The following is a 59,131-nucleotide window of genomic DNA, read 5'->3' as shown; positions in this document are numbered from 1 at the left end:
CGCAGTTAACAAAAGAAATAATACGTACCCAAATACAAATGGCTCATTAACATCTTACAAATACTATATCACTAATGCAAGGAGCAACTAGTTTCCTTTGCATATCCCAAGCCACAGAATAATATTTTTCTGAAGGGTAGTGATTTTGTGCCAGAGTAGCCCAAGTTGTTTGCAAATGAACCTTTTCCTTTGGTTGCTTCATCATTGTTTTAGCTCTTCTTAACTACCAGTGAAGGGTGCGCGCCATCACGCGCATATGCCGTTACAGCGAAAATTTTTAACATGGAGGAAGTGTGGTGAATAACAAGGTACATAGATATATATGTAGGATGTATATATTATATACATTGTTCAAGCGTTACAAGTTAATTGCGGTGACTGATAAGGAAGCATACGATATGATTTCTTTATGGGTTGCAAGTGTTGCAAGTACATAGACAGGGTAATATACAAAGATCAGGTTTCTTTTTGGACGGTATTCTGAAACCCTTCTAAGGCCCTATAAGACCGGCATAGCAAGCATAGGACGAGGATCTTCGAGGTGGGAAGTAGGATCCTCGGCACATCACAAAATGGCGAGGCAGATATGTTGCCGATCGGTGTTACCTGCTGTAGCAAGCAGCAAACCACAAGGGCAGGAAACTCGGTGAAAAATGGAGTGGAAAGGATAAAAAGTCTTAACCATTCTTCACACATCAGCATGACCATAGATGTGGCGAGTTTCATTGAATGAAACTGAAAGCTTTAGGAAATCACTGTAAACACAGATACGAAGGAGTAATTCAAGCATACCTTACAATTCAACCACCAATGAGAATAGATGCAAACCACATCCGTGCACATTCCCCTGGTCCAACTGGTTGTTGATTCCCATTGCAAATTGAATAGTTGTGTAGATCATCAGACCTTTAGATGGTTGGGCAATTAAATTAAAAAAAAACTTATAGAAGCTCATATCCAGATAATAAACATAGCTGAGTCACTAGTTTACTACTCCATGTTTCCATTCTATCAAAGATTGATGCTATATCAGAATCTAGATGGAAGGTTAAGAAAATAAAAGAAACAGAGGAGGTCATAAAACAATAATTATGTAGCTGAATCACTACCTCATAGACTGACCGGTCCATAGTCAAGTAAAATCCATATCGATTGAATTGGTTGACGAAAAGGCCAACAACCTGAACCTGAGATATGAGCCAAAGAAGTCTCCAGGCTCTTGCATAAGGGTGAAAATCAATTCATTGAAGCTCTATGAAGTAATGCATCAAATTCGGCTGGACATTGTTTCCCTTCCATATATATTGGTAGTATTATTTACAGTTTTACACATTATTTTGGTAGAATGAACTAAAAGCTAGTATGTAGTTGTTTCTGTAGAGAGGCCATGCGTAGGCATGCTAAAGTGAAGGAAAAAGTGACGAAGGAAAGAACAGAATTAGGTCACACTATCTATCTGAATATGCAAGCACTGAAGATTGAGGACCTAATTTTGTAGTCAAAACCGAGGATGCAATAAGGGCGATAAAAATTATGAAGGAGAGCAGTGACAATCTGCGCACCTAAACAACAGTAGGAGGAGAAGATCCTGGTTGTTAACAGAAGCATCATGAGGTATGTGACATTGTCCAGTGCTAATCTGCGCACCTAAACAACAGTAGTAGGAGAAGATCCTGGTTGTTAACAGAAGCATCATAAGGTATGTGACATTGTCCAGTCCTCTGCTATTAATTTAGACCTAACAAAGCCACAGTAGGATCCAACCTGTAGAGAAGATACAGCTGTAACCAACTACTATGAAGACTATTCTGAAAGGAAATGGACTTTCCATAGGAGTAGGTTGTGTGATGTAGCATACTAAGAGGAAAAAGAGGATCACAAATTGCATAACAGGATCTGTATACTTACCACAAGGGAAAAACATTAAGAAAATTTGATTAGGTGGACCAGGTAAAGGGGTTGGATAGTATTGTCTTCACCTAACCAAAACATATGTTACATGCTTTTCTGAAGACATAGTGTTGGTTTCAATTGGTAATTTCATCAAGCACCTCACTAGCAAAGAAGGATCGAGAGCGGTGACGCGATCCGGGTCGGCAGTGGTGGCGAGTATGGGTAGAGAATATTGTCCTCTTGTTGTCCTTGCAGAAAAAGTAACAAAACCAAAGGCGGAAAGGGGAGGTCTGGTATAGGAAGCTGCAGAACTATTGACTCTCTGCATCCAGCCACAACTTAGTGAAAGTGGGACACATTTTTATGCATTAAAATCAGAATGTAATCTAAATTCATGGTAACAGCAAAGAAGCTGAAACAAAATAGAATATCATAACAAAATTATAAATTCTTGAAATTGAGCACATAAGGGTCTCATAAGTTAATACGGTATATCAATAGGCAACAAGAAATCAGCCAGTACTTGGTCAAGTAAACATGTGGAAGTGGGAAGGTAGCAGCTCACATAGCTTGGAAGTGGAAACTGTAAAATTTTGGCAGGGAGAAATAGGCAGCAACAAATCAGGTAATACTTGCTCAGGTGAACATGTGGAGGTGGGAAGGTAGCAACTCACATAGCTTGGAAGGGAAAACTTTGAAATCTTGGTATGGAAAACCTATAAATTTAAAAGTCTAATTTATTATTTAGTTGTCGAGGTTTCATATAGCTTTAATCCAGTTATGTGAAACTGAGAGGCAGACATATTAAATAGCAGTAGAATGTATGGAATATCTTGGCACAAAATTCAGCAGGTTAGACCATTCAATACCACAGTAGTCGTTCGATAGGAAGAGTATGCAAGCAAGGTCGAGTAATCTAAGAGTGTTGTTCGCTGAAAATCGTTCGATGGAAAGGGTCTCCCATCTGCACACACATGTAAATTTGTAGTGCGAAAGATTAATGACTCACAAAATGAAACATGAAAAGTAGAATATGAAATTTTTACTATGGTTGTCCCATGAACTGACCTCTTATGTCCTCAGGCAACGGCGATGCACTCATCGACAGACATAACTGCTAACAAAGGTCCCCAAGACAAGCCATGAATTTATTTCATCATGTTAAGAATTCTGAATTATCATCCCTCCTGTTTTACTTGAGTCTTGCCGCTTCTATTTTTGTTAGATGGACGGATGCTCTTACTGTGCTTCAAAGCTACCTTCTCTCGTGCCATGCCTGCATCCATCTATAAATATGCGAAACTAAAGAGGCATCAAATTTATGTGGCAAAGCACAAATTAAAGAAAATTGTAATATAAATGAGAGTGAAATACACTGACGGCCCTTTAACTTGTCGACCTATGCCAGTCTGGTCCACGAACTTGCAAACGCGGAAAATGGGCCCCCTGAACTTGTTAAGTTGTTCACCGCAGGTCCATTTCCCATCCGCTGCGGCCTCCAGGCGACGTGGCAGCGCCAGCGTGGCGGACGAAGCACGTGAGTCGCACGTTTCAATGTAGGCCCCTCACATCAGGGTTGCCCCTACCTCCCGCTCCGCACGGGACGAACGTCGTCGCCGGCAACGCTTGGACCACGCCTGGCCATGCCCTTCTCCTACATCCCCTGCATGACCAAGCTTGGACCCTTTCTACGTGCCGCAGCCCCTTGCCCCGAGCCGCTCGTCTCGTAGCGCCGAGTCAGAGATCCGTCATTGTCGGCATGGAGCCGAGCTCCTTGACCGGTCTTTCCTCTCCTCCCACGGTCTCTCTCTCCCTCTAAAATGGTGCCCAGAGTGTCACATGAGCACTCCACACTCACTCCGCCTCTCCCCGTTCTCCCTCTCTCGCTCTATAGGCGCCGCCGCCTCATCCCAAGCTAGCAACATCGCCGCCACCATCGATCTCCTCCTATGTCGCTTTCCAGCAGACGCGAGCTTGTCGACGAGCTTCAGGGCATGCTAAGACACCCTCCAGTGCTCCCGCGCTCTTCCTCTCCCTCTCTACGCGTCACTCTGGCTCGTTGGAGCTACGCCGCCGCGGCCGAGCCGCCTCGCCGCACGTACTGCCGCCTCCAGACGTCCTCCGCCACGGGGAATGTCCTAGGCGAGTTCGCCTCGTTACACTCTCCACCCCCGTGTAACCCGCACAGGTGCTAGCGCTCTACAACGCCACCCCGCCAAGCTCGTCGTTGCCGACCATGGGTGCTACCGCGTCTCGTGCCTCCCGGTCCACCAAACAGTGTGGACGCAGTGCCACCCCGCCGCGTTCGGTATTGAAACGTACGGTTCACGTGCTTCGTCCGCCATGCTGGCGCTGCCACGTCGCCTGGAGGCCGCGTCGGATGGGAAATGGACCTGCGGTGAACAACTTGACAAGTTCAGGGGCCTATTTTCCGCGTTTGCAAGTTCGTGGACCGGACTGGCATATGCCAACAAGTTAAAGGGCCGCCAGTGTATTTCACTCTATAAATGATATTCAGTCCATCACATGGCCTAAAACTCTGAAGGACTAACCGATCTGATGCCCACCAGAACCACATTACATAGAGCATGAAAAAGGTTAGATTTAGCACTGCAACTCCAAACATGTGTGTGCTCCAATTTCACTACTGTAGTTTTAACCGAAATGCACATGGCATAGACATGCCATGACTTCCTTAATTGCTTCAGGAGTATCATCAATTCTAATCCTTTTAGTGTAATCACCCCACTTTACTAAAATGACTTTCCCATCAATATTGCCATGGTTATCTCCACCTGCATGTATTTATGCAGAATTGTAATAGAAACGACAAATTAAATCAAATAATACCTACAGTAAACTAACCAGTTTTGCAAATAGGTACTGGAATTCAGTTTAATGTAATTTAAGTAAGAGCTATCCAGTGTTAAGCGTTATGAAGGTTATAGTTTATTAAAATACAAATTAAGTGTTTATCTCTCTAGTTAGTTCATTTATCACCTCAGATGTAAAAGTTTGAATGCAAGCAGTTAGTACACAGAATGTTACAGGTCTCTGCTACCTGCCAAGAACTATACCAATGAAGATCATAGGTAAAACTAAGATAGTAAGATCTGAACTAAGGTTTGGTCAAAGTGGAGGAGGTTGAAAACCTTTTGTTTCCATGCGGTTTAATAGTACGGGGAGCTAAACTGAATTAAGTTCATACACCACACAGTGAGATAGCATCGATTCAAATTATACCAATTTATGAGAAGCGAGAAGTTCGAGGCCACTCATTCAGAGCTATTGATTTAACTTATGGCATGTGTTGTATGGCATGTGCAGATTAGTACCATTAGTAAAAGTGTCTCTCCAATTCACACGGGTTAAAACTAGTGGTTGCAAATGCATCAGCAGCCGTCAAGGAAAGCGAATGTCTGTCATCCTCCAAATGATCATCGATACTGAGTATTGGCCTACAATTTGCTAGATTACAGCTAGAAAACATGGAAAGGGTATAATCAACAACAAATTTGCATAGTAGCTATATGAATTAAATTAAGAGATAGGTCATGATTGTTACACATGTATGAGCTCAGTACCTTCCTAAGGACCAAAGGGAATGTTAGCATCCTCAAAGGCTAGATTGAATGCAAAGAATAGTAGTCCATGAGCAAACCAAAAAGAATACTGCAACCCAAAATCAAATAAAGCAGAGTCGAACAGCCACAAAGCATGATGACGAACTATTATTAATGGAGCAGGTAACTGAGACATGAAAGTATGAAACCACACCCTATAACTGCCAAAGCTATCAGATACATGGATATCCTACGTATGGTGACGACACATTCCGAAACAAAATCAACTGCATATTGCACATAGTTCATATTTTCTCAAATTGCTCAATAAGCTTGAACAGTTTAACAAGGCTCATAATCTAGACACATCTAAAATACCAATGGTCCACCATAGCAGACACCCAAAAATCGTTATCAGAATAGTTGATTTTTTATCCAAAACCCAAAGATTTTGCATTTTAAAAATCTCAGATGTGGAATTCAAGAACGTGTTCGAAGATTCTTTTTTAAACAAATGAAGTGGTGTGCCGAGATTTGGTTGTCCATCCGTTTATCATTGTAAGCACCAGATGACATCCGAAAGAAAAAGAAGGTTGCATTGATATATTTGAACTTGAAGGATAGATAACTCCAAAGATTTGACAAATAAGGCTAAGACCTTCGGTAGACAATAGAAGCATAACAGTAATCGAAAAATAGAGGTAATCCACAATCTTCTAATATATAGCAGGTTTTGGTTGGCAATATATTACCTCATGGCCTTCTTGATATTGGTAACCAGGCTTTCGCCACTGTGCAATTGTTATACCATGGAATATGACAACAGTAAAATAAGAATCCAACAAAAGGGTCCTATCAGCTACAATTGGAGTTACATCCAATAGAACTGGCTGTAGACCCGATTGGAATGAATAAGATATGAGTGATGGCTGGATCATCACAATTGCATTTGATACATTCTCTCTGTTTAACATCATTGTGAAATACACACTTTCATCTGGACTGTTGTTAAAAACCAACATGGAAAGTAGAAATAATCAATGCACCGCAATGTTTTCAAGTCGTCTAGTCGACTCTGGTCGCCATGGGACCGACCAGACGATTAGTCATCGACCAGGACGACCAGTCGAGTCTGGTCTGGGCAGTGGGCACACCTACCATCATTGGAGGAAGAGCTCATTTTCGTGAGCTAGGGGGGAGCAGAGGCGCAGAGCCAGGGAAGAGCTTCACCAAGAGGCGTGCTGGCTGGGGAAGAGAAGCAGAGAAGAGAGAAAGAGCAGAGCAGCAGCAGCCGTCATGCACAGGAGCAAAGAAGAGAGAAAGACCAGAGCAGCAGCAGCCCTCACGCGTAGGAGAGAAGAAGAGAAAGAGCAGAGCAGCAACAGTCGTCACGCACCGGAGAGAATGAGAGATGGGAACCCTAGAGACTTGGCCTCCTGTATATATATTACAAACCCTAGTGGGCCAAATTGGTAGCCCAACTACTCACCTGGAAGCCCAGTCAGGCGAGCCCAAAGAAGACAGTGCCCAACCTGGTTGTGCAGACGACCAGGTTTTAGTCGAGCTAATCGAGTCGAAGTCTCTAATCGAGGTCATGGTACCGACCAGACCGACTAATCGTGATTAATCGGACGACTTGAAAACATTGATGCACCGAGAAATGTTGATCAGAACTGCTCAATAAATGAGGCAAAATGCTTTACCTGAACAAACTGAGATCGTCTCTAATTAAAAATGAACCAAAGAAATATGGACAGACGAGCGGATAAATTGAAGGATGAGGGTGTTTCTTTGTGGTAGTCTCAAAATGTTGAACATAAAGTAACCAATGCTTGATCAAGCCTGAAAGAAGCATGGAGTTTCTGTTATCAGTATATTAAGGCTCCAAAACGGAAATAACAACTACATCAATCTGGCAACATTTTATTACTGCACATCGTATTGTGATACCATTTTCTCAAGTGAAATAAGTTCATCTGCCATGTATGTGCTGACGGTAAAATAATTTAATACATGTCGTCGATTACCTCAGCTTCCTTAAATGAGACCAAGCATGCCATGACTGCAGCAGCTGCCTCTTGACCAAAGCCATATATTAGTTCCTACATAATGAGGAAAAAAAGCAGGCGATAACTCTCGACAAATTAAGTAAAAAAATGATTGTGATTACCAAAGTAAAGAAAGGTAGACTAAAACCAGACTGCACAGCACCAAAACCAGCACACCACCAGAATCCGCAATCAAAATTATTTGGCAGCTGGTAGCATGAGAAAGTTATCCCTTTCATGAACTCCACAATATTAGCAAGGCAAAACTAATAAATTTATCTCTGATTAAATAGCTGGTCATATAACTTTCAATGTTAGCTATGGAATCATTTCAGGCTACACAATACAAAAAAATAAGAAGCATCCTTGTAGATCGGTAACAGAACGGGGGAGAACAGTAGATGTAGGGCGAAATCGACCTTGCCACCATGCATATGCCCCACATCGAGAGAGAGAGAGAGAGAGAGAGAGAGAGAGAGAGAGAGAGAGAGAGAGAGAGAGAGAGAGAGAGAGAGAGAGAGAGAGAGAGGGAGGGAGGGGGATGAGCGGCCATTGGGGGTGCAGCAGCCGCCGACCCGCAGGTGGGGCAACTGCAGGGGCCCTGCCGCGCCGGAGGCCGGGCACCACGGTGGGATTCGCTGGTGCAGCACCACATCCGGAGAGAGAGATCGAGACAAAGGGAGAGGCAGAGGAAGAGACATGCACCTAGGGTTTCATAGAGCAGACGAGATGTCGCATCGGGGACAACCGCGCCGGCGACCACCGGTAGGCGCCGTGCCCGAGGACGGCAGCCGTTGGGGCCCCCGCAACCAGGGGCGGCCACCCACCACCCGCTGCACCGTGCGACCCGGGCGGGGCTGCCGTCGCCACGCCCCTGCGGCGCAAGGGGGGAGGGCGCGAGGGGGGAGAGGCGTGGAGGAAGAGGAGGGCGGCTGCGGCGTCCGCTGGCCCACTCGCGCCAGCCGCCGTCGCCTTGGCCGCTGCTCGTGTCGGGAGGGAGAGAGAGCGTAGAGGAGAGAGAGAGAGGGGAGGGGAAGAGAAGCTTCCTAAAGGAGGAGTTTATATTTGTTTAGACAGATTCGTACGGGAAGCCGCAGAAGCTACGAAAATCAGAGGAAAGCGAGGAGGAGCTGCTAGAAGCAGAGCAACGAGGAGCACACAATGTCAGATCGGACGGCAGGGGCGACGTGGCGGCCACTTAGTCTTAAATTAATTCATTATTAGGAATGTACACAACGAAACTAAGCTAAACCAATAACACACTTCGCTTATGCCAATAGTGGCTAATTAAATAAACACACGGTTCTACAAGAACACAAAGCGACCATGGAGTTTAATTAATATACTTATATAATCATGCCTGGGGTAAATGTCAAATTAATTTGCTTGAGATATATTACCTATATCCCAAAACAAAGGATGAAAATCTAATATTGTCCTAAATCAAACTATTAAGTTTGACTAAGTTTTATAAAAAATATCAATAGTTATTATAGCAAGTAAGTAAGATCAAATTCATTATAGAATATATTTTCGAAACATGTATATTTTCGGTTACAAATGTTGATAACTGTTTTATATAAATTTAGTTAAATTTAAGATTGTTTGACTTCTGTCAAAACTATAATTATATTCTTTTTTGACGCAAAAAGTTATGCAAGCGAGTATATTTTCAAAAACTATTGATTCCAGTGTCGGTGTCAAGCAAAAGAAAGAATACTCATATGGAAATGGAGAGAAGTAAAAGGCAGAGAAAATTCAACTAACTTTCGAAACGCAGTATTCTACGGGGAAAAGGGAAATCTTTCAAAAACGCAGTCCTGAAACCCGTATTTTGAGGTTAGGCCAGGCAGGGTGCATCTCACAAAAATCATCCACTTCCTCACCTCCTCTGCGGGCGTTTCTTCCAACGTCTCCTCTCCCGGCGAAGGAAGGAAAGGAGAGCCACCACGCCCACGCGAAAGAAAGCTGACGCCCACGCGCCCAGGAGCACCACCACCATCCGCGACCGACGCGTGACCAGATTCGAGCACCGATCCCCTCCTCCTCCCCAGCCCCCGCGCTAAAATCTACGCAAAGCCTCGCGAATCCGGCCCGATTCGCGCTCCCGATCTCGCGCTCGATCCCAGCCCACCGGGAGGTCGGTCCTCCAGCCTCCCGCCAGATCTCAGCGTCGCTCGTGCGGTTTCGATTTGGTGGTGGAAGGGAGAGGAGGCGGGATGAGCGCGCGGATAAAGGAGATGGTGCGTGTGGCCACAGCGCGGCTGGGCGGTGAGCAGGCAGGGGGTGGTGGGGCTTCCTCCTCCTCGGGCTTCACGCGCCGGGAGTCCACGGCGCGGCTCGGCGGCGGGGGCACCAGCCTCCGGAGGCAGCCGCAGCCGATGGCGCCCTCCGTGCGCACCGTCTACTGCAACGACCGCGAGGCCAACGCCCCTGTCGGGTACAAGGTACGCAGCGCTTCACCCCCTGACATTTGTTCTGGTCGGCCCGCCGGTTGGATCTCGGCGATGTCTCGTATCGTATGGTTGTGTTCGAGCTGGATCGTCTGGCGCGATAAGCTAGCTGGCTCGTCCTTCGCCCTGGGCGTTTAGGATTTCGCTTCACGAGGATTGTGTTGCTGCTCAGCTGCGAGTGCCCTGGGTTGGATTGGAATTTTGCCTGCAGCTTATATACAGTTGGTTTTGGGAGATGGGAATGACAGATGTTTGATATGTTATTGCGGTAAGTGGTACCGTGCTATATTGTCAGGGACCGGTGCAGTTTAGACCTCCACAGGTGTCGACAAAAGATGCTCCCCTTCACCGAGGGGTATCCTACGATGGTAGATTTGTCATAGAGGTGAGCGAGATCAGGAATCTGATGGTGACACAAGGCCCAGAGACAGCGATTTAGACAGGTTCGGGCCATCTGATCGACGTAATACCCTATATCCTATGTCTTTAGTGTATTGTATTGAGATGTCGAGTAGGGGACCCCTGTCTCTCCTTATATACTCTGGAGGAGTAGGGTTATAAGGAAAATATCATGTTTGGTACTATACAATAGCTTGCGGTGCACATCGAGCAACGCCGTGCATACCTTGATCTTGTGGATTGAGTCACCTCTGATGGTGTGGCCCATGTCTTGTCTTGTGGATACCGGTGGCCATACTCCCACAGTTAGTTCCTGAGCCTAACAGTAGGTGGTGTAGTCACGTGGTGCTAGGGTCAGAAAGTAGAAGACCAGCCGAGCAGGCAACTAGTCCTCGGACGTAACCTCGAGATGAGAAAAGCGCACATTCACCGCAAGGTGAAGTGTGCCCACTTAGTCCCCGAGCTTGCTGGAAGATGAAGAATGAATCTTGTAGAAGGGTCAAAGAAAAAGAAGCCTGAAAGCTTTGCCGACGTCATTCGACATGCGCATATCAAGACCCCAGACGTGCTGCCCAAGATCAGTACCCTGATTCGAACAGCATGGAGCAGCTTGATAGCACACCGATGAGACGTACCAAGATCCGACCACCAAGAGCGATGTACTAGCGCCGAGGAGTTCCCGGCGTAGAAAATTATGGAGAAAACAGCTCGGAGAAAAAACCGTTTGGAGGAAACATGGAGAAAACAGCTCGGAGAAAAATTATGGCGATATACGGAGATCGGAGAATATTTAGAAGAATATTAAAGCGTGACTTAGCTTTAGACATAATGTCTGGTCGGCGGCATGTGGCGTTATCTGGTCGGCGTTGACGAAATTGCGAGGCGCTCGAGCTGTCGTCATGGAGGCGGTCGCGGTTGTCACGACGCCGTTCTTCACGGCGATCATCGTTGCGACGCGGCAGGTGGTCAGAGTAAGTAGTCCGGGTGACGTCGTACTTATATCAGTGGTCGGCGACTCGGGCAGCTCGCAATCGGCGATGGTATAGGAGCAGTAGGAGCTGCCTTTGTCACTGCCGGAGTACTCGTCGCCGTTGTTGGCTTGTGTGTTGATCAAGCTTGGCTCTTGGAAATTGACGTAGAGCTACATGGCACGCGTATATGCATGCATACTTGGCCTTGCTTGCTTGCGTCGGCTTCATGGTGATGTTGTCGTACGTCCTTGCCTGCTTTTTGCCTCGTGTTGATATGATGCCGTAGTTCGCGGGCGCGAGAGGTTGCCGAGCGTCGCCACGAGTCAGCAAGAGGCACGGACGAATATGCAACGTATATGCATGAACATGAGTACGTGTAGCTCCTGATTGCTTGCATGGCCATGACGTTTGCATGCATATACCCATATACGATGCATGCATATATCCATATATGCCTTGGCCCTGCTTGCTTCATGTTTGCTCGTAATAAGAGAATAACGCCTTGAACGTGAAAACCTCGACTTGGAAATTCCTGTGGTGCTGCCGCAGACTGGAGACCGACTTGTGCTCTGATTTTGCTTCTTGGCTTTAGATCGGATCTGGTACACGTTGATGCCACCGGCGATGATGTCGTCGACCTGCTTGCTGGTGCTAGTCTCGACCAAGTCCTGGGACCCAGAGGATAGCATGTGCCGCGGATCACGTTTGAAAGCGCCGGGTTGGCCAGTGGCGAATCGTCGTCGTGGGCCGGCAAGGATCTCCACGAGATTGATGACGAGAACACGTTGTTGATTTGAGGTCCATCTGGCTCGCCATTGATCAGCACGCACACCCCTACCTGGCGCGCCAACTGTCGACAAAAGATGCTCGGCAGTCCACCGAGGGGTATCCCACGATGGTAGATTTGTCGTAGAGGTGAGCGAGATCAGGAACCGGATGGTGACACAAGGCGCAGAGACAGCGATTTAGACGGGTTCGGGCCGTCTGATCGACGTAATACCCTACGCCCTGTGTCTTTGGTGTATTGTATTGAGATGTTGAGTATGGGACCCCTTGCCTCTCCTTATATACTCTAGAGGGGTAGGGTTACAAGGAAAGTATCATATTTGGTACTATACAATAGCTTGCGGTGCATGCCGAGCGGCGCTGTGCACACCTTGATCTTGTGGGCTGGGCCATCTCTGATGGTGCGGTCCATGTCTTGTCTTGTGGATACCGGGGGCCATACCCTCACAACAGGATTGCCTGAAGACTCTTCATGCTTTAATTGTATCTTGGGGTTCATACTATGGCCCGCAAACACATGAGGTTGTTCTGAAACTTGTTTGATCTCACCCCTTTGCCATTGCAGTTTGTATTTGAATGGGTCCTATTGGTAGTATCTTCCCCTTCTCTTCCTAGTTCCTATACAAATGTTGCAGCTGTAGTATATTTAAGTGTATTTGCAAGCTTTGGTGCATCACACTAATGACAACCCCCCTTCAATTTTTGGTTTGTATCGGTTATTGATTATAGAGTTATTCGAAGCTGACACCTAAACATCAAACTTTGTTTTGCCCATGTTGGCACTAAACTTTACTTCCTCCATTCCAAATTGTAAGACGTTTTGTCTTTTCTAGATACACAGTCTAGATACATAGTAAAATCAACATATCTAGAAAAGCCAAAATGTCTTATAATTTGGAATGGAGGGAATAATTTGTTTGACTATGACGATTTGTCTGTTTTTTCCTTTTATGATATGATGCAATCTCCACGAAAGCTGTCAATTCTGCAGAGTAAATTGGCAGGATATTACTTTTCCTTTTCACTGTTGCCATCTGATGTTAATTCTGCGTTTAAAATTCTTTTGTATGCTTTATTCGTATGTCTCAGGGAAATTCTGTGTCGACTACAAAGTACAACATCCTGACTTTCCTACCTAAAGGATTATTTGAGCAGGTATTAATACATTATTTTTGTTCATCACGCATGTTATCAATCAAGGAAGTTCTTTAGATTCAGCATCTTTTATAGCAATTTTCCCTTCATTTTTAATGGAAAGGATTATTTGTGTCTTATCAAATTTTCATATGTGCAATCTATTGAATTTGCTTTGCTCCCCTTTTCTGTTCCCCAAATACTAATTTGTTTTGACAAGAAATGTGGACTTATACTTAATTGAATGAAACACCTATGTTCATGTGCCTTTTCTGCAAACTGATCTCCTAGAATTGTTCCTTTCCTGATCATGGTATCTCTTAATTGGCTTAATAACGGATGAATGATATGTCTGCTGGGTTTTCAAATGCCATAGTGTATTTAAAATGTGATTCTGTTGTCTTTGCATATTATGCATGCACTGTTAAAATTGTACTATCTTGGTTTATGTTTTTTTTTTTGAAAACACTATCTTGGTTTATGTTAGTGCACGTTGTGCTTTCAGCAGTTTACGCTTCATTTTGTGCGACTTCTCATATCTGGTAGCTTCTTCCTAGTTCACAGCTTTGGTAGATAAGGGGAAACAAACTTCATATCATAGACAGTTGTCATCACTGACTCAAATATGAGTGTTATCATTCATGTTTCCCGTGCCCAACCAATCACTCACTAATACAACAACAACAACAACAAAACATTTAAGTCCCAAATAAGTTGGGGTAGGCTAGAGTTGAAACCAGCAGAAGCAATCAAGGTTCAGGCATGTGAATAGCTGTTTTCCAAGTACTCCTATCTAATGCTAAGTCTTTGGGTATATTCCATCCTTTCAAGTCTCCTTTTATTGTCTCTACCCAAATCAACTTTGGTCTTCCTCTGCCTCTCTTCACGTTATTATCCTGGCTTAGGATTCCACTACGCACCGGTGCCTCTGGAGGTCTCCGTTGGACATGTCCAAACCATCTCAACCGGTGTTGGACAAACCTTTCTTCAATTGGTGCTACCCCTAATTTATCACGTATATCATCGTTCCGAACTCGATCCCTTCTTGTTTGACCGCAAATCCAACGCAACATACGTATTTCCGCGACACTTACCTGTTGAACATGTCGTCTTTTCGTAGGCCAACATTCTGCACCATACAACATAGCAGGTCTAATCGCCGTCCTATAAAACTTGCCTTTTAGCTTCTGTGGTACCCTTTTGTCACATAAGACACTAGATGCATGGTGCCACTTCATCCACCCTGCTTTGATTCTATGGCTAACATCTTCATCAATAACCAATCACTCACTAATGCAACATAAATTTGAATGTTTTATCATCACCAAATCATGCAACAGTATTGGACCAGAAGAACCTTTTGTAATTCATTTGTCTTTTGCTTTGACAGTTCAGGCGGGTTGCAAATCTTTACTTTCTCATGATCTCAATCTTGTCGACTACACCTATTAGGTCTCTCTCACTCTCATGTGCATCTTCCTAGTTTTGAGTTAACTTGTCATTCTTTGCTTTTTGCCAGCCTTAATTTTAACTTTGCACTTGTGCTTACAGTCCAGTTCATCCTGTCACTAATGTTGTTCCCCTAAGTATTGTGCTTCTGGTGTCTCTCATCAAGGAAGCTTTTGAGGATTGGGTTAGTATTGCTATTCACAATTTTGTTCTGCCATGCTTAAGTTAAGAGACCTGATGTTGCTCCTTTTCCTTTTCTGCTCTTTGTACAGAAGCGTTTCCAGAATGATATGTCAATTAACAACGCACATGTCGATGTATTGCAAGGTAAATGTTGGGAAAGTACTCCATGGAAACGACTGCAGGTTGGAGATATTGTGAGGGTAATGTCTTAAATGCCTATTTAGTATCTTGTGAGTTAATCAACATATTCCATACTGAAAGTAATAGTCCTGATCTGTTTGTTGTGTAATGTTGAGGTTTAATGGCATAAAAAACTAATAGTGATGACACTTCTTTAGAGCAGATCAAGCAAGATGGTTATTTCCCTGCTGACTTGCTCTTCCTATCAAGTACAAACCTTGATGGTGTCTGCTACATAGAGGTCCATATTCATTTATACTTTTTATTCATTTATTGGCTCAATTTGAAACTGAAGCCCTAATAAATATGCTTTGGGGAAAATATTCATTGATTTTGGATGAAAAAATAATTGCAGACAGCAAATCTTGATGGGGAAACAAATCTGAAAATAAGGAAGGCTTTGGAGAAGACTTGGGACTATGTACTTCCTGAAAAGGCTTCTGAGTTCAAAGGTTTTGTGCCTCTTATTTTCTGGTTAAGGAAGCTGTCTTTTTTGCTTAACTCCACATTGGTTTGTCCTGTTTTATGTGCCTTGGAATTCATCATATTTAACTTAGATAAACGGCTTACAGGTGAAGTGCAGTGTGAACAACCAAACAATTCCCTTTACACGTTTACTGGCAATCTTATCATGGACAAGCAGACTATACCTCTCTCACCGAACCAGTTACTCCTAAGGGTAAGATTTGTTTTCCAATCTTTTTCTTTCTTCTATGATTAGCCTTATTGTTTTTTCCTTGTCCCTAGACAAGCAACATCTTTGGAGTTCCCTAGATTGGCCACATGTCAGTGTCTGCTCTATATCCTTCATGAAATGCTTCTAACAATGATTTGTAGAACTGGGATAGCTTCTGTAGATTAGCCTTTCCTCACTTTTAACAATTTTATACCTTTTTCCTAGTTTTATAGATGGCCAAACAGGTGGCATGGCACAGCCTGGCCTGGCCCTGCTTAGGCATGGCATGGCAAGGCATGATTAGCTAGCCATGCCATGCCATGCCAGCACACGAGCTCCGCCGGCGGCCCAGGCATGGCACGGCAGCGGCTTAGTCGTGCCGTGCCGGCCCGACGAGCCTGGCGAACTCCCAAACACAAATCTATCAGAAGTTCAGAGATCGGAGATTAACAATGGCAGCAACATCTTTACATCCAATCATCCATACGGGCACAAATCCATATATACACAAATCAATCCAAGTCCATCTACTGAGCCAGATCCATGCTGACGGTGGAGTATTTGAGTGCTGCATGAGGTGGCCGTCACAACTCACAACTCACCTGGTCAACACTGGCAGTAGATGAGAAAGGACAGAGGAGAGCAGCGCTGACCACCTTGTCCGAGTTTGGCTGTTACTCCTACACAAACAGTGGACGGGTGGAGAAGGGAGGGGAAAGGAGCGGCACTGGTCTTGAAGGGGAGAACCAGAGAAGGGAGGGGAGGGGAGCAGCACTGGCGTTGCTGCGTTGGAGGGGAGAGAAGAGTATGGGAGGGGTGGTGGAGGGGAGGGCTGGAGTGGAGTGCGACACGGCAGGAAAGGAGAGTGCAGGCATGTGACTGCACCGCAGGAGAGTGCGGTGAGTGGCTAGGGTTTGGGGTGCAATTTATATGTGGGGCGGGGATGATGATGGCTTAGGATGGCCCGTTAATCGGGCCGCCTACTAATCATGCCATGCTTGGGTTGGCACTATGAGCCGATGGTGTGGCCCAGGCACGACACTAGCCATTTGTCCGTGCTCGCACGGGCACGGATGGCACTGGGCCGTGCCGTGCTTAATCAGGCCATTCCCCGTGCTGCCTGTTAGATCTGCCCCCTCTTGGCGTATTACCTAGTTTTGCTTGAATGATGAATAGTTGATGGTGGGGAAGGTATTTGTAAGGTGCATGATAAAAGATTTGTACCATGCTTTATGTTGAAAATATATACTATACTAAAAACCAATACTGAAAGCTATATCTCTTAAAATTGAAAAATAGTGACCTTACTTATAACCATAGTTTGTGGGGATGGTAAAGCATCTCCTCTGGTCTTTGTTAGAGGGTGCTTAGGTTTAGTTTATTTTCCGTGATAAGAGAAGGTACCTATACCTGATATTTGGTGCCTTTGTCTAAGAGATCATCCTTTTAGTTCTTCAGTGAAATTTGAGTTCATCTTTGAACCCATGACAAGCTACATGCATTTGGATATTTCAAGTCCAGGATAGATCTGTGGTTAAGAGTCACGCTCTCCTTTCTAGTCACCATCCTGCAATACAACATTTGAAATGCTTAAAATATTCGTTTTTCTCTTTCTATGCTTTGCTTCATCAGATTGATTTGTGCCTTGCGTGGTTGTGCCCCCTCAGTCTACTCTTTTCATGCACCAGAGAACTTTAAATTCGCTCTGTGCTTGAGTGAGCATTGACTTATCATTGCCTTCTTGCTACAGGGTTGCAGCCTTCGTAATACAGAATACATTGTTGGCATTGTCATATTCACTGGGCACGAGACAAAAGTATGGGCATCTTTCTATTCCCTATCTATTCGATGTGGAAATTTGAAGTTTTAATTTTCTTCAAGTTTCGAAATTTACTCCTGTAGAAAACTGTTGCAGGTTATGATGAATTCCATGAATGTTCCCTCCAAAAGAAGTACATTGGAAAAAAAGCTAGACAAGCTTATCCTTGCTCTTTTTGCAACCCTCTTCATAATGTGTGTTATTGGTGCCATTGGAAGGTCAGTTCTTTTACAATCTATGTCTTTATTTAACGTACCTACTTTATATGTCAAAACAAATGTCTGCTTCATTTATGAATGTCAATGTCATTTATTGTCCTAGAATATGTGTAGTCAAACTATTTTGACTTTTAAGAACATAAACTGACGATTAGATTTAGAACAAACAATATTTTCACATTTTTTAAGTTCTTAAACTTGACAAAAATATTACAGTAAATTGGCAACCGAGGCAGATAGAGATGGGAGGGACCATAATCACAAAAAATCTGGGTCGGTCAGGTCTACAATCGACACTAGTGTAGGCATCTCTTTGGCACTTTGAATTCCAAATCCGGTTCGTGACCCCAAGATATCCAGATCGATGACGCTGGAACAAAAAGAAATATAAGGGAAAATAATAAAAGAAAAGAAAATAGATGGGCTGCCAATTCTTGACCTATTGTACCCTCCACGAACTCATCTAGGCACGCTATGCACAAGCAACAGCCGTTTCTTGCCCCTTTGGTCTCTCTCCTCCCACGGTACACTGTCACCAGAAGCCACCACTACTATGCTCAAACCTTTGTTGCAGTGCCTACTCCGTTTGCCCCGAAGAGCTGGGCCACCTTGGGCCAGCTCTGCTGTAAGCTCCCTCTTTCCTCCCTTCAGCCCTTCTCTCACATGGGAGTTTTGATTTGGAGCTTGTGACCCTGCAGCAACGGGACAGCGGCCCAGTTTGATCCCGACTCTCAAATTGGGACGTTGATCCAGGGTTGCGGAATGTGGCATCATCCCTGTTGGGACTTGGGAGAGACATAGACATGCTCATAGGCTAGCTGTTAAATTTAAATTCCTTTGTAACATCAAAATGAAATTATTTTATCTAATAAAAGCATTATGCAGTTATAGTTGACCTTACATAGAATTTGCTCTTGGTTATTAAAGCTATATCTGTACTAGTACTGATGGGCCTATTTTCCTTTTTTTTTCAACAGTGGTGTGTTTATTAATGAAAAATACTATTATCTTGGATTGCGTGGGCATGTTGAGGACCAGTTCAATCCCAAAAACAGATTTGTGGTATATACTGTTTTGACAATTTTAGTTGTATCTAAATTCATACATGTGGCTCTAAAACACTTTCTTCCACAGGTGACCATTTTAACCATGTTTACTCTAATAACTCTATACTCAACAATCATCCCCATTTCGCTTTATGTGTCCATTGAGGTATTTTGTTCAACTTGTTATTTATTTAGAATGACCTAACCTATGCTTGGACTATCAGAGCTTATGTTTCCTTTGGCTGCCAGATGATCAAATTCATACAGTGCACACAATTCATTAATAACGATCTTCATATGTACCATGCTGAGAGTAACACCCCTGCTTTGGCACGGACTTCTAATCTTAATGAGGAGCTTGGACAGGTAATCTCTTCTTTTTGCCCCTTATCCTGTTTTCAATTTGAAGAAAACTCCTATTTGGTCACTCAATTGGGACTATCTGATCAATGCTATGTGGTTGTGTTTGTATTGGCGTAGATTACATCTTTCTAGCATGATTCATTCCACAAGTTAGGTAATTTGCACCATTTGTGGAGAAGGGAGGGGTTTGGGGGTGGGGGAGGAGTGTTGTTGCCCACTGAGCATAAATATGGAAATGTCTTTTGGCTTCTTTCCGTCCATATTTTTTTTGAAACAATGGCAGGAGCTCTGCCGCTCAATTAAGACGAAAGAATTTATGTACAAGAAAGGTTAGCCCAACGAGATGCCAAAAGGAGGCATCCGAGGGGCTAACCAACCCACCCGCGACGTGGTTGAGCACAAACACGACACACTGCCATGGGTCATTGTTGCCTAGCATGGAAGCAAAGCTGCTAGCAGCTCCGACTTCCCATGGCAGGCCACCCACGAGCCACTAGTCGACGGGTCACTGCCGCCATGGCCATCGAGGAAGGGGGCAGGCGGAGGAGAAGAAGAAAGAAGCCCTGTGCCCCTGCAAGCGGTAGAGTCTTACCGCTTGTAGATATGAGATATAAACATTTTGTACATTTCGCCTTACTTTAGATCTAACTCATGAAGGGCGGGCCTGGTGCAAGCGGTAGAGTCTTACCGCTTGTGACCGGAAGGTCCTGGGTTCGAGTCGCGGTCTCCTCGCATTGCACAGGAGAGTGTAAGGCTTGCCACTAACACCCTTACCCAGACCCCGCACAGAGCGGGAGCTCTCTGCACTGGGTACGCCCTTTTTTAGATCTAACTCATCATCTTATGGTTCAGGTTGAATATATATTTTCTGACAAAACTGGAACGCTTACAAGAAACCTGATGGAATTCTTTAAATGCTCGATTGGTGGAGAAATGTATGGAACTGGCATCACAGAGATTGAGAAAGGAGGAGCAGAGCGGGCTGGAATTAAAATCGATGACGATGAGGTGCAATGTTTATTGTTGTTGAAGTCAATAAATTGTATCATTATGTCTGCAAATCTAACAATGTTTACATTTCTTTATTTACTTTCATAGGGTAAAAGGCCTGCCAATGCGGTCCAGGAAAAAGGATTCAATTTTGATGATGCTAGAATCATGCGCGGTGCGTGGAGAAATGAACCTAATCCTGAGGCTTTCAAGGTAGGTGTTTGGAGATTTTTTTAAAGTAAGTTTGGAGTCTTCTGCGTGAAAAGTCATTTTTATTCGTCTCTTGTTAACTCACATACGACGATATAAAATTCTAGTTTGTTCTGAAAACCAACCTTTTGTTTTTCTGATGTTATTTTTAGGAATTCTTTAGATGCCTTGCAATCTGTCATACAGTTCTTCCAGAGGGTGAGGAGACTCCGGAAAAGATAAGTTACCAGGCTGCCTCACCTGATGAGGCTGCACTTGTGGCTGCTGCTAAGAATTTTGGCTTCTTCTTTTATAGGTGATTATATTCCTGCAAATAGTCTTAGATTCCTCAGACATTTCCATTCTTCTATGTAATATCCAAACAGTCAACATTTTCTGAAAAAACCCCTCACTGTCTTAAATGCACTGCACATGAAAATACCCATGTTTTGCTCGTATGGCTATCTAATTGGGAAAATTGGCTCCACATCAGCACCATTGTGAACAAAGCTTTAGTCCCAAACAAGTTGGCGTATGCGTATGCTAGTATCATGTATATGAGCCTGTGGAGTGTGCTACCAAACTGGACAGGTGTAAGCCATTGCAGGGGTACGCAATAAGAGAAACTGAACAGCCGCTGGTCAGAGGCATCAAAGAGCAGAATGGAAAGCTTCAGAGTCACCTTCTTCGGTTCTCCTTTGTGCTGCCTCTCAACCCCAATTTTGATCTCTGATCTGATTCTACTGCCTGTTCTCACCTTCTCTGGTTCTCCTTTGTGCTGTCTCTCACCCCCAGTTCTGATCTCTGATCTGATTCTACTGCCTGTTCTCTTTTTTCTCAAACAAGCAGGAGAGCTGCATATCTTTGTATTAAGAGAGAAAAAAGAGGGGAAAGAATCCCATACAAGACAACCCTCTTGACCCAGCTAGGAGATAAGAGAAGGTTGCAAACATTACACCTCAAAAACCACATGTGCCCTGAACACGACCAAATATTAACTTCTGGAGCTTTCAGGCTCAAGCCAAACACCACAGTCTCATCTCTTTGAAGGAGTGCTAGGCTGTCTTCAGGAAGGGAGAAGCTCCATCAATATCACAACTGTTCCTGTGGTTCCACAGTATCCCAGTGCCAAGAAGATAGTACTGTTACATCCTTATCTTTTGGCCTTTCCAATCTTTTTACTTGCTTTTCTCACTAGTCTGCAAGCACTTGTCATGTCGACGAGGCACTGATGCACTGTACGCTCCAGCCCAAGAAGGCTAAACAGATTGAGTCAGAACTGACGAGCAAAAGCAATTTGTGAGGATGTGCTCCACTGTCTCCAATTATCAGGATGTGCAGTCCCCCGTTTTGCTAAATGATCAGCCGTCAAACACTTGTTTCTAATAGCAAGCCATAGAAAACCTTGCATTTGGAAGGCGCCCATGATTGCCTTGCTGTAAAGTCAACCAGTAAGCGGAGGGAATTGCCTTGCTGTAAAGTCAACAAGGCTGCAATAATATCAGGTTTAATTACTGAGCAGCAACCCTTGTAAAATCTGCCAGTATACCTGTCAGGCCCAGGAGCTTGATCAGATGGTAAACTGCATATAGCCTCCCATACCCCATCTTCACTGTAAGGTGCATCTAAAACTGACAGGTCCTATCCTTCTGGATGAAAATACATGACGGCTAGAGATAAAACCCAACAATAGCCTCACGAACAAAAAAAAGGTAATAATATAACAGTGGTATGTTGTAGTGGCATTAGAAATTTGGAGTAAGATACTTGTACCACTTCCCCATTGTGAACATTTCCCATAACTAGGTCTATTTATATCCTTCAGGTTTATGTTTCTACTGGAGTTGTTCCTTTATTTCTGTAGTTGCAAAAAGAATAACCAATTTTCAGATATAAGTGAATGGTATTGTTTTGAGGGTCACATTGTGCTTGTTATGTAGGCGTACACCCACAACAGTTATGGTTCGTGAGTCACATGTTGAAAGGATGGGGAGTATACAAGATGTTCCATATGAAATTCTGAATGTTCTGGAATTCAACAGGTGAGTTCATTTGTTGTCTTTGTAGTGTAAATTCAATGAGATGAAATTATTGTTTTGTTTATATTTTATTATTGTACTAACAGTACGAGAAAGCGACAATCGGTGGTTTGTCGTTTCCCAAATGGAAGATTAGTTCTCTATTGCAAGGTAATACAAGGAAGACGACCTTGGTTTAACTTCTTTTATGTTTGTCGCGCTAGCTGACATAATCTTTGTGTAAATAGGGTGCTGATAATGTCGTATATGAACGATTGGCTGATGGAAATCATGATATGAAAAAGATCAGCAGAGAGCATCTAGAGCAATTTGGTTCTGCTGGCTTGCGTACACTTTGTCTTGCCTATAGGGATCTTAGCAGGGAGCAATACGAAAGCTGGAACGAGAAGTTTGTACAAGCAAAGTCATCTTTACGAGATCGTGATAAGAAGCTCGATGAGGTTAATGGGTTGCCATCTTTTGGTTATTACTATGACCTTTGACATGAATTCTGACAATGTATTCGCTTGAACCGTTGTCCTTTCTTTTAGAACTTATGCTACTGGATATAATTTGTTTAGTACCACGATCTTCACTTGCTTGGATGGTTTCTTATTTAAGCGGGTGCACCTCATGCATTGTTAGAAGGAAGCATGACTCAGTAGCATGAAACATTTCGAGCTCTAGACATTGTTATTAATTTTTTCCCTGAAAAGTTTATTTGTGACATTCATTAACGCTTTGTTATTGTGCACTCTGTAACATATTAGAGTTTTCTTACTTACTTTGTATATTTAATGAGATTTATCCGGGCATTCCTTTTATCTCAAAGCTACATGGGACTTGCTGCCTATGAAAGCAGCCATGTGCAATTATTGCAGTTTTGTCTAGTTTGTTGTCATTTGCTGCAATACCAATGCCAAGTGGTTTGAACATCCTGTAATGGTGACCCCAATTAGATACTAAAGAATATTTTAAAATAAACCACAGTAGTTATATCAAAATCATTTTGGTGAACACGTTACTGTTATGGGAGTGATGATATCTGAGTGTTAATCTGTTCATTTCCTATTTTAGAATATACCTTTTTCATTGGTTTATATGTGAATTTTATCATGCAAATCACTGACTATCTGCATTCTATAAAGAATAGGTGATCCTTCAAGTTGAAGCTAAATTATTCTGCTATTGCTGGCAACATTGTGATTGAATTTTCCTTTACCCTGTAGGTGGCTGAATTGATTGAAAAAGACCTTGTATTAGTTGGGTGCACGGCTATAGAGGACAAACTGCAAGAAGGGGTGCCAACCTGCATTGAAACTCTCTCTGCAGCTGGCATAAAAATTTGGGTGTTAACTGGAGATAAGATGGAAACAGCGACTAACATTGCATATGGTGAAGCTTCCATCTATCTTGATTAGTTTGTGTTGCTTGTTCTTCTCCTTAAACTATTATTTCTGTCAGTTTTGGATTCTGGGTGTTCTTTTCCTGATCTCTCTTTCATCTAACATACGCAGCATGCAGCTTGGTAAACAATGACACCAAACAGTTCATCATTAGTTCAGAGACAGACGCTATTAGGGAGGCTGAAGACCGGGTAAGCTGCACGTACTGCACTTTGGCCAACATATATAATGCTTTTAGCTGGTTTATTTCTATTGCTAAAGGTTTCTCCTGTAAAATTTAAAATTAAAATAATGGGATAAATTAACTGCAAAAAGTTCTTGCAAAGTGGACTAATAAGTTGTTGAGTTCATTTGGTACTTGACTACTTGTGCTGCTGTGGTATTATGCATTTATGGGTGTCTGTTCATATGGGATATTAACCATGATTTTGACTCGTGTTTCTGGAAATTTTAATTTTAAGGCCTCCCAGTAATGCTCTTTTTTTGTGGAATACATATAAAAAAGTAGTCTTCTTTATTTAGTTGATATGGACAGTGGTGTTTATTGCTTTGGTGCTTTGGCCTCTCTATTTCTTTGACATTGTTTTCTTTTACATTTCTTATTATACTTATTTTCTTACATAATCAGTTGTATGATTGTTTCCTGTTAGTATGATCAACTTGTGACCAGTAGTATGTACTTTTGGGGGATATTATGAGCTTGTTTTGGGGGAAATGCATTATATTTTTCTGCTACCATTGGTTTTTTTTATATGGTAGCATGCATTATATTTTCATAGTTATGTGTGGACTGTTCTTCCTTAGTGCTTGGGTTGATTTCTCCCAAGTTTTTGTTGGTGCTCTTTGTCGCTCTGCCTGTACTAGACTAGTTTATTTGGCCTTGGGTCTCAGTCACACACAGGTCATGTTAGTTGTGGAAGGCTAGTTGCTCTGGTCTAGTGTTCCCTTGGGGAGGGGGATTCTTCCCCCTCCTTTGTACTTTATTTTTTTGCTCTCAATGAAATGATGCACAACTCTGGTGTGTTCGAGAAAAAAAAGCCTCATTATATTTTCATAGTTGTGTGTGGATTGTTCTTCCTTAATGCTTAAGCCTCACTATATTGTTGATGGTTATCTTGGACGTATCTCGTGCCTACATTTTTCTTATTTGTTTGTACTTGGTTCAAGAATAACCAGCTATATTATTGCAGCCTGGTGTAAACTGACTTACCACCAGTAGCATATACTTTTTTGCATACCTACTCCTACACGTGCCATACATAACTTGTCCTTTCAGGGTGACCCTGTGGAAATTGCACGTGTTATTAAAGATTCAGTAAAACAGAGTCTGAAAAGCTTTCACGAGGAAGCCCAACATTCTTTAACTAGCACCCCTGAAAGGAAGTTGGCTCTCATTATTGATGGTAGATGCCTGATGTATGCACTGGACCCAACTCTTCGTGTTGATCTTCTTGGTTTGAGTCTAAGTTGCCACTCAGTTGTATGCTGCCGAGTTTCTCCGCTGCAGAAGGCACAGGTAAATAACATTTCTTGAAGTACGACTTTCCTCTTGCCCACTGAAGAATTAACAATATGGCATTTTGTCGGGAACAAACCCACACACAGAGGCCAGAAACGGAATGAATGTTCTTTTACTAGACTAGATATATTACTATTCAATATACATTATACAATGGATGCTTTAACTACTTTGGTTGGTCTTTACTCTTTAGCATACTGTGTACACTCATGTACTTCTGAGTTCTGAGTTGCATTTTCTGATGTGTGATTGTTCTGCTATCAGCTGTCATTATCCTTATCGAGGGTCTTTAGTTTGAGGTATCAGCTAATCTTGTATAGGGTGGTGCACCATGGTTCTGTTGTGATACCAGTCCTCATGTTCGTACTGGATATGTGCATACTTGGGATGAGGTGTTGATTGGCTAGGCCATCCCATTCCTCAAACCAAACCAGTAGGAAGAGAGGACTGGCAGGTCCATTTTCAAAGCAAACGTGGCAATAGTCTCTGATTGATTGTATGGTTTCATTGCACAATCTAGTTATGTTGAGTTATGCGAAAATTTAAAATGCTGACATTTATATGTAGGTTACAAGCTTAGTTAGGAAGGGTGCTCAGAAAATAACTCTCAGCATTGGTGACGGTGCTAATGATGTGAGTATGATTCAAGCTGCTCATGTTGGGATTGGCATCAGTGGCCAAGAAGGAATGCAAGCTGTTATGGCTAGTGACTTTGCCATTGCACAGTTTCGTTTTCTTACTGATTTGCTTCTTGTACATGGACGGTGGTCTTACTTGAGACTCTGTAAGGTATGGCTATAATTGCTCACCTTTAACTCTGCATATATTTCAAGTACTGAGTATGAGATGTTCTGTTGCAGGTTATCACATACTTCTTCTACAAGAATCTGACATTTACACTAACTCAGTTCTGGTTCACTTTCCAAACTGGCTTTTCTGGTCAGCGGTTTTATGATGACTGGTTTCAGTCTCTATATAATGTTATTTTCACGGCACTACCTGTAATTATAGTTGGATTGTTTGATAAGGTATGATTATACTTACTTGTTTATGGAGTTATGTCTCCTGCATCGCACTAAACTGGCTCCTTTCAGGATGTTAGTGCGTCACTGTCAAAAAAATACCCACAGCTTTACAAGGAGGGAATCAGGAATTCATTCTTCACGTGGAGAGTGATTGCTGTGTGGGGTTTCTTTGCCTTCTATCAGTCAATAGTGTTCTTCTACTTCACTGCAGCTGCAAGTCGGCATGGTCACGGTTCGTCTGGCAAGATTCTTGGCCTATGGGATGTTAGCACTATGGCCTTTACTTGTGTCGTGGTGACTGTGAATCTCCGCCTTCTCATGGCATGCAATTCTATAACAAGGTGGCATTACATTAGTGTGGCGGGCAGTATAGTGGCCTGGTTTATGTTTATTTTCATATACTCTGCAATAATGACGTCATTTGACAGACAGGTAAACTTGTTTACTGATCTGATCTGAATAATCTATTATTCCTGTGGTGGCTTTCTTGCTTCCTAACATGATTTATTGCTTTTGCAGGAAAATGTGTATTTTGTGATTTATGTTCTAATGAGCACCTTTTTCTTCTATCTGACTATCTTGCTTGTTCCGATCATCGCCCTGTTTGGTGATTTCCTATATTTATCGTAAGATACCTGATTCCTGTGAAATTATGACAAGTTCAGTTTTTTACTTGACCATGTCAACCATTCTCTGAACCTGTGTTGTTGTCAGGATTCAAAGGTGGCTATTCCCCTACGACTACCAAATAATCCAGGAGCAGCACAAGGACGAGCCCCATGAATACAGCAGGGTGCAGCTACCAGAGACCAGCCACTTAAGCCCAGAGGAAGCGAGAAGCTACATGATCTCGATGCTCCCTCGGGAGTCATCAAAGCACACTGGCTTTGCCTTTGACTCCCCAGGATACGAGTCGTTCTTCGCCTCGCAGCAAGGCGTCGGCGTGCCACACAAGCCCTGGGATGTAGCCCGGAGAGCGAGCATGAAGCAGCAACGAGCAGGAAGATCCTAATCGCCCGAAAACCTCTCCGCTGTGTAAAATTTTGTATATCTGGTTTCTTGATCGCAGTCGCAGGCCACAGGAGTTTGTATAGGTAGCCCTGTAGCCCTTTTTCGTGTTTGTCTGGTTCGCCCATATGTTGTTTTGGGATGAAAAGTAGGCATCGGTGTTAAAGAATAGGGATACTTGGTAGATAAACCAAGGTGGAATTGGAAATGCAGTTAGGAAAGCTTTTTCTGGCGTTCATTGCATGGTGCATACTGCTTTTCAACTTTTCGAGTTGATTGGTCAGCGCATGCAACTTAAAACATGTTATTATTGGAGGCCTGTGCATTGATGATAGCCCATTTTATTCTAATATAAGAACTTCACATCCTACTCCTATTCCTTGTCTAGAGCAGCTTTTGACCTTTTGTTAGTATTTGGGAGATTGCCTTGTGTATACGGTGCTACCTTACTGACGAAAGTATCAGTGCCTGGACATAGTACATTAGTACATAGTACATTACTGACGAAAGTTCGGTGCAAGTGTGCAACGAAATCTACGAGTCTAGTACATAGTACATTAGTACCATGTACTGCATGCCTTACAACAGAATGCATGTCCGGTCCCCCATCAGACCTGTCTGGGTGTTTGGCACGCCACGTATCATTGCGAAAGTTATGCAGGGTGCAGCCTAGGACCAGGAAGTTTGTATCGTTGCTGGTTCGTGAACTGCTGGCTGGTTTTTTTTGAAAGAAAAGTACTGTTTCGGCTAAAAATTTATGATCATTTACGACAAGCCACAGCCAAATGAACAGGCTGCTATTCGCTTTGCTGGCTAAAAGTACCTCAAAGTCCAAAGGCTAGGCCTGTTCGCTTTGCTGATTTGACGTGACAGAAAAATACTATTTATTCATCAAAATAGTAGTATTTATAAGACAAGCGAACGTGACGATGATTGAATAAATAACACAAGAAAAGATAATCACAGACATTCCCATATAACCCTGCTGCCGTACTGTAGTAGCAGCGGCAGTAAAAGCTTCAAGATTTCCTCGCCGGCTGCACGTCCGGCGACACGGCAGCCCAGAACTCGTCGTCCTGCTCCAGCGCTACCATGTGCTCCGGCGTCAGCACCACCTCCGCGTCGATGCTGCCTCCGCCCTCCCGCCCCGGGAACAACGACACCTTCCCGTCGTACTTGTTGGCCTTGCCGCCCCGCACCGCCAGCGCCTCCCCCCACCCGAAGTCGCAGCCGTACATGTCGAACCGGGGCGAGCTGCTGATAAACATTGCGTTCGGGTCGAACAGCCTGAACGCCGACAGCCCCGGCTTCGCCGCCCAGGCTGCCGCTAGCGCTCGGATGCCCGCGTCCGTGTGCGCCGCCACCGCGCGTCCCACAGCGGCCGCCGCCCACCCGTGCCCGCGCGTCAGCAGCTCCGACGCGCGCACCGCCTCCGTCGAGACGGCGTTGATGGCGTTCCCGAAGTACTCCGCCGGCAGCGGCGGCCGGAGCCGCCCGCGGTTGTTGGCAGACGCGCGGAACACCACCTCCTGCTCGGGCGCTGTGCGCCGCGCGCGGACGAAGCACCTCCATAGCAGCGAGCTCAGCGCCTGGAAACTTGTCACGGCGGCCGCCCCGGCCGTGTCCCCGGCTGCCAGGAGCTCTTGCCGTGCACGCTCCTTGAGCGCCGCCAGAGACTCCGCCGAGAAGTGCAGCATCCGGTCCCTCTGCGGCGGCGGCGGCATCGTCGGCCTCGCGATATGCCCCTCCAGGTCGGCGTAAGGGAGCACGACCGGCGCCGCCGCCGCGCCAGTACCGTCGGGCGACCAGCGCTCGAAAAGGGGCGGCGTGCGGGACGCGAGCACGCGGGGGCCGCCCGGGGACGGCAACAGCCTGACCCGCGCGATCTCCGCCCACGCGTTGATGAAGTTCCAGAAGGCCGTGCCGTCGGAGAGCGCGTGGTTGTACACGAACCCGACGAAGACGCCGTCGGCGAGCTCGGTGACCTGGACGACGAAGAGCGGGCGCTCGTGGCCGTCGTAGTTGACGGCCTCGTTGAGCGGGAAGAAGGATCGGACGACGCTCGGGACATCGGCGTCGGGAGGGACGACGTCGGCGACCGCGACGCCGTCCGCGACAGCCTCGAGGACCTCGACGCCCTGACCGGCGCAGTCGACGGAGACGGAGCAGCCGACGACGTGGCCCTCGTCGTCATGGTGCTGGTCGATGGCGAGGCGGCCGGCGACGGGGTAGTAGGTGGCGATCGCATCGGCGAGGGCGGCCTGGAGGTGGTCGACGAGGTGGGTGAAGGTGGAGAAGCAGGGCGGCGGCGCGAAGAGCAGGCCCTTCTGGATGTAGTCGGCGGAGAGCAACGAGAGGTCCCAGGTGGTGAGCGGGATGCGCTCGCGTGGCCGAGGCGGCGGCTTCACGGTGCGCCTCGACACCACTTGCACCGGTGACTGCTGCATTCTCGATCTCGGAGGTTGCACGACTAGTGGATTGCAGTTGCAGGTGGAGTCGAGTACTCGATGAGCTGCTTCTTGCTGAGTCGTTTTCTTCGGTGGCGCAACAAATAACATCCATGGAGTCATATATATAGCAACAGCATATTATGTTATACAAAATGCAGGATCATGCACGCATCGTCAGCCTGGCGGCTCTGCCAAGTGCCAGCCCCTATCATGCTTAGGCGATTATGTATTATATATTACATACAGTATATAAAGAGCGAAGATGCTGGCCTCAAGCTCCGGTCGTCTGTTAATCCACAACTGTGGTTCCTGCAGGTCGCCATGGAATGTTCATGGAAATTGCCGTGCCCAATGGCTAGTGTCCTTCGGTAAACCTATTATTTCTTTTAAGAAAGACACAGGAGGTCTTCAATTCAGATTGGATTTCATTAAAAAAAATGTTATGACCAGATTTGCTTGGTACTCCTAGAATAGTCATACATTGGTTGCATTACGCAGAATTCATCACCCTTCGTCACTACCTCGTCCATAAGAAACCTGACACGCTGCTCTTGAAGTGGCAATAATCCCCTCCAACCGAAAAAAGGTGTCGCATGGGTTGTATGTAGGTCATTTTTTAAAGTTTAACTAAGTTTATAGAAAATATTAGCAACACCTGTATCTCCAAATTTATTATAAAAGTATATCTAATGACTAATCTAATCATATCGATTATGCGCCATAAATATTAATATTCTCTCGTATATAGTTGGTCAAGGTTGAAAATGTTTGATTTCTCAAGAAACGAGAATAACATTCTTTGTGGGATGGAAGGAGTACAACGACAACTCACTAGTGGGTAGTTGCCATAGTAGAACAGCAAATGTAAAACGACCAAACCAGGCCTTAAGGCATCAAGCCGATGGAAAATCACAAGGATACTCATCGGCTCAAAAGGATAATCAAAGTGTCAGGCCGATGAGGCTTTTCATGGTTCTTTGCTTTCACATCCGGTAGAGAGCAGGAAACAGGCGAGACGAGAGTAATAAATATTATAATAATATTCGGCCGATAGAGAGTAGAATCGGCTACTGACTTTAAAGTTTTTACATACGAGAGGTTTCGACCTGTGATAGCCGAATTCAGGAAGCATGCAAAGAGAAATATCAGATGAAGGAACTGATCATGTTTTGGTTTCTCGAGGATCTGCTCTCTGCTCCGCTACCGGCTATTGATATTGCATCGACTAATCCGAGTACATGTACAATATGTAGTTCTGCATGCAAGGATTTTCATGGGATGGAAAAAAATATGCTTCCATATATTGTGATTTTCAGAGCTATAATCCTAATTTCAAAACAAAAGCCGATGATAAAGCATATTACATCGGCTAAAGATATCGGATCATTTGTCACGATATGTCAGATACAAGGCGAGATCAAGGTGAAAGAGTCCCATACAAGGCGAAAGCAACCACTGCTGATGACTTCTTCTCCAGCATCCTGGCAAAGCCTGACGTCACCAACAACACGATCAGCTTGCCACAGGAACCAACGCCAAAAAGATCCTAGAGAGAAGAACACGCTCGACGTCTCGATCTCCTGCATCGACTACGTATCGAGGGGCCTGAACCCGCCATGCACGCACCCGCGCACCAAAGAGTTCATCTTCGTCCTCCACGGCATGCTCGATGTTGGCTTTGTCATCATCACCAATAAGCTCATCTCCAAAATCATCGCCCAAGGCGACATTTTTGTTTTCCCGTGGGGCATCGTGCAGTTTCAAAAGGACATGGGTTCCGAACCCGCCGCTGTCATCTCTATCTTCAACAGCTAGCTTCCTGGCACACAGTCCATCGCCATGATGTTCTTCGAGGCTACCCGTAAGCTGCCCAACAGCGTGCTCACCAAACCATTCCAAATCCCCGACAAGGAAATAGACAAGATCAAGGCCAAGCTCACCCCCAAGAAGGACCGGTTATAATAAAGGCCACCTGTACAAAGAAAGATGTGAATTGCCGGAACCATCGGCAAAGCTTAAACAACCTGAGAAAATTCAAACCAGAAGAAGAGGCACGTATGTTCACCTCCATCGACTATTCGTTCGCCTCCATCGACTCAAAGACCAAATATACAGAAATACACCTGGCTGGATGATAATGGTATGCCAGATTGCACAGCACCATATATCCAAGTATGTGATGTATGACTGCTTGTATACGTGCATTATTGGTTCAAAGATGAATTTGGTGACGTTCGTCGAGGATACGGTCTACAAGCAGCCACATAATGCGAACACAGGGACGGACTTATGACGACACCTATCCGATCCGATGGAGGTAATAAACAAAGGATAGCCGATGGCCCGTGGAATATTTTAGTGCTCTACTGACGGGGAAGCAATGCCAATAGCCGATGAAGCTAGCCCTTTATATGGTCATCAGACTCTATTAGCCGAAGGAAGCGAGATGTATGAGGGGATCTTTGAGAAGTAGCTTATTATTTTTCTTAAGCCAGAAGAGCTTTATGCACCAGCATCTTGTGAAGAGTGGAATCGGCTGTTAAAAATTGAATTGGCCCTATATAATATTATATGTTTAAAAGCATGGCAACGGAGAATGAGTTACTGTCATGTATACGTATCAGGTCCGATGTACGCACAGGCAGAAGCAGCCGGATTTGATTAGGATTTTTATACCGAGTTCCCTTTTATAGAAGAGACCAGGCATCTGGCTTAAAGGCCCATGGTAACTATTTGATCAATACCAACAGTCGATTACATTTATTATTTCAAGAAGCTCGATGCCATTGACATTCTGGATAGCTTCCAGAAGGCTGAGTTCTGGTAAGCAGCCGCTCGGACAAAGTTGTTCTGCTCGGTCACTTCATCATTATCGTCGAGGATGTCATCATCGTTCCGAAGGTCAGCTCACCGGAATGAAGATAAATGGTGGCTGTTGGTGCCTTGAGTCCTGGATGCCAGCCTTACTGAAAAAAGCGCATAAGAACCTTCAGCAGAGGCACGACTCCGCCAACAAGATCCACAATTGCCGCTATCGCCATCAGCAGCGATGTCCATGATGACATAGAGATGCCCGAGTCATTCATAGCCATGCTCCCCGAGAGTGGTCAGACAAGCGTGGGAACTCGGTGCATCACATCACGCCAACAAGTTCTCGCTGGAATTCCTGCTTGGCGTGCTCGACATCTCATCGGAGTACGATGTGTCGGCGATGGCCAACCGGGTGGAGGCTGCCATATGCGTGCGCCGACACAAAGCTAGCAGCAGCCACGACAAGCTGCCGTAGAGCAAGGTCAAGGGGCTCGCGGCCGACGACGACAACAAGAACGGTGATGCTGGCAAACAGGGCCGAGAGCCTTTTCCTCTACATCAACTATATTTTCTTGTGGAGGTGGTGAACCCAAAGTAAACAAATGTTGAATTTCTCCATCGGCTCCTGGCTCATTGGCTCTCAGGTTTCCTCTCAATGTGGGGCATAGCCGATGGAGAGCCAAGCGTGGACTGTGACCGCAACGCCACGGCACCCTTGTTGGTCGCAAAGAGCGGTTGGCAGAAGATATGGAAACTGCCAACGAGGTGCACGATCAGTGGCAGAGGACAGATTGTATTTGAGTTTGCTAGCAGTTAGCCGGAGATTTTCTTGATGTCGTTATGAAGTTGCACACCTTAACGAATAAGCCCTGCCAATTCTTCAGTTGATTTGTTGACGTGCTCAAGAAGCTGGGCGGGCAATGCCTCACTCTCATCAATGGTTTTCTTGATACTCCGAGCTTGAAGCCGATTCTCGTCCCTTTGATAAATAAGATCTGGTAAGGATATATCGACTGTCTGCTCATAGGCATCAGTGATTTCAAGTTGATGGCCTTCAATGTATGAGGCTAGAATCAGCACAGCCACAAGGTCTGGAGCAAGCCGATCCCTTATCTGCAGGAATATGGATCTAATTGGTTTAGCATCTTCTACCACAACTGGACGAAGAGTTCAGACTTACTCAGGTAGGTAAGAGGAAAGGGAAGGAAAATAAAAGCCGACGGCCTGAAATTCTAAACGAAAAATATTACTTCTGACCGGCTTAGCATGTGGAGAATAATTTGATGGCCCACTGAAGCCGATGATGCAATAGGCAATGCAATCGGCTAATTAACATTTGGAGGAATCTTCATCCATTGGCTCCTTTGGAGTGGTCCATGAAGCTGATATAAATATAATAAAATGTTATTTGAGCAGGCTAAGAATTTAAAGCATGAAGTTGTCAGTCTGCAAGCCTTGGATTGTCGCTCTACATATAATTAATGTCCGACAAGCAAGGAAGGAGCCAATGTCTATAAAATTTCAAGCAGAGGCACTCATTGGCTCAGAGTGAAGGAGCATACATGTAGATATGAGGTACATGTCTTTCTATGGCTGGTTCGTATATTCTTTATTTCTTGCTTTTCCTACTACTTGTGAATAAAATATCATAGGGAAAAGTATGCTATCAAGTAGTTGATGAATGAGATATGGTATGATGAAAGGAACCTTTATTATAAAAAAATTCAAAATCAATAGCTTGTCTCCTCGATGATGTTAGAATTTCCTACCAAGGCCATATGTTATTATTAAAAACCTTCCACACAAGCTGCTTGTTTTGTGTTGAGTTTTGTCAAGACTCATTGATCCTTGTTGAGAGATTTATCATGCTCCCAAGATCAAGATCACGTACACGCTACATATGTGTGCTGCTTCTACATTGGAAGTACGCAAAAACTTGCTTTTCATCCACATCAAAATGTTCTGCTCCTATACTAGAAGAAGACAAAAATATGTTTGCTAGGTTTTATCAGAATAAATGCTCCAATTTCTTGATAATATTTCTCTCAAAAGTTGTAAAAAGAGACATGGGTTATACAAAAATACAAAAAGATGGACACAAAAGAGGTCCAAAGTAAAAAAAAAAAAAAGAAAAAAAGGAAAAAGAAAAAGAGATGAGAATAAAGATAACCCATATTCTCACAAAAATATTCCACAATAGATAAATATATTTCAAAGAGCATAGTAGAATTAGGTTAGCCACTAAATATTCCACACACATGCACATCTTGATCTAAGAGTATGACACTTCTCTCCCTGGATCCGGGTTTGACTTTACGATACGCAAGGTAAGTATGCTACATACTTTGTTCCTACCCGAACTCCACATAAGCTTTTTAGAAGTAGGGTAAATAGAGGCGAAACAATGTCTTGGTGACGAACTATGCACATTGAGCGATCTGAGAGAATTATTTGGGGAGCAAAGCTATGTTTTAATTTAAAAATCTTTCAAAAAACCCAAGCTTTCTGAGCAGGAGAAGTGAGCATGACTGGATTCTATTCCGTTCCATTCTTCAACCACCCAAGATGGCGTGATAGACACTTCAAAGTTCACATATATAAGTGAGGCTTGGAATAAGGTAGTATTGCTACTAGTGAATTCTTTAGCTCCTTACTAGTGATTTGATAGCCGATTATAGATATAAACTCGGGGGCTAGCTCTTAATCGGCTAAAACAGATGAACAGTCAACCCAAGTAAGTCATCAAAGCCAAGTATTGCAATCAGATGTCGCTGACTTGAGAAAGGAGACTATTGGATCAAAATAGTTCGAAGCATGAAAATTTATACTCTGAACTAGGGGGTCTGTGTTTACACCAAAATTTGGTAAGCTTATCCTGGAAAGGAAGAGATCGGCCGATGATGTCAAAAACAAGAAAATATCTTAATTAGTGGATATTTGGGAGCCAGCCAGGAAATATTATTCAATTTTGGAGAAGCCCGACGTCCAAGATCTCCTCATGTGAAATAAGGAAAAAGTCAAAAGGATCGAGGAAAGTGCACGTGTCATGACTTGAGACAATTATTAGAGATATTCTTATGCACGACTGATTATTATATTCGGCCAAGTTTGAAAGATTTGCTAATATATGGAATATTTGAGAAAATCGGTGACGACGTACAACATCTTGAAGTCAGCCTGATAGAGATATCACGTAAAGCAACAAAAGAAATAACATTGGCAGGATGATGTGTTTGGAAAGCTCTAGATGCATCACGTATGTGCAACAAAGGAAAAGGAATATTATTCTATTCAAAATATGGCGTCTAGATGCACATCGACAATGCAAGAAGCAAGGACTTGTATCATATACGTGTATATACATGGCCGATTAGATGTTGTGTCCATATACGGTTCGGTAAGGTGGCATGTCTACGTACTGAATCTGTGCCGGTTGAACCGAACGGGATAAGGACACAAATAGAAGCTTCATCAGCGAGGACTCTGCATGAGGAAAATTAGAGTCTATATATTTTAATATTTCCTTTCATTTAGATATTATTGTTAGGTAAATTATGTACGTAGCACATCAGGATCATTACTGTAGTGTATAAATATGTAACCCTTGCTCCTTGTAAAAGATACAATCAATCAAATACAAGTCATTTACTTTTTTAGCTCTGGCCAACCCTTAAGAGTAGGAGTAGAGTAGATCTCGGTGAGTTCTTCAGTAAGCAGGGCTGTCTCGGTCCGGCCGACCTCCGGCTTGTCTATAAGTACCATCATGGTTTATATTTTGGTTTGTATCGCTGCATCGATCTGGTCGACCTGCACTGTGAATCTTAGTATAAGCTAGTTATCGACTCTTATCTAGTTCAAGTACGGCTGCGTCGATCCGGTCGACCTCCACTGCTCGAACTAGATTAAGATCAAGTTATCGGCTCTATCTAAGGGTGGCGTCCTTCGGGTAGATTCATTAAGTTACCGATCTTGCTGATGTCTTTATTGTTATTAGTTTGCAGCAACATCAACCCTCTCGGTCAAGGTTGAGTTAGATCGGCCTTATATCTTTTTAGTCCGTCGTTTGCTTTGTTACGATATGATATTATTTATCTTGAGCGACGGTTTATATTTCATCGGTTGTTCTATTTTAATCTTGATCGTGCATAGTACACGGTTAAGGCATGAATAATCTTGAAGAGGTTTGTTGGCTAGTTAAATCTAGTTTATAGTTCACTATTATGGCTGTAATGATCTGGTCGATCCCCACTGATAGCACTGTAGATTGGAGGATGCTAGTTAGCAGATCTGTTCTCAATTAGGCGTGACCTTAACTGTTTACTATGCCTGCTTCAGCTAAATAGCCGATCGCCTATGCGTTAACGCCTACAGTGTGTTTACATGATTCTGTTAAGTGTGAATAGATCTATTTACTTTAAAGGTTTGATTTGTTGTCTTTATCACGACTGTATCGATCTGGTCGAACCCCACTATTAGAGATAGCAGGTTAGGTCTGACGAGTCCATAGGTTTGTCCATACAAAATAGTTGATTGTCCACACGTTGTAGTCCTCTCCATCTGAATCGGCTATTTTAGTCGATTCATCTGAGCCTTCACGTATAGTATGACTTTCAGAAAGCTTGTCGAAGTATGGATGTTTTTACGAATTCTTTGGTTTTAGTTTGTTACTATCACCATAGCTGCCATCGATCCGATTGAACCTCACTGTTGGTGGTAACAGATTAGATTCAGAGCGTTTGTAGGTCCATTCGTATCAGATAGTCGATTTGTTCGTATGCTATTTCTTTTATCGTTAGATTCATCGGCTCAATGCTTTATACTGATAACATATGTCTAGCTGATGATCTTATTTATATCTATGAGTACTGTACCTATCAATATGAAATTAATTGCTACCCACAAGCTTTACAGTCCGTAATAACCGATTTCTGTGCATATCGGCTATTTAGTCACTTTTTCTTGTCTGGCTGCTCCCGAAGCGGCACACTTGGAACTGTCTGGGCACAAACCAGCATGTTCCACCTTAAATTACTGATAAACTTTCTCTCCTTATCAATTGCAGGGTCAAATTAACTAGCATGCCTCGGGAGGAATACGTAGGATCGGTCATCCCTGTGTTGAAGCCAAGCGGATCTCCAGCTTCACCAAGCAGATCCTTCTGGCTTGCTATGTGCTAGCGCATTTTTGTGCCGATAGTCACCTTTGGTACAACTCAGGTACACATTTCACGGTTCGATTAGCGCCGCACCCTCAGGGACACTACCGGATGCCAGGTCGATCATGACTCTAACCTGCCCTTGGCCTCACACCGGCTCCCCACACATCCTTACTACCTCCAGTGTGGGCACTCTAATAGAATGAGGCCCGGCCTGAGTTGAGCTACTCGGCTTCGTGGTCAGAACGAGTTATCCAGCTAGTTAAGTGAAAGGCATGCATTCAAAATGACAAGAGGGCCTCCAACGATGTGGTCCTTAATTGGCACAGACGGAATCACATGAGTTAACCTACACATAGACTCCCCCTGGCCTCCAGTTACATTATCCCATAGTTCTTTTTCACGATAGCAAATATAGCCAACCGTGCTCCGGTATCCACCTATATCTCGTAGGTGACAGAAAATCACCCAACTTCTACCGAGCTAACCATAGCTAAACATATATTTGATCTTGGACCTACACAGGGTTCAAGATATATGTTTGGACAAGGAAATTATATGCATCAAGTGTTTCCAATCAACTCCTATAACCTAATGCATCAAACATAAAAGGACTCAAGGTGATATTTGTAAAACATAGGAGACTTAGAATGCTCCAGGGCTTGTCTTTCAGGAAAGAGGTGGGCTTGTGGTCAAGGCACTCTGGTAGTTCTTCTAGGGCTTGCTCCTCACTTTCAGGAGCTATTTGTTGTGGTGCCTCCTGATTCTCCTCCTCTTCGATCTCGAGTTCCAAGAGGGTGATTCTTTCGGGTGATCCTATATGCATGAGCACGAAATAAGGTATCATAGATGCATAGGTAATGACATGGATGATATGATATGATGAAACGCACAATCATAATGTCTTTAACAACAAGGCATGAGGGTGATAACAAGATTAACTTTCTTTTATTGAGTAGGTGCATATCTCCTCTCTAGTAATTAAACAAACACCTTTTTAGAGCATTTTCTAGATTGCAAGACTGCAGCCACTTGTTTTGACCATAACTAGAGTTTTACCCACCCAAACAATGTGATTGTGGACTTTCTGGAAAGCTTATGAAATTGTCTATAACTTTCTTATAATCATCTCAAAGTTGTCACCACAACAGGAACTATTCTATCTAGTTGAATTATAAAGCAATAATAAAGTAGCTGCCTATAGCCAATTAACTTTCAGCACAACTACCAATATCAATAGATCATATGTATCACATGCACACAGAAAACATCATGGCTAAGCCCAATAATTTACTTATATGTGTTTATTAATTTCCTTATATAATAGGGTGATTTAAAAGATAAATATTTATAGTTCACAATAAATCCTAAGAAAATTATAGTAGCCTACATATAACTCCAATAGTCTACTGTATAAATTTCATGCCATTTGGATAAGTATAGCAACCCCTACAAAAATGACAAGTTGCATAGGCTTATTTTAACAAAAATAGCTTAGGCTAGTAAAAAATGTCAAACAACAGATTTCATATTTTTCTTACTTTCATCCTAGCAATGGAATATTGTGTAAAAATTTTCATGATCATAAGTTATGTATATTTACCCCTATTAATTTCACTAGAAACTAGCAATTAATCAAGGTTAAATAGAAAAACCATATTGCAAGTATGCCTACTGTAGCTAGAGCATGTCAACACAAGCCCAACAAAATTGGAATCACATTTTTAGCACTTCCCTAGCTCAAGCTATGCATTTTACAAGAGAGAAACTATTTTAAAAGCACTTAACTAGCTTGATTGAATTCTCCCAGGAAAATATCCTAAACAGTAGGTTTTACATTTTTATCAAATAGTACACTTGATGAATCCAACAAAATTTGGTTCACTCAATTTGGACACACCTAGCTCTATATATGAATTTTTGAAGTTTGAATCAATTTTTGAAAAAAATAAAGAAAAACATTTAAACCTAAATCGCTACACGCACCCAGTTCACTACACCCGCTGCGACTGACTACTGGGCCCCGTAGGTCAACGGGCCCCACTTGACAGGCACACAAAGCAGGACATGGCGGTTGACCGGACATAGCTCATCTACGGCAAGGTCACCGACAGTGAGGTCACCACCATCGTGTTCTCCATCCCCGTGCGCATCTACTGGTGCCCTTGATTGGCTCGGTGGATCACCGTAGCTACCTCGCCAGTGACCATGGTGGCTCGACGGAGGTGCTCGGTGGCAGACTCATCGTCTTCGGCGATGACATGTCTAGGCGAGTGGGGCTACTATGTCAGGAGGTCCTAGCGGAGCTCTAGGGCTAGGTTTGAGCTACGATGAAGCGGCATTGAGCTCCGGCCATGTGCATGGTGGCACGACGGCGTGAGCGCGGCGACGGTGAAGTCACCATTCCGATGAGGTGGTGGTCAGTGATGGGTCTCCGTCATGGGACAAGCTGCTTGGGTTCATGGCGGCGCTGAAACGCGCGCTAGAGGAGGATGACGGGGTCTAGTTGGTGCCGGCCGCAGTGAGCTTGAGCTCAGGCCATGGCGGATGTGCATGGCGCAGACACGTGTTCCTGCATGGTTGCAGCGGTAGCGGTAAAACATGCTATGGTTGTAGCATCTATGATCTACGGCGATGACAGACCAAATAAGAGGAAGGTAGGAGGAGCAGTGGAGATGGTTGGCCACGGGCGAGCTCAAAGCTCGGTGGCACAACACGACCATGGCGGTGACGACGATGCACAATGTGGCCTCACCTGGGCTTGAACGGCTACAATGGCGGGTCAGGGAGGTAGAGGAGATGGTGGTGGAGCTGTGGGCGAGATGGATTGGTGGATGGTGTAGTGTGGACGACGTGCGGGCACGGCGAAGGTGCTCAGCGATGACAACGGGCGCGGTGGCTTGCTCAGCGAGCGCGAGCAAGAGGGAGATACTAAGGGCGTGAGTGAGTGCGAGTGTGGACGCGCTGCACCTTCTTTAGCGCACGCCCGACCGCAACACGGCCTAGCCCCGGCATATGGGCGCCATGCGGCGGCGACGGTCTGTGGTCGGTCAGCCACGACAGCTGCTGCCCCGGCCAGTTTCAGGCCTACACCAAGTGACTGACAGAGCAATTTCAAGCCGTTGTTACTCCTAATTCGTGGCGATTTAGCAAAAACTCCATTACTAAGAGTTGTGGAGTTATAGAAGGTCTATAGCTTTGCTTTAAAAAGTTTAGCCAAATTCCCAATGGTTTTCAAATTACAAGGCTTCAAAGTGGTTCACATGAAACTGTAAGTCAGTTCCCAGACTTAGAAAATTTCTTAAGTCCGTAAACAACATTTGATTGCTTCTTGTGGGCCCTATTTGACCATGTTACACACTAAATTAGCTCATGACCCTTAAATAAAGTTTGTTGCCCATGTCAAGAACTACAACTTTTATTAAGGGTGCACTATCATGCAAATAATCTATGCTATAGTTCAACTTTGGTCAAAGTAGGATCATGAAAAAATGAAGTTTTGAGTAAACTAGGACTTAGAAGCAAAATTGGCCCATGTCATGAATACAAACATTGTTCTATTTTCCATCCTAGATGTGTCTAAGGTGTTTTTGTGACCTCACAACCATCTCTTGCATTGGTCACACATGATCACAAGCATATACATGTATATAATCAACATCACATGTGATAATATGTAAGAATCAGATGAAATTTCATATGCTCATGCTCATGAATGCTTGGATGATGCTTGTGCTCATGAAATGCAAGTGCCAAATGCATGCTTAACATTAGGGTGCCACAGAATATGTTCCATGTTTTCACCTTTTTGAGTTGTATAAACCATGATCTTGCTCTTGCCCAGATTGATGTCAATGAGGACGTAATGATGACTACATCTAGAATACCCTTTTAGATTATTCCTAAGCTTGACCAATGAAAGTAGGAGTTAGAACACACTTACAGTTGTAGTCTACAACTATAGTCTTTTGCTTGTTGCTCGATCATAGCTCAGTATAAGACATCAATGGTGTTTCTCTCGTTCAATGGCCAATGTTTTGTCATTTATATAAACACTAGATAGATGCCCATACGTTGCACAGGGTTCACACATTTTTATCTACGTGTATGACCACATACACATGGCTTGCATATTAGACGAACATATTCATGAATCTACAAATGTGATTACATAGAAAATATAAAGCTCATTTCATGATCTTTGTCACGTATATTGTGTAGATCTCGTTTATAGAAAATATAAAGCTTTTTTAATACTTGTGTGTTTTAACATTATGCATTTTAATATTTTAAGTTGATTTGATCATTTTTTAAGAAATAATAAAATCTAGTAAACAATTTTGCATTGGGAACCTAAACTATTTTTAAATTCATTCAAACCTTTTTATTTTTTTTCTCTTTTTTTGTTGTCTGTGGTGGGGCCTCGCTGCGCGCGGCGTCGCGATGGCCTTCCTGGCAATCTCCGTCTTTGTTTCACAGTGAGAACCTAGCCTACTCTAAGTTTTGGCACATCGGTAGCAGCAGCAGCTAGGTCTGGAGATGAAGCAGCAGTAGCATGGCACATGTAGTCGCTATGGAGCATGAGGACCTTCGTGGCGGGTGCCATAGATCCGATCCTTGCTCGCTCTTGACCCCTGGTTTTGCTCACGCGACATCTGGGTAGCATCTCCATCTTCTGCATTGCTGGAGTAGCGAATATTGCCGAACACGAGCCCCATATGTACCCAGTCCTCGCCATGGTGAAAGGTCATAAATGGCTAGAGGGGGTGAATAGCCTAATTTTTTTTTCTATAAATACACTAGAGCAAGTGGTTAGCAACCTAAATGACAAAATGCAATTTTGCTCTAGCTCTACAAGGGATGCAAGCCACCTATTATACCAATAATTTTAGTTACTATGATATCTAGAAACAATCAAAGGCTATGTCACTACTCTTTAAGTTAGTGAGCTCTCAAAGACTAACTAAAGATAATTACTAACCAAACTAACAAGCTCTCAATGGCTAACTACACTAAAGAGCTTGACAAGGCAAGAATGTAAACAATGTAAGTACAAGAGAGTGTGGAAGATTATACTGCCATGGCAAGTGAGATGAACCAATCACAATGAATATCTAATCAATCACTGAGAGAATTCGAATCACAATGGACACAAGATTTTTCTCTCGAGGTTCACGTGCTTGCCATCATGCTAGTCCCTGTTGTGTCGACCAACATTTGGTGGTTTAGTGGCTAATAGGTATCACACACCTAGCCAACACTTGGCGCTGCAAGAACCTACCCACAAGTGAGGTAACTCAATGACACGAGCAATTTACTAGAGTTACATTTTGGCTCTCCACTGGGGAAGGTACAAGACCCCTCACAAATTACCGGGAGATGGCCACGAACAATCGCCAACTCATGCCAATCCTCCTCCGCTGCTCCAAACCGTCTAGATGGCGGCAACCACCAAGTGCCACTAGATGCAATCACTCAACTAAATACACTAGGAATCGCTCCCAATCTCATTATGATGATGAATCAATGATGGAGATGAGTGGGAGGTGTTTGGTTAGGCTCACAAGGATGTTAAGTATGTTAAAGTGCCAAGAGCGTGAGCCCCAAGCTGACCAACCCCCTCAAACAAATAGAGCCGTTGCTCTACACAGGGTCGACCGAACGTGCCGATCGAACTCACCCCAGCATCTGATCGCTAGCGTCCGGTCGCTCGATGGCCGCCACATGGCCCTTCGTTCAATGTCGCGCGTCGGATCTCAATGGTCGAAAATGTTTTGCACCTGAGTTAATAGTTGACCGAATGCACTGCTCCAAGTGACTTGACTCAGCGCCACCTTGGGTCCGGTTGAGTACAGAAACAACCCCGAGAGTTTTTTCTCAGACCAGGCGCATTCGGTCAATGATGACCTGACGTGCCTGACATCTAGTCACTAGTTCTCTGCCTCGCATGTGCCTCAGCTCACTGACCGGATGCACCAGCGTCATGTCCGGTCACGCGATCCTGCCTATGTCCGATCGAACCACCAAGCTGCTGCCCCTCTGTGCACCATGACCTGACACTACCTCAAGTTAGGTCCAGCTTCTAGTCAGTGCTTGGCCCTCTTGGAAAAGTGTAGTGGCATTGACCAGACATGGCATGTCAGAGTTCGGTCCTGGCAGAGCTAGAGTCCAATCACTGACCTTCGCCTCCTTACTTTTTCTTATCTCCTCAGCCGCTTCACCCTTGCTTCCAAGTTGCTAACCATAGTGTGTACAACTCATGTGCTCATGTGTAAGAATTTTTCAAGGGTGTAGGGTCAAGATGGCGGACTAGAGGGGGGTTGTAGGGGACCGTGATGCCTAAGAGGGGGGGGGGGGTGAATTAGGCAACTTAAAAATCTAACTCTAAACTATGGCCTCTTTTTCTAACCTTAGCAAAAACCTATGCAAAAGATAAACTATCTAAATATGCAACTATAGTTTTGCTAGTCTGTTGCTATCTCTACCGCAAAAAAGTAGTAATACAACCACTGTAAATGTGGAAGCTAAAGAGCAAGGTAGAGATATGCAAACTCTCATCAACGACTCTGGTATTTTTACCGAGGTATCGAGAAGCGCACAAGCTTCCCCATAGTCCTTGTTGAAGCCCCTCGCAAGGAATCCCTCGCAAGGGCCAAGCTCTCAGTCGGGTAACTCCATGGATAGCCTCGGGCCTTCCCCACGCACAAGTGGGTCTTCGACATGCCTTCTGGCAAGCCTCTCCTGGATGCTCCCCACCGTCTTCACTATCAAGCTTCCAGCCGAAATGCCGCTGGCCTTGTTCCCTCCGGTACACGGTGACGGCCACACCACAACCACGGTTGGTGTGATCTTGCAAGACTACAAGCCCCTCCGATGTACAACAATGGTGCGCACAAGCACCAAGTGGTAAGAGGTATGCAAACCTCACTAAACGCTAGGCCTAAACCTAGAGCAAGCACATAAGTGGTGGTCTAATCAACCTAAGCACTTCGTAAAGCACCTATGCTAATCACCTAATGAATCACTAAGCACTATGCAAGTGGAGATCACTAAAATGGTGTATCAACACCCTCGATATGTTTCCTTAGCTCCACACTGTTCATTTGGCTAGTTGGGGGGTCTATTTATAAGCTCCGTTGAGAAAGTAGCCGTTGAGGACGAAATCCTACTTTTCTGCTACTAATCGGATGCTCAGGTTGTCCTGATCGGATGCGTTCGATCGTCCCGACCGTTGGAGCCGTGATCGACTGATCGGACGCTGCCAGCATCTGGTCACATGCCACTAGACACATCCGATCATAGTATTGCCGCTCTAGAACCTTTCTGTACTTGATCAAATGCTGCTATCCTATGTCTGGTCGATTTGCCGTTCAGCGTCCGATCACTGCTACTGTCAAGCCTCTTGATTAGAGCATCCGGTCACTGTGCTACCAGCGTCCGGTCCAGCGTCCGGTCACCTCTGTGAGCTCATTTCTTTGTGATCTCGCGTCCGGCTTGGTTCTTATCTTCGTGCTTAGACTTTGCTTGATATCTTGGATCTTCTCTTATGCTTCTAAGGTCTTGCTTACAGTGTTGATCATCGGATCATCACGTTGCCTTCGTCCAAGTTACGTCTTGCACCCTATTGAACTACAAAACCAACACTTGCAAATTCTTTAGTCCAATTTAGTTGTGTTGGTCATCAAACACCAAAATCCAAGGTTAAATGGGCCTAGGGTCCATTTTCCTTATAATCTCCCCCTTTTGGTGATTAATGACAACATGCCCAAAGCAAGCAAATAATAGAATTTTGAAATTTGAAAACTACCTACTTGCTAGGATGCAATGCAAGGGCAAGGTTATATAGTGCTAAAAGATACTACTTGTAAGACTAAAAGATACTACATAAAAACTTATCTTGCCCTTGCAAATGTCCCCATTTGGTATTATGGATATTAGCCTTGCTTCCTACAAATTCTCCCCATTACATAGGCTAATCCATAATCCACTATCATCCCTTTCTTAGACCATTACCACTTGAAGACCATTACCACTTGTAAATTGTTATGATCTAGCTTTAGGTCCTACAAATTAATGCTTGCTTTTGGTCCTCTAAATTCTCCCCCTTTGGAATCAAACACCAAAAAGGAAGATATTAGTAGCACAAGGGAGGGTCAAACTTTGTGATCCTTTGTGTCTAGAGTGGAATAGGTCACAAAATTTGACTCTCACATTATGTAGATTAAGCTCCCCCTAAATATATGCATACATATGGTAGAAGGCAAAGCATATGCATAATCGGCAAATTTTTGCTCAAGGGAATTTAATCTATATAATGCATGGAGAAAGCATATAAATATCAAAATGAAATCAACATGATGATATTGGTTTAGAAATACCACATGTGGAAACCAATTTGATTTCTACCACTTGCAATAGGTGGTGGATATTTGAAGTATGATGCTTAACTCAGGGGACTCCATTTTCCTTGCAATGAGACTACTACACACATGATAAGCTTGAAAAGATGTTAGTCTCAAAGCATCCAACTTATAGAGTAACCTCCCCCTAAATTTGTGCACACAAGTATGGAATACTTGTAGGAAACTTGCACATTGATTTTTAGAATAAAAAATATCACTTGAAAGATGACATCACATGAATGTGAGTCATTTTCGAAGGCGATATTCGGGAGAAATTATCTACAATTTAGACTTTGGCACATATTAGATGAACAATCGAAAGACAAGCTATGTGCCATGCTCCTAAATAATTTTAAACCATGTAGGTTTGCTCCAAGGGTTAAGAATGAAACCAAGCAAGCCTACCATAAGATATACCTAGTGTATGCATGACAAAAGATATAAGCATGCAAATGCAAACCTAGGCATGAAGAGTAACTAGATGCTTAAAGATGCCACTTGTAGAAAATTAAATCTAGTACTACTTGAAGCAAATTGAATCTAGTTACCTAACATGGGAAGGGGAATTTAGGTCCATAGTATTCACTAACCCACTTGGCAATGATTTTGTCCATCATGATGCACCCCATGAAATGCATCCATACTTTGCCAAGTCTCCAAATTCCCCGATGTCCATTGGACCTCTCACTTCCCTTTCGGGATGCAAACCTTCTTGGTGCTCTTTATATTGAAAATGATTTCCTTTGGCACCCAAAAGTGTTTGACCTCATTGATGGCTTGCTTGTTCACCTTGATGGCCACCACCTTGTCATTTTTCTTCTTCTTTAACAAGTATGGTGTGGAGACCTTCCTGTCCACCTTGTTGGTGTAGGTGTTGGAGAGCTTGCTTGTTTGCTTCTTCTTTTTCTTCTTTGCTCCTCCCCCATTCTTCACCTTGCACTCATAGGACTTGTGACCTTCCTTGTGACATATGTAGAAAACCATGGTTTGTCCTTCATCAAGCTTCTTCGCTCCCTTGATGGTGTTATCTTGATGAAATTGGGCTTGCTTTGCCTTGCCTTTCACTTGAGTCAAGTCCTTGGTGAGGCGAGCTACTTCTTGCTTGAGTTGCTCATTCTCCTTTGCAACCTCTTGTGTGCATGTATCTACAACAACTTTCTCAACACAAACTTGGTTGCACAAAGATGTGTCTAAACATAAATCATTACAAGAAGTAGAGGAATCCTTTTTAGGCATGTTAAAGATGGAACTTTTCTTTTTAGATGCCTTGGTGGGGGTTGTATTAACGGCTTCAAGATTAGCAACTTTATTAGTTAGATCATCACAATGTTTGCACATGGTTTCCATTTTAGCAAGCTAACTTTTATAAGCATCTTGTGAGCTAGCTAACTTTTCTTTTAATTTTTCATTTTTCTTTACAAGTTGCTCATCATTGATTGTGCATGCATTTGTTGTTGCACTAGCCTCAAGTTGCTCAATTTTAGTAGATAGTTCAATATTGTGATTAGCATAGTTCTCATATTGTTCAAGCAAAGTTTTGTATGCTTCTTGTGAACTATCTAGCTTTTCTTTTAATTTTTCGAACTTATTTTGTTGACTAGTGCAAACTTTAGCATAATTAAGATTTTGTTGCATAGTTTCATCATAAGAAGGCATTTCATCATCACTATCACTCTCACTAGAGGATGAGCTTTCGTTACCTCGTGCCATAAGGCACATACGAGAAGAGCTTGATGATGAGTGCTTGCGCCCTCGCCTCTTGTGATGGTGTTCTTCTTCACTTGAAGAATCATCCCATGACCTTATTGATGTGAGGGCTTGGTTCTTGCATGCATTCTTTTTTTGTCTTAGGTGTGGGCTTGTTTGGACAAACTTCCACAAAGTGTCCCAATTCGCCGCATCCATAGCATCATCTCTTTCTTTGCTCATTTCTTTGATTGGTGAAAATGGGATCTTGGATTTGGATGGGCACACCCTTGACATTGAGCCTTTGGATCATCTTCTCCACCTTGTTGATTAGTTTGATTGATTCTTCATCAAGGTCAGAGGTGGAAGAGGAAGATTGATCATCTTCACTTGAATATTCATCATCATCATCATTGTCCTCATCATCTTCTTCTTCTTCACTTGAGGAGCTTGAGCTTAAGCTTGTTTCAACTTGCTTGCCCTTCATCTTCTTTTTCTCGCTACATGCGAGAGCTTTGCCTTTGCTCAATGAAGAGGCTTCATCTTGACCCATCTTACATGACATTTCAAATGCTACTATATTGCTAATGACTATGCCCGGGGTCATGGTGCTCAAGTTCTCCATGTTATGAAGGATGGTGATGATGCTTGCATATTTCTTTTGTGGTAGCATGGAGATGATCTTCCTCATGATGTCCGCATCATCTAGCTTTGTTAATCCTATTGAATGGAGCTCATTGATAATTAGATTCAAACAAGAATACATATCACAAACAAGCTCATCATCATTCATTTTAAAGGAATCATAATTTTGTTTAGCTAGACAATATTTTTGCTCACGGACATTAGATGTGCCGTCATGGAGCTCTTGATGTTTTAACCAAATTTCATGTGCCGTATTTAAAGTGAACACTTGGTTAAACACATCCATGGTAAATGATTCAAACAAGCAATTCTTAGCTCTAGCATTGAAATGCATTTCCTTTTCATCACTCTTTGTGGGTTTATCGGGATTCTTAATGGGTTTTATCCCATCATGAGTGACTCTTCAAACACCCAAATCAACCGCCACAAGGTGGCAAGCCATTCTAGCTTTATAATAGGGAAAGTTAGTGCTGTCAAAGTACGAAGGGCTAGAGGTATCCATCCCAACCACTCTGAATAGCGTTGGCTCAATGGTGGTTAAGCCAAAGGTCCAAATTGAGCCAACCGGCTCTGATACCACTTGTAGGGGACCGTGATGCCTAAGAGCAGGGGGGGAGAATGAGGCAACTTAAAAATCTAACTCTAAACTATGTCCTTTTTTCTAACCTTAGCAAAACCTATGCAAAAGATAAACTATCTAAATGTGCAACTATAGTTTTGCTAGTGTGTTGTTATCTCTACCACAAAAAGTAGTAATACAATCAATGTAAATGCGGAAGCTAAAGAGCAAGGTAGAGATATGCAAACTCTCATCGATGACTCTGGTATTTTTATCGAGGTATCGAGAAGCACACAAGCTTTCCCCTAGTCCTCGTTGGAGCCCCTCGCAAGGGCTAAGCTCCCGGTCGGGTAACTCTATGGATAGCCTCGGGCCTTCTCCACATGCAAGTTGGTCTTCGACATGCCTTCAAGCAAGCCTCTCCCGGATGCTCCCCGCTGTCTTCACTATCAAGCTTCTGGCTAAAATGCTGTGGGCCTTGTTCCCTCTGGTACATAGTGGTGGCCACACCACAACCACGATTGGTGTGATCTTACAAGACTACAAGCCCCTCCGATGTACAACAATGGTATGCACAAGCACCGAGTGGTAAGAGGTATGTAAACCTCACTAAACACTAGGCCTAAACCTAGAGGAAGCGCATAAGCGGTGGTCTAATCAACCTAAGCACTTCGCAAAGCACCTTCGCTAATCACCTAATGAATCACAAAGCACTATGCAAGTGGAGATCACTAAAATAGTGTATCAACACCCTTGATATGTTTCCTTAGCTCCACACTCTTCATTTGGCTAGTTGGGAGGTCTATTTATAAGCCCCACTGAGAAAGTAGCCGTTGGGGACAAAATCCTGCTTTTCTGCTACTGACCAGATGCTCAGGTCGTCCTGATCGGACGTGTCCAGTCGTCTCGACCGTTGGAGCCGTGATCCACTGATCGAACGCTGCCAGCGTTCGGTCACATACCATTGGACACGTCTGGTCATAGTATCGCCGCTCTAGAACCTTTCTGTACTCGATCAGATGCTGTTGTCCTATGTCTGGTCGATTTGCCGTTCAGCGTCCGGTCGCTGCTGCTGTCGAGCCTCTTGATCGGAGTGTCCGGTCACTGTGCTACCAGTATCCGGTCACCTCTGTGAGCTCATTTCTTTGTGTTCTTGCATCCGGTTTGGTTCCTATCTTCGTGCTTGGACTTTGCTTGATATCTTGGATCTTCTCTTATGCTTCTAAGGTCTTGCTTACGGTGTTGGTCATAGAATCATCATGTTGCCTTTGTCCAAGTTACGTCTTGCACCCTATTGAACTACAAAACAAACACTTGCAAATTCTTTAGTCCAATTTAGTTGTGCTAGTCATCAAACACCAAAATCTAAGGTAAATGGGCCTAGGGTCCATTTTCCTTATAGGGGTGAATAGTCTTCAAGAACCTTAAACAAATGCAAAAATAAAACTATCGGTCTAGCCAAGACTACACCCCTCTATCTATGTTTTCAACCACCTTAAAAAGATCATAAACTAGCACATGCTAGTAAGCAAAAACACAAAGCCACCTAAGCTCATTAGCAATGCTCAATAATAAGGCTGCACAAGCCAAATTATAGAGCGCAAATTACTTAGCTACACAAACTAAGCAATTTGACTAACAAGATTACTCAAACCAAATTAGTCACGCAAGGGAGCTACTTATATGCTACACAAGCAAGAAGATAACTAGCAAGCTACACAAGCTAACTAATTACAAGAGCAACTACACAAGCACAATGAATGTAAAAGTAATTACAAGCTTGTGTAAGGGGATTACAAACCAACGGGAAGAGGATGACACGGTGATTTTTATCTCGAGGTTCAATTGGTTGCCACCAAGCTAGTCCCCATTGTATCGACCGCTCACTTGGTGGTTCGGCAGCTAATTGGCATCACCCACCAAGCCCACATGTTGGGCACCACAAGAACCTACCCCAAAAGTGAGGGTAGCTAAATGACACACTCTACTAGTGTTGCTCTTCGTGGCTCCCACGGGGTGAGCACGGTACCCGTAATAAATCCTTCTTCGAAACACCGCACAAGCTTCCTTGCATGCTTCGATGGAGACCACCACCAAGCTATCAACAAGGTGGCAACCTCCAAGAGTAATAAGCACCACTGGCTTGCAACTCGATCACCTAGTGCCACTTGATGCAATTCTCGCAATGCAATCGCACTAGAATCACTCACTCGCAATCGGATGTAATCACTATGTGCACAAGTGCGCTAGAGGCTCTCCTAGCAATCCCCAAGCATGGACACTAAGTCCAAGGATGCCAAGTCTGTGCCAAGGCTAGCCACACACTTCTTTTATAGCCCCAAGGGCTAAAATAGCCGTTACCCCCTTCATCCTGATTTCTGTGCACTGACCGAACTCGCTGACTGGACTCACCCAGAGTCTGGTCTAGAGTTCGGTAACTGAGGTGCAGCCACATGGCCTCGCTATTCAAAGATGATCGTTGCTTGCCAACTGCTAGCTCCTGTGCGCATACTCCTAACCGGACATGCCTAGGTCTAGCGACCGGACACGCCAAGGCTGAGTCTGGTTACCAACGTGCCTCTACACAACTGATCGGACCCCCCTTTCTCCTATGACCGGACTCGACTCTCCCAGAGTCTGGTCACTTTCAGAGAGGTTCTAGAGAGCTCTTTTGCTGACCGGACATGTCAGGTCATCACTGACCAGACTCTCCTAGCATTCGATCGCTTTTGCATGCAAAAAAACATTAACCAAACTCTTGACCGGACTCATAGGTACTAACCGGATGCGTTCGGTCGCAGAGTCAGGTCACAGACCTTTTATCGCTAAAATGGCTATAACTCTTAGCTCCAATCTATGATTTTGATGATCTTGGATATTTTGGAAAGCTTATTTAGAGGGCTACACATCCCACTTGCATATTTGATCCAAAGCACAATGGATCAATACAGAATTCCAATCCAAGATCCATGCTATAGTTTGGAGTACATTGAAATACATTTTGCTCTTCTCCAAGTTGATCCAACTCAACTCCAACAACTTCTCCTTTGCAAATGTGCCAACACCACCAAGTGTACATCACCATGTGAATGTGTGTTAGTATTTTTATAAACATTTTTCAAAGGATTAGTCACTCAATTCACCACGCCACTCGATCCTAGCAATAACACAAAGTTAGATCGCTCTAGTGGCACTAGATGACCGATATGCAAACAAGTTTGTCCCTCTTGATAGTACGGCCATCTATCCTAAATCCAGTCATGCACTTCTCTACACAACCTTTGACCGGTAAAATAAAATGCCCTACAAATATAACTTTGCCTTGCACATTCCATTCTATCTCCTCTAATGTTGATGCAACACATGCACCAACCAATCACAAATGATATGATCCACTTCATATCATCATGTGACCTTGTTGGTTCATCAATCTTGACCTTACTTGCTCTTCATTGTTGCCTCGGTCCATCGGCGCCAAGTCCACGACTTGCCCTTCACTCTTGCAATCGATCTATCAAGCCAAGTCGTGTCTTGATCTTTTTCACCTTGGTCACATGACTCAATGTCATGTCTCATATGCAATGAGCTCCATCATCACTTGTGTGAGCTTTGCAACATATCCAAGCCATTTTACCTCCATGGCATGTGTTGCTCACACAAGTGTTCTTGGACTAATCACTTGTGTATTTCACTTAAACACATATTAGTCCACCTAGGTTGTCACTCAATTATCAAAACCAAACAAGGACCTTTCAATCTCCCCCTTTTTGGGTAATTGATGACAACTCTATAAAGATATAGAAATTAAGCTCTTTTGGATTCATGTTGCTTGCCCAAGCAATTTTACCATATGTAAATGATTTTGGACAAGTACCACAAACCCAAATTGGTAGTATTAGCTCCCCTTAGATATGTGCTAAAAGTGTTTGGTTTGAAGCTCGCACATATGCATAGATTGGAATTGTGGGAGAGTAATTACTACCAATGATGCTAAGGTGTAAAGAATTAACCTTTGAAGCATGATACCGATCAGAGTTGCACTGTTAACACCATCCTTAGCACCATGAGTAGCTAGAATACAAATACACTAGAAACCCCGTGAGATCAACATTATAGGCAAGGTTCTAGCATCACGTGTAGAAATACAAGTCTAGCTACTATCCTATGTGTCAAGGACCTAATACTAGGGTACCCAATGAGGTGAAACTAATAACCATTGAATGTTAATGCTTCCGGTCAGACAAGAACGCTACTACGCTTCTTGCTCGAATAACAGAAGATTGGTATTGCCTCGCTCGACCCCCAAGGGCTAGACTCCGCCTCGCCCGATGGCTAAGGGCTAGCTCTGCCTCGCTCAATGTCCAAGGGTAGGTTCTGCCTTGCCCAACGTATGAGGATAGGCTCCAACCCGCTCGACATCCGAGGGCGGGCTCTGCCTCCCTCGATAGCTAAGGGCTGGCTCCACCTCGCCTGATGACTGAGGGCTGGTTCCGCCCTGCTCGATGTCTGAGGATGGGCTCTGCCTCGCTCGACGGCTGAGGGCAGGCTCCATCTCACTCGATGACTGAGGGCTGGCTCTACCTCACTTGATGTCCGAGGGCTAGTTCTGACCTGCCCGACGTCTGAGGGTGGCCTCTACCTCGCCCGATGACTGAGGGCTAGCTCCGCCTCGCCCGACGATTGCACCCTGCTCCTTCATGATGACAAGCACAGGGTACGATAGGACATTCGAGTCAACCATAGTACTGAGGACCATGCTCTACACACCTATAGGAAGGTACCATCAGGATATGATGGGACAAGCGCTTTAAGCCCTTTCCAACTTAACATTCGAGTCAACCATAGTACCGAGGACCATGCCCTAACACACCGCACCATCCACCGGGGGAGGATGGTACATGACCACTCGCTGAAATGAAGTCAAAGCCTAGCCCTATAAGGATCAGTGAAACATGCTATCCTTAGCATGGTCTGCCATGTCAGTAGGGCAAGCTCAATAGAAAAGGAAGACCCGACACCCTCTAAGGACTTTCTCTACCTTTCGTTTTTCCTCTTTCTCCCATCTATAACCCCTGCTCCCCCCTTGGTCTATAAAAGGGAGGGTAGGGCACCCCACTAAGGGGACCGATCATTTTTAACACACAACACATAGCCAAGCAGCAACCGAGCTCTTGGCGTCCTTTCGACCTTTCCATCAGAGACTTGGGACCTGTCCCTCTCTCGACCGTTTGTACCCCCTACTATGAACCTTTTTTGGTACTAATAACATGAGCAGTAGCAAACTGGACATAGAGACATTCTAGCCAAACTAGTATAAACCTTGTGTCCTTTAGTACACCATCCGAGCCTAACATGCAATAATTATAAATTTACTAGTCAGTGCTTGTTCGAAACACCGACAGTTGGCATGCTAGGTAGGGGCCTTTGCACATTCCAAATCAAGCCTTGAATGGCTAGCCATGCAATCAGCTGGGTCCTGATTGCACACATGCATTTCGGTGACCTGGACTTCATCGTCATGGTGGGAGGAGAGTTGGTGTTGGCCCACATCGCCATCCAATCTCTCTCCTCCGTCGGCTTCAACTATGGGAGGCTTGAGCGCTAGCCCGGTGTCTCCCTTGGACCCCGACCATCCAGGGAGGACCTGCACCACCTCACCCTCTCTCTAGAACACTCTACATGGAGCACCCCGATGGCACTTCTATTTAGTCTCCGCAATGCTATGGCGACCGTTAGCCACCTTGTGGCACAACGCACGATCCCATCCCCCGTGAACAACGAGTTCATGGGGATAATCGAAAGCATCATAGAATCCCTCCATGGCCTCCTCGCAGAGGGGCTGGGGTCAAACTCTGGCTCTGACTCTAGCAGGGGGAGCCATCACCCCTCCTGGGAATGTTTCATGGTGGGTACCCTCGAGGGACACGTCGAAAGCATCTCCATAGATGAGGCTACCCCAGCAGGCAACCTCAGTGATGGAATCAAAGGGGGGATAGCAGCCCCACCTCATGTAGGGGTGGAGCAGCTAAGAGCCCAAAAGCAGGAGATAGATGAAGCCAGACAATAGCTTGTTCGGGAGTATGCGGAGGTCGATCGGGAGATCGAGCATTGCAGAGATGGTGGGCACGCACGTGCCGTGGCCCGTGACATGAACCGAAGGATCATCGCCGATGATGAAACCCTTCCTCGCTTCGCTCGAGCAAGCCAGAACATCACCGCCACAACAGCTTTGCTCCATGGCCTTCTAGAGGCCGCTATGCCTGAGGATCGTTGGGCCCACCGCAAAATTCGCACGCTACTTGAGCGTGCGGCAGCGCATCAGGCAGAGAGCTCATTGTCTCGGCGATGCAAGCTCGACACCAGCTAGCATATGCCCTTGGAGCACCCCGCTAGGGACACATCAGTCCACCAAGCACCACAAGGCAGCAGGTAGCACGCTGTGATCCCAGTACATCAACATCTTAGCCACAACCATGACACACACAGCACCATCGATGCCCATAGATGTGCCTACAATGACCCAAGGGAAGGAGCCCGCCATGGCTATCATCCTCAACATGGCGCACGCTACGATAGTGGCGAGGATTGGAGCACGAGCCCCAACCTGCTAGGGACTCAGGCCTTCAGTCGGCACATCCTCAATGCTGCATTCCTGCCATGGTATCGACCACCTACCAATATCCCTAAATACTCTAGGAGACAAACCCCAGACTTTGGCTTGAAGACTATCGGCTTGCCTATCAAGCCAGTGGTGTGGATAATGATGACTTCATTATCCATAACCTTCCACTGTTCTTGGCCAATTTGGCATGAGCATGGTTGGAACACCTGCCGTCCAACACAATCTAGAGTTGGGCGGATCTAATGGAGATCTTTGTTGGAAACTTTTAGGGCATGTACAAGTGTCCTGGGAACCCATGGGACCTCAACAACTACTGTCAGAAGGCCGGTGAGACCCTCCATGGGTACATCCGGTGCTTCTCCCGATAGTGCAACAAGCTCCCTAACGTCGCCAATGTGATAGGAGCCTTCCTATCTGGGATGACCTATGAGTCCTTGGTTCATAAGCTAGGATGCAAGGGCCCATGAACCACCAAGGAACTCCTAGACATCGCCACCAGCCATGCCTCAGGAGAAGAGGTGGTTGGAGCGATCTTTGATCGCCTTGAGGGCAAGGCAAGGCAGGATGAGGGTGCCAGCAAAGGCACCTCTAATCATTCCGCCAAAAGGAAGAATAAGAAGCAACAGCACGAGGACTTGCTCGTGGCTGCTTCTGACCACAAGGGTGGTTGGAAGCCAATGGAGGGCACTCTGAACCACTTAAAAAATGCTCGAGGGGCTATGCTTGAACCACGCCTTTCCCATTAAGCATCTACTCAAGCGGTGGTTCTTGTTTGGAGGCTCCAACAAAGGGGAGTAGGGGAAGGAACCTGCCCCACTATAGATGCCGCTGAGGAGAAGGACGATGGCTTTCCAATGCTAGATGGCTGCCTCATGATCTTTGGAGGATCAACGGCCTATGACTCCAAACATCATTAGAAGGTCGCACGCCACCAAGTCTACATGGCCCAACCGGCTGCACCTCCCTTCCTCCGGTGGTTGGAGTCCGCCATAACCTTCGATTGGACTGACCATCCGGATATCGTCCCACACCTAGGAAGATATCCACTTATGGTCGACCCAATCATCGGCCCAAAGTGACTCACCAAAGTACTAAAGGATGGAGGTAGCGGCCTCAACATCATGTACACCAAGATGCTTGATGTGATGGGCGTCGACCGAATGCGCCTCCACCCAACCCGAGCGCCTTTCCACAGCATCGTGCCCAAAAAGTTGGCCATGCCACTTGGGTAGATCGATCTGCCCATTACCTTTAGGGATCAGTTCAATTATAGGACTGAGACCCTCACCTTCGAGGTGGTTGGGTTCCCCAGAACCTTCCACGCCATCCTAGGACGTCCATGCTATGCAAAGTTCATGGCCGTCCCCAACCCCAACTATACATACCTCAAGTTAAAGATGTTAGCCCCCATGGGGTCATCACCATCGACACCTCCTTCCAGTGCACCTACAAGTGCGAGGTCGAGTGCTGTGGCCACGCCACGACAATCATCGCCTCTGGGGAACTTGCCGCTCTTAGGGAGGAGGTCTCCAAAGAAGCGCCCGACGCAAAGAAATTGACTGGGTCGTTCAAATCGACAGAGGGCTCCAAGGGGGTCCTTATAGATCCTAGTAGCTCCAAGGATAAAACAGTACACATTGGTACCATGCTTTCCTCTGAATAGGAAAGCGTGCTCGTTGACTTCCTCCATGACAACAAAGACATCTTTACGTGGAAACCCTCAGATATGCCAAGCATTTCGAGGGAGGTCACCGAGCATACCTTGAAAATCTATCTAGTCTCCAAGTTGGTGAAGCAATGTCTGTGTCACTTCAACAAGGAGAGGCGCAGGGCCATCGGTGAAGAGATAGCAAAACTGTCGGCTACCGGATTCATCAAGGAAGTATACCACCCAGAGTGGTTAGCTAATCCCATTCATGTACAAAAGAAGAGCAGGAAATGGAGGATGTGTGTTGACTATATGGGTCTCAACAAAGCATGCCCAAAGGATCTATTTTCTTTGCCATGCATAGACCAAATAGTTGACTCTACCTCGGGGTGCAAAACTCTCTGCTTCCTTGATGCGTACTCCGGCTACCATCAAATCATGATGAAAGAGTCTGACTAGCTCGTGACGTCTTTCATCACCCCCTTCGGATCATTCTACTACGTTTCAATACTGTTTGGACTAAAGAACACTAGGGCTATGTACCAGCGCTATATGCTCAGATGCTTCGGGGACCTCATCAGGTGGACCATTGAGGCCCACATTGATGACATCGTAGTTAAGTCCAAATGGGCTGACCACCTCATTGCTGATCTTGAGCAAACCTTTGTGAAACTCCGAGCGAATGGTGTCAAACTCAATCCCAAGAAGTGTGTTTTTGAGGTCCTAAGGGGCATGCTACTTGGCTTCATCATCTCCGAGCATGGCATCGAAGCCAACCCAGAAAAGATTTCAGCCATCATAAGGATGGGCCCAATCCAGAACATAAAGGGGGTTCAACGAATCACAGGGTTCCTCACCGCCCTCAGCCGCTTCATCTCGCACCTTGGCAAATGAGGTCTCCCCCTTTATCGACTCTTGAAAAAAGCCGACCGCTTCGAGTGGATGTCCGAGGCCTAGGAGGCACTTGACATGGTCAAACTGCTTCTGACCAGGCCCTCGATCCTAGTTCCTCTAGGCGACAGAGAATCCCTCCTGCTATACATAGCGGCCACCACGCAAGTGGTCAGCGCTGCCCTAGTAGTAGAGCGAGAGGAAGAGGGGCATGCCCTCAAGGTGTAGCACCCTGTGTTCTTCATTAGCGAGGTACTATCTGACTCCAAGACCCGCTACTCCCAAATCTAGAAGCTCCTATACACCATCCTCATCACCAAGAGGAAGCTACGCCACTACTTTGAATCACACACCATGACGGTTGTGACGTCGTTCCCCCTCAGCGAGGTCATCTAGAGCCAAGACACCATAGGAAGAACCACAAAGTGGGCACTCAACTTGATGGATCAAGGCATCACGTATGCCTCCCAAATGGCGATCAAGTCCCAGGTGTTGGCGGACTTCATCATGGAATGGACCGAGGTCCAAACACCATTGGTGGTTGTCGATCAAGGGTATTGGATGATGTACTTTGATAGATCGTTGATGAAGAAGGGCGCTGGCATGGGGCTGGTCTTCGTATCACCCCTCAGGGTCCACATGAGGTACATGGTTCGGCTCCATTTTCCCTCATCAAATAATGTGGCTGAGTATGAAGCACTCATCAATGGCCTATGAATCGCCATCGAGTTGGGCATCCGACGCCTTGACATCTGGGGCAACTCCTAGCTAGTCGTCATCCAAGTCATGAAGGAGTTGAGCTGCCACAATGCCAAGATGGCTGCATACTACCAAGAGGTCCAACCGCTGGAGGACAAATTCGATGGCCTCAAACTCAATCACATCCCAAGGTGCCTCAATGAGGCGACCGATGCGCTTGCAAAAGT

At 44.6% G+C, this 59,131-nt stretch overlaps 2 protein-coding genes across 4 annotated transcripts; one reads left to right on the top strand and one right to left on the bottom strand.

The window, feature by feature from the left end:
- Positions 1-9,394: 9,394 nt before the first annotated feature.
- On the top strand, positions 9,395-27,706 carry LOC136526058 (phospholipid-transporting ATPase 3-like). 3 transcript variants are annotated; one of them, XM_066518845.1, is made up of 27 exons: positions 9,395-9,951; positions 13,203-13,268; positions 14,638-14,699; positions 14,799-14,880; positions 14,969-15,079; positions 15,223-15,300; positions 15,415-15,511; positions 15,632-15,738; positions 17,486-17,551; positions 17,651-17,772; positions 18,750-18,834; positions 18,907-18,984; positions 19,068-19,184; positions 20,034-20,189; positions 20,280-20,384; positions 20,534-20,676; positions 22,301-22,402; positions 22,486-22,549; positions 22,627-22,839; positions 23,608-23,773; positions 23,896-23,975; positions 25,061-25,300; positions 25,871-26,092; positions 26,164-26,331; positions 26,398-26,760; positions 26,848-26,954; positions 27,043-27,706. In XM_066518845.1, the coding sequence occupies exons 1-27, from the start codon at positions 9,724-9,726 to the stop codon at positions 27,338-27,340; spliced, it is 3,726 nt and encodes a 1,241-aa protein (XP_066374942.1). In that variant the 5' UTR covers positions 9,395-9,723; the 3' UTR covers positions 27,341-27,706. The 3 variants fall into 3 exon arrangements, with proteins under 3 accessions (XP_066374942.1, XP_066374945.1, XP_066374948.1); XM_066518848.1 differs by having other exon boundaries at positions 9,881-9,951; positions 14,643-14,699; XM_066518851.1 differs by lacking the exon at positions 14,638-14,699 and having other exon boundaries at positions 9,891-9,951.
- Positions 27,707-28,277: 571 nt separating this feature from the next.
- Positions 28,278-29,876, bottom strand: LOC136526077 (uncharacterized acetyltransferase At3g50280-like). The gene has a single exon (XM_066518855.1). The coding sequence runs from the start codon at positions 29,781-29,783 to the stop codon at positions 28,356-28,358; it is 1,428 nt and encodes a 475-aa protein (XP_066374952.1). The 5' UTR covers positions 29,784-29,876; the 3' UTR covers positions 28,278-28,355.
- Between the last annotated feature and the right edge of the window lie 29,255 nt (positions 29,877-59,131).

Source organism: Miscanthus floridulus, chromosome 2, assembly GCF_019320115.1.
Source record: "Miscanthus floridulus cultivar M001 chromosome 2, ASM1932011v1, whole genome shotgun sequence".
Classification (NCBI taxonomy): Eukaryota; Viridiplantae; Streptophyta; class Magnoliopsida; order Poales; family Poaceae; genus Miscanthus; species Miscanthus floridulus.
This window is presented reverse-complemented; position numbering and strand designations above follow the sequence as displayed.

Bases quoted from the DNA above. Each gene is read 5' to 3' on its own strand.
- LOC136526058 (XM_066518845.1), top strand. From the start codon at position 9,724: ATGAGCGCGCGGATAAAGGAGATGGTGCGTGTGGCCACAGCGCGGCTG. The intron at 13,269-14,637 runs GTATTAATACAT...TTGCTTTGACAG, and splicing joins CTAAAGGATTATTTGAGCAG to TTCAGGCGGGTTGCAAATCT. The intron at 15,739-17,485 runs GTAAGATTTGTT...TTCTTGCTACAG, and splicing joins CGAACCAGTTACTCCTAAGG to GGTTGCAGCCTTCGTAATAC.
- LOC136526077 (XM_066518855.1), bottom strand. From the start codon at position 29,783: ATGCAGCAGTCACCGGTGCAAGTGGTGTCGAGGCGCACCGTGAAGCCG.